Consider the following 71,086-nt stretch of genomic DNA (forward strand, 5'->3'; position numbering starts at 1 on the left):
GGTTGTCTAGATCCATAACTTTGAGCGGCGCCATGTTGCTGACTCACTCCCATAAGAACAGCCAACCGGTATTTCTGGAAACAAAGGACGCTCCAATAATTATAATATGCAATGACAGTATTAAAAAAACAGAAGTGGCCATTAATATTTTAAAGGAATTATTTGTTAACGTGAGGTTTATATTATAAAACAGGTGGGGAGGGAGTTAAATAATATTTGTGTATAATATTTTGTAAATGTTTAAATTGTACTTAATTTGAGTAATAATTCATTATTATCACTACTACAAAGTGGTAGTTGTATCTATTAAAAATATAATAGAATTAAAAAGCTATTCAAATAAAACAAAATACAGTCAAACCTCGGTTTTCGACCACAATGCAAATGTGGAGAGATTTGCTGCTGGTGTTAGCGCTCGGACTGCTTCGTCATGGAGCGACGCCGGACTGGCCTGCTCTTCCTCCCCCGGTTGGACTGCGTCCTGAGCTCGGACTGCTCCGTCCTGGAGCATTGTTGGGATGCGTCGGCAGCGGGTCTGCGAGGCAGCGGAAGAGGGGCCAGCGCGGAGACGTCGGGCCAGCCTTGCGGCCAACCCAGCTCGCCCATCCGTGCCTTCCATTCTCCTGGCGTACGTTCGTTCGCGGGACGACAAGATGGGTTGCGTTCGCCTGATAGGATCCACGAACCGGACAGTGCGTGCCTGCTGTGTGCTCGTGTTCACAGTGGCCTGGTTGACTGTCATCTTACCGGACTCTGCTGTGCATCGGGAGCGGCTAGCGTGCTATCACGCTTATTGTTCATTGATGTTGACTTCTTATGTTATTTTTCCTGTGTTGTTTACTTGTATGTGCGTTGTGAACTCTGTCTTGTCACCCTGGGATAGTGAGAAACGTAATTTCGATCTCTTTGTGTGTCTTGACATGCGGAGGAATTGACAATAAAGGAGACTTTGACTTTGACTTTGAAAAAAACAATCCGTTCCAGAAGGCGGTTCGAGAAGTGAATTGGTCGAATTACGAATTTATTTTTCCCATTAGAAATAATGGACAAAAATGTAATCCGTTCCAAGACTAAAACGCCTTTTTAAAGCATTTTTTCAGTTGCGCATTTTTGTTCGATCGCGCAACTGCAGCGCACCGCCGAATGCGCAACAGTAGCGACCCGCCGACCGCACAACTGCACCGCGCTGGTCGCATTATGGTGACAGAGCCGTCGCTGAAAATTAGAAAATATTTTTAAAGTTCTGATGTACTATCCAAAATTTAAGGGGACTTCAATGCGCAGGGAGCTTAATTTGGTCCGATCGCGCAACTGCAGCGCGCCGGGTGCTCACTGTCGCATTGCTTTAAGAGCGTCTTTGTGTTTTAGGATGGCTTTACTGCTCCCACTTGCTTTCTTTGGAGGCATGACTAGGGCTTAATACAATCCTCAAAGTAACGAAAATACAATAACAACAGAGTCAGTTGGCATCCGAGCCGCGCGGTCGGGTTTTCTCGGGTCCTCTCGGCTCATCTCGCGAGGTTCGACCTCCAAAATGTTTTCGACAACCGAAGCAAAAAAATCTCGAATTTTTCGTTCGAATTCCGATTTGTTCGAGAACCGGGACATTCGAAAACGGAGGTTTGACTGTATTTCATACTTGTGACTTGTGTCAAGTCAGTGTTACAGTTACACACACACACACACACGCACACACATGAACACACACACACACACACATACTTGGCACAGGTCGTGCGATAGGTTGCATGCATGTGCATGCAAGGTAGATAGCATGATTCCTAATCTGGCGAGTGTGGGTGCAGCGTGAGGGTCTGGACTGTGAAGAAGGTGAGGGGGAGGTTAGTAGTTGTATTGGTTGGCCAATTACATTGTCGTAACAGCGGTGCCTTAAAAAACAAGCAAACATTAGGGAAAGGCCGCTTAGCTCAATGCTAACAATCATGCTAGAGGTAGGCATTGACAATTGTGTTCTTTAGAACGCTTTAAGCAACAGATTTTGATCACAATCGGTGATCAGCAACAGTAATTTAACAATACCACAGCTCACTTCACATGCTAATTGCTCAGAATAATCTCTCAGATGGGATCAACAAATCCCACAATCGGGCCTCGGGAAATGTCCTTCCGTCCATACAGATGTCAACCTCAAACTCCCCATTGCGTATCTTTTATTCCTTTCTGATCAAGCCTACATCATCATCCCTCTTGTCTTGTCTTCCCTCCCCCTTTTCACACCACGGCGGCTCGCGGACCCCAAAAAGGTCGTCCCGTCTGCGAGGTCATCAGCCTGGGATGAAGCCCGACCTTTGACACCCCCCATGCCTCAATGTATTCCGAGCACAAAGGCGACACACTCTTCCATAATGGCCGCGCACCGCCGCCGTTTGTGATCAATTCATCACCTCGTCGGTGTAGCTCGGCCAAAGCGCTGACCGCCGCTGCAGGCTTGACCGCCGCCATTTTGCCTTGCAGTCGCACTCGGCCATCTTGGCCCGGCACTGATTCAAGTGCCATTTATCAGCTAATCAATACAGCTATGATCGGAAATTGACTGTTGACTCTATTCAATAGCCACTATGTGGCACAAAGCTACAACCAGCGCACTTTCTCAAATAGTGGCTGCAGAGGAGAGCAGGTGTCTTGGTTCAGGAGGCGAGGCCTTTAATTGATGCGTTTTCAAAGTTTTTCTCATTCAGTAAGAAGGTGTTTATTAGAAAACTACAGGAAGTTACTAAGCATCAATTACTCATTTGTTGTGTTTATTAGGGGGGAGGGTTGTAAATGTTGCAAATGAATTATGTTGAATGACATCCTTATATGGTAGCCAAAAGGCGTTTATTGACTTAATCAAAGCGAGTCTGCTAATCTTTAAGTTTTGCAAATATTTTTTCAATAAAATGGAATGGGGGAAGTATCTGTGTCATTAAGGAGGAAGTGTTTATTTATTTCATCAGTCATTTACTCATTTGCATATATGGTACCAGGGGTGAGTCTAAAGATGTTGAAGGAGTTGGGTGTGCTTTGAGTTTTGTGAATATTTTTCTTTTTAGTCATATCAACTAATATATTGTTTGCGCATACTGCATGGCCAGGAGGCTACAACAGCAGAAGTAGTTCAAATGTTTATTGAGAGGGAGAAATGTATTTTGATAATAGCCACTGCACCTTAATCATCAAAGAGTGTGTGTGTGATTGTGTGAGAGTGTGTGTGTGCGTGTGTGTGTGTGCGTGTGTGTGTGTGTGTGTGTGCGTGCGCGCGCGTGTTGTGCAAGTGAACCTAATATTGCGACTGGTTTGTTTTTGCCATACAGCAGGTTGGCGGCCACTGCTGGCTCTCCCGCACGCGTAATCTCTCACATTAATTGAGAAGCTGGCCGAGCGAACTTTGAACCCCGCAGGTCATTACCGCATTGTGCAGCAGGCCAGAAAGGGCGAGGGGACATTTGGAAGGTGGGGGTCGTCGTGCACACAAGATTCATTTCGTTCCTTGTTGTTGTACTATTTGGAAAAATAAAAGTATGTGAAAGGACTTATGGAGTAAGTGTTTTGTTTTTTTCTGTATTAATGCCATGTAGAAAAACATTTAAGAATCTCTAAAACATTGCAATGTGTGTACGTGCGATAAAGTCCAACATCTGCAGTCTGCTTACGTTGTTTTTTGCTTTTTTTTTTTTTTTTTTTTTTTATAAAAACTTTTGAATCTTGAATCTTGAATAATCCATGCAACGATTGCTAAGGTGGAGCACAAATAGCATCACCTCTCAGAGCCCATCGATGTTTCAAGTATTGGTTACGGGAAGGCTCAACGCGCAAAGCTTCACGTCACAAAATCTGTTTTGGGTGAGTCTCCCGACAACATTTAACGGCGTAATTGGCAAACGTGTTTTTTTTTATTTTTTTTATTGTCATTCATTTTGCACATTTCCATTTTCAAACCGTACGAGCGCAGCGACTTTCGGTTCGCCACAATTGCAAGTGAACGTGAATTTCTAAACGCTCCGTGCATTTTAATGGATTTGAATCCACAAATTAAGTTTTAAATGTTTGCTACATGGTAGTGCACCAAAATTTCAACAACAACGAAATGTTGAATTAATGCAATTGAATGAACCTAATATTAATGCGAACTGAATTCTACATATTTAATAGTTGCGAGCTTGACATTTGAATGGTCACGTCCAAATATGATTGCTTAATTGGGATAATAAGCAATTATAAAAACACGACAAAAATTGGTGAAACAGATTTTCATCTATTTAAATTTTTTATGCAAATTTAGAAAGGCATGCAACACTTGAACACGGGGGAAAAGTTATATTAAAATATATATATTAAAACATGGAAGATTATTATTTACTCTCGAGTTGTATGGCAAAATATCTAAGTATTAATTGAGCCTTCATTTGCGGGTGCTTTTAAATATTATGCGTATTGGCCTTTAAAAGATCTGTTGCACATAAAACAACTACGGCCCAATGTTGATAATATTCTCACCCTAAATAATACTATTATTATAAATGCGATTTTGTTTTTTTAGGAATTGATGATCCAGGTTGAAAAATAAAATACGATAACCAGCCACTTTATTAGGTACACCTGCAAATTGTTGAATTGGGTCCAATCTATACACTGAGCCTTAAAACGTAATAAAGTTCAATTGTGTGTCATTTAATTACCAATAAGTATATGTTACTATGCACCCCATTCAAATGAGCATTTGTAAAAGCACATTTGTTGACGGTGGGATGACGCAGCTGAAGGCTCCAATGAGTGGATTCTTTATAGTTCTTTTTTGCAGCAAACGAGCAAAAATGTCGTTGTTAATAATGCTAATGAAAACGTGCACACGCACGCGTTTATTAACGCTCTATAATTGGACTCCACTATGAGCACCATTCACAACTTTAGCTAGACAAACGCACAACTGCTCCCCCCCCTCCCAAAAAAAAATCTCATTTGTCAATTAAGTAGGTGTACTTAATGAGCATTCGTATTTGTAACAAGGCAGAATTCGTACTGGAAGGTGCGGGTGTACGTAAAGAGTGTCTAATGACTGTTTATTTTTCTACTTCTCTTTTTGTAGTTGAACGCACGTTGTTTACATGAATACGTCCCCCCCCCCCCAAAGAAAACACACAAAGACCGAGTTACACTACAAAGTTGAGCAAAAATGACACTACACTGAGAGTCCCATGCACTCACACTTCCATCAATAAATAAATAAACAACTTTTAAGGCTTAACATACAATCAGACACAACCTGGAGCGAGGCCGCAGCCCCAGCGGATAGAGGTCTCCACGACCACCAGCAGCACCAGCAGTACCAGCAGCCCGGCCGCACTCCTCCTCTCCTCTGCCCGGAAGAGAGAGCCGCCTGGTCGGCCTGTTTGTATGGTACGGGTCTGCCTCCTCCTTTTAATTGATTTTCCCATAATTAACTCAGTGTGTCCATTGATTTCCCCTCCACGCGCGCTGTGTTATTGTAGACACCAGCAGCACTGCTACTACAACTCGGAGGCAATATCGACCACGCATGCCGCGCTCATCACGCGAGAAGAGGATGCGCAGCGTGCAAAATCGCGCACCTGCACAATCACGTTCATGGCAGGTAATATGCAGGGGCTTGGTTGGGGGGAGGGGGGTACACAGGTGCACGCGGGGAGCGCATATGGAAAAGTGGGATTTTTAACGATTATCGAGTCAATGTAACACACACGCATAAAAACACGCACAGGCTCCCCGCGGGTCCCGCGTGGAAGAGGAGCGCTGCAACGGTGCATTGACATAAGAGGAGACATTCCATGCACGCCCCCATGCGCCCATTTTTGGCACTTTTTAAATGATAATAATGATAAAAGAACACTACCTGTGCTTCAATCAGCGTACGTCTCCATCCACGCCTCGCGAGCCAGCTTTTCTGGACAACAGTGGGGATGGAGAGGATGATGGGGTACATGCGGAGGCAACAGAGATGTGCGAGTGTGTGTATGTGTGTGTGTGTGTGTGTGTGTGTGGGGGGGGTGATGCAGCTTGGATAGGGGGCTCAGCAATAAAGCGAGGGGGTGTAGTCAGAGAGGGGGGGAAAGTGGTAACTCCCCATCCTTTTATAACCCCCCTCCCTCCTCTTCTTTCTCCAGCCCTCATCCTCAACGTGGATGGCGCCCAACGGTTGCTATGGCGACCTAGTGGCTGTGGTGCTGAGGAGGCCGAAGAGAAAGGAAAGAAAAAAGGTAGGTGGACAGTGGGATGGAGGGGTTGGGGGGACTTTGTACACATGACAAAACTTATTTAACTTTCACCTGTTTGTGACATCACACACTCAGCGTGGATCTTCCTGCTTCCGGCCACGTGAGTTCCAGGCACGTGCACTCATAGGAGGCAGGTGAGGCAGTGCCTCACCTTGCCACCATGGGCGGCAAAGGGCTCAACATGGTTTCTGCAGCTGTCACCATAAGTTGTTAAAAAATGAATAATATAATAAAACATAATATAACATCTGTCCTGTGGTCTATGCTTTTAATGCAATTTTGGTGTGTTTCCTATACATTTGGATCATTTTCATAGTCAAAATAGCTGTATTTCTTGTTCAAATAACAACGGGAGACGAGAATCATGGAGGCTGGGGCAGTGACAGGTAGTGCCTCTCAGGGCGTGCGTGTGAGAGTGTGCACCACTCACACACTGTACTGAGCTCATGCAAACGGCGCGTGCTTGCAGTCAGTGGGAAAATACGGGCCTTGAGGCAGCCAGTACTTTTGCCTCAAAGACGGGGCGATAGTGAGCCTCCGGCTAATAGTTCACGACACGAGTAAATGCGAGAGTAAATTAAGAAGAAAAAAAAAAGAAAAGAAAAACAACCAACAACATTCAGTGCTAACGCGTTGCTATTTGGCTTTATTTTCCCTGAAAATGGAGGATATAATCTCGAAGATAAAACATCAAAACTTGACTTTCAGTCAAAGCAAGAAATCATAAGTAAGGGAAGACCAACGCCAGATTTGCGAGGATTAATTCAAACTACGGGCCTCCCGGGAGGGACTACAACACGTTTGTTTCAAAAGGATTGGTACTCTAAAAAAGACTTCATTTACAAGTAAAGGTAAGAATACTGTAGAGGTGTGTTTAAATGTACAGTGGTGTGTTTAAAATGTTATTAAATTTAATCAAGAATGGGATAACAACCATGTATGCTTGTAAATCTGACTTGTGAGTCAGTGCCTTAGTGTCATACAGTACGTTTGTAAATCTGACTTAGAGTCAGTGCCTCACCAACCCCAACCATCACCGCACATCACTGGTGAGTTCCAGTTTTGAATAGCAGGCCTTCCGTTGTAGCCGATATGGGTGGTTGCCCTGGTGGCGCCCCCTGTAGCAGACAAGTGGAATTACTCACGAAAGAGACCAGAATATAAAGGAAGAGGCGGGAAGTGGGCGCCCACCATATAACAAATATCGTTGGTTCTTTTTTTTTTTACAGTTATTGTTTGCCCACCACAGTATATCTTAATGTTTCATACAGAATCGATTAAGCATCTACAAAAAACAGGTTAGGGTTAGTTAGTTTGTTTTTTTGCGGGGAAAAAAAACACCCGCCATCTTGCATTGTTTAAAAAAAGGCACTCCAAATCTCCAAATCCATCCAAAACCTAAAGCGGTTTTCTTACCAACATCTATTTTTGACAAGCATCCTCAGGGAAGTGGAATAATGAAGTCGTTTGAGGTTGTCCTACTGCACGCTCTTCCACTAAATTACCTAGCTCCGTACAAGGTGACATTTTTTAATGGAGCGCGTTAATAAGCAGCATCGGCGGTACGGACGCCATCGACGAGAAGCACCAAACCCGACCCGCGGGTTATACAGGGTCCGGCAAAATGATCTGACACATTTGGAGGTTTAATAAAATGCAAATAAACTAAAGAAACTTTATTTTTCGAAAAGTACATATGATGCCGTTTTGTTTTGTTTCGTTTCATTTCGTTTTCGATTAATGTTATTTTGTTTCGTTTCAGTTGCTATCATGAATTGGACCGTTGAGCATCGTGCCTTCATTGTGGAAACGTTTATCAAGAACGAATCTGTAACTGCAACACAACGAGCGTTTTGTTTGCGCTTCTGACATGGTAGACATGATCCCGTACCTGCTTGAAACACGATCTTGTTATATTGTTGTTTTCGTGTTTCGTGCTCTGAAGTTAGTAACCCACAGCCAGTGGATCAGCATTGAAACGAAAATCAACCGGCCAACCTCGCACCGCCAGAACTCCAGAAAATGTGGCAGCGTTAAGACCAAAATAACATTATTCGACAACGAAACGAAAATGACATGAAACGAAAGAAAACAAAATGGCATTACCGTATTTGCCGGTGTACAGGTCGACTCGGTGTATAAGTCGACCCCCTAAAATTCGACGGAAATTTACGATTTTATTATATATCCTTTGTATAAGTCGAGCTCAATTGTTGCATTATATTAAACTTCAAAATTCAATATGCGAAATTTATTGACGAAATGTATTCAAATTCCGGGAGGCCATGCGCATGCGGCTGTTTATAAGCACCGCGGAGGAGATCGCGGAGCCTCATTCGACTTCCAGCGGCCGGCGAGCTCGCGCACGCCGCCCGGCACCAACAGGAGGCCGGAAATAGCTCCAAGCCGAGCGGATCGGCACTTTATAAGCACCGCGCAGGAGATCGTGGCCGGCGAGCTCGCGCACGCCGCCCGGCACCAACGGGAGGTCGGAAATAGCTCCAAGCCGAGCGGATCGGCACTTTATAAGCACCGCGCAGGAGATCGCGGCCGGCGAGCTCGCGCACGCCGCCCGGCACCAACGGGAGGTCGGAAATAGCTCCAAGCCGAGCGGATCGGCACTTTATAAGCACCGCGCAGGAGATCGCGGCCGGCGAGCTCGCGCACGCCGCCCGGCACCAACGGGAGGTCGGAAATAGCTCCAAGCCGAGCGGATCGGCACTTTATAAGCACCGCGCAGGAGATCGCGGCCGGCGAGCTCGCGCACGCCGCCCGGCACCAACGGGAGGTCGGAAATAGCTCCAAGCCGAGCGGATCGGCACTTTATAAGCACCGCGCAGGAGATCGCGGCCGGCGAGCTCGCGCACGCCGCCCGGCACCAACGGGAGGTCGGAAATAGCTCCAAGCCGAGCGGATCGGCACTTTATAAGCACCGCGCAGGAGATCGCGGCCGGCGAGCTCGCGCACGCCGCCCGGCACCAACGGGAGGTCGGAAATAGCTCCAAGCCGAGCGGATCGGCACTTTATAAGCACCGCGCAGGAGATCGCGGCGCCTCATTGGACTTCCAGCGGGCCGCGCACTCGCGCACGCCGCCCGGTTCAAATTTTCTAAGTGCAACGCACAATGAGATGCATGAGAAACGGCCTTGGTTACCATCACATTTGAAGCGATGAATACGAAGTTAAATTTTATGACTCGGTGTATAAGTCGAGGTCGATTTTTTTCGGTCGATTTTGGATCGAAAAAGGTCGACCAATACACCGGCAAATACGGTATTTATACTTTTCGAAAATAAAGAACACACTTTTTTCTTTAATTTAATTTGATTGCATTTTATTATACCTACAAATATGTCCAGATCATTTTGCCGGACCCTGTACAAACAATAACGCCGGTCCCGGTGGGTCCTATCGTGTCTATCGGCTTTAGATGACACATTTCAATGGCGCGCTGATTTGGGCGCCCGAGACGCCGCAGAATGGCCACGTATCCATTCAATCAAAGAGGTGAGAGGAACACCTGCGGACGGCGGAATCAAGTGGAAGGCGGATCCGCGTGTCATTTGCACACAGCAGAACACCTCTGATGGTGTTTGGGGACAATTAAGCCAAGTGTGCGTATATGTTTCACGTAATGCACTGTCATTCCCTGTACGATTTGACAATTGCGCCAGCTCCTTGACCGGGCTAGTCGAGCGGCTATACAGCCAGTCAGAGTGGCTCAGCTGCTTTCAAGCGCATTGACATACATTTACAATATCACTTAATTGAAAGAGAAGCGGCATGTAAAACAGGCAAAAATGCAGACATCACAGAGAGGCAGAGCAAGACACTAGTCATGTATTCGATAAATTTGTTTTTCTTTGTCAAAGCAATCACAAAATAGTCTTCACAGTCCCACCGTTCAGTGGTTCTTGTCCCAGTTGGTTGATACAGAATCCGCTGCAGGAACAGCTTGCTTCACTTGTTGTTACCAACCAGGCTTTTGTGCAGGAGTTGTGAAAAGGGGGAGGGGCAATAATAATAATAATAATAATAAAAACAGTAGTCAAAGAACAGACCTCAGAGGTAGTCCGCTCTGCGTCCATCCAGTCAAATGTAAATCTCTTCAGGGACTAACATCCTCCTGCAGGAAATGGGGTCATAATACAAAAAGTCCAGCCTAGCTACAAAAACAGATATGCTCAAACCTCATTGAATAAAGTACATAAGCAGACAAGTATATTCACATATTAAATAAATAAAAGAAACATTTTAAGCATATAATTATACCTACACACCAAATCAATAAAGAAGACATAACTACACATTTTTGATAAGTGGTGATGAGAAAGGTTTTTATAACTTTATGATCTGATATATATTTCTGAGCACTTTGAAATAACAAATGACCTTTGATATATTGCCTAAATAGCTTAATGACCCTTAAGGAACTGTGTAATGCATGCCTGATGTTTTTTCTCTGAATCATGGACACGGCCAGAGTCGTCTTGACCATTCAGTACTTGATTGTATCTTATGCTTTGACTAATGTTAGACGCCAGTTTTTGATTACTACTGAACGCTCTGCACAGAGGGAAATAGTTTGCCTAACAAAGAAAAGATACGGTTGGAAGCATGATTAAACTAAGAATAAGCAAAGACATGATGTATCAAAAGAACAGCAATAGATTAATGATGTCACAGCCAACAGCTAACATAATTTCGTACAAAATGACAAAATTAAAAGAATGAGGTACGACAGTGTATCTCCAAGTTTGGAGAAGAATGTTCACAGGAAGGTCACGTGGAGATAAAACCAGCAGGTGCCAGAAGGAGCCACCCAAAGACTCGACCAAAGATGATCGCCAAGGCCGAAAGACGGGATGGAAGACAACAGCCCCCCTCCCCCTCCACACACACACACCAACAGCCCCCCACCTACACACCGAATCGTCCATAACCAGCACCACTCCCATGGAAGCAGACTCTCCTTCGAACTTGCCCCACCCCGAAGACTCATCACCCATCAATCTCGGCCCACAATGTGCTACTGAATATAAAACTGATCTAACAACCTTGGACTTTGCCTTTTCTGAATGGAGACTTTCCGCTCTTGAAGGGCCCAGCGCTGTATTGTACTTTCCTGAAAACAGAGTTGTCTGAACAAGAATTGTGATTGAACTCAGTGTCTTAGCATTTTCCTAAATCTGAAGAAGTCAAACGAGCACGCAGTGAGTAAATTGGATAACAGGTGATTGGCAATGGCTTTTGCCGTGAGGCGCAGATAACGCGCTCCCTAAATTGTGGACAGAATCCAGCACTCCTCAAGATTGTGGAGACAAGTTACGAGTTTCATGTTTTACGGTGATTAGTCACACTTTACCGCAACATTCGTCTACTTGATGAAAACTCACAATCTCATTCCTGAAGAGTGTTTCTGGCACCTTCAAACCAAAATGGCTGACTGTCTGCGTTTTCACGTGACTGGTTTTCATTCTCCTCAAGATTGTGGGGACAAGTTATGAGTTTCATGTTTCACGTTGATTAGTCACACTTTACCACCCACATTTGTCTACTTGATTAAAACTCACCTACTCATTCCTGAAGTGTTTCTGGCACCTTCAAACCAAAATGGCCAACTGCCTGCGCTTTAGCGCTACTGGTTTTCATTCAGCTTGTCGCTTAAGAATCAGAGGCCCGAGTGGCAGTGCTAATACTTTCTGTTAGGGTTTTCCAGGTTATCTTTATCGTAGGATTATGTTGGAATGTAACCTGTAATAATTACCCTCGCCTGTCCTGTCTTAACAAAAGTAGTAGAACAAAGTGCTAAGATCTTTTGAACTGATTGACTAGCTGCAAAGGAAGCAATCAAAGTTGTTTTGTTTACACAACATCGTGAAAGACCCCCTGCTGTGCTTTGATCAACAGGCCAGGGGCTTCGGCCATTTGTCTACTCTCACCCCCACTCTGTTCCTCCTAATAAATATGCCCTTGCAGGAAGGAGACTTTTCAGACTTCATTCGATCATCGCTGTTCAGACAGCGACGAATGGACTCTCCACCTGCAGGTGTCTAAAAGAACTTGCTTGTCTCCCTTGTGGTTCTTGCAAAATAAGTTGGAGTGAGCAAATCTCTAACACTTTCTTTGTCTTGACAGACCTCTGTGCTCCAGCCCCAAGATTGTTGAGTATGATAGAGGTGATACGTTTTAAGTTTTCCGCCCCCATTAACCTATTGATTAGTTTATGTACTGAAATAGCTTATTGACAACACATGCTTTTGAGTGTTGACCCTATAGCAGAGCTTCTCAAATAGGGGGGCACGGCGCGATACCAAGGGGGTCGTGTGTGACACCAGGGAACATGCTTTTCTTTTGGCTGTACTAGATTGAAGGGTAATTAGACATCCACTGCAGTAGGTGGGAGTGGCGGTATCACTGGAAGAGTGTGCGCAAGGAGTAGTTGCTCTACAGTGTAGCGCGCACAGAACATATGCACACACAGCACAGAGCAGGCGATAAAAAGTGCAGTGGGACACCATGAAAAAATATTGAACAGGGTTGAAAAGAACGGTGAAGAGAGACGGAGATAAGAGAATTGAGAGTCACACGAAAGCTAAGACAAGGAACTATGACGAAGCGTACGTAGCGCTTGGCTTCAGTGCGACTACGATGGGAGACGAGGAAAGACCGGTGGGTTTACTGTGCCTTACAATGTTGGCAGCGGACAGTATGTGTCAGGCAGAGGACAAGACGGAGGACTCGGATGCATAGTCGTTTCTTTCTGGGATTTATTCCAGCAAGCACACTGAGCAAAAGTACAAATCAAATCGCCTCTTGCGAGGGAAAACACGTGGCAAAAAGTACAAACAAAAGGTGTCGCACTGAGGCGAGTCAAAAGGCTAAAAGTACAAATCAAAACGCCTCTTACGAGGGAAAACACGTAGCAAAAAGTACCAACTAAAGGAGTCGCACTGGGGCGAGACAAAAAGGCGATGGAGACCAAGGCACAAACAAAAGCGTCGCTCGGTGGCGAGACAAAAAGGAGGGTTCTTACAGAGAGTTCGGACATCAAGGGATCGCTGGTGGTCGGGACGAGGCAAGACACACTGGCACAAGACAAGGGGAAGACACGGACTAAATACACACAAAAGGGCGGGGACACAGGTGATGACAATTAGTGTCGATTACGCAGGTGCACACAATCGGGATCAGGGAAGACAAGACAACCAAACACCGAGGAAGGAAACACGAACTGAAACGGAAGGGATGACAAAATAAAACCGGAAGTAAAGTTACGACAATTGACGAGACAAAAAACCGAAAAAATAAACGCGACCGCATGACAGAACCCCCTCCCTAGGGCCGGATCCCAGACGGCCCAGGAGCCCCAGGGTGAGCCGCATAAAAGTCATCAAACAGTCCCGGGTCCAAAATATAACTAGGGGGCACCCATTGCCGCTCCTCCGGCCCATAACCCTCCCAGTCCACCAGGTACTGCCAGCCCCGGCCTCTTCTGCGCACATCCAATAGTTGTTTTACGGTGTAGACCGTCCCACCTCCCACAGTCCGCGGAGGCGGCGCAGGATCCGGCACCAATGGACTGTCCACCACCGGCTTGACCTTCCCGACGTGAAAGGTGGGGTGGACTGCAAGGGACCTGGGCAAGCGGAGACGCACCGCGGCCGGGTGCACGACCTTGGCGATGGGGAACGGACCCACGAAGCGAGGCGCCAGTTTCCTGGAGTCCCCCCGGTGGGGAAGATCCTTGGCGGACAGCCAGACACGTTGCCCTCGCTGGTACACGGGCGCCGGACGTCTCCTCCGGTCCGCCATCCGCTTGACCCGGTCCCCCTGTCGGACCAGCGTGGCCCGAGCCGCCGCCCAGACGCGATGACAGCGGCGCACCAAGGCGTGGGCCGAAGTCACCGTCACCTCCGGCTCACTGTCAGGGAAGACTGGGGGCTGGTAGCCATACACACATTTGAATGGGGACATACCTGTGGCCGTGGTGGGCAGGGAGTTGTGGGCATACTCCACCCAGGAGAGGTTCTTGCTCCATGAGGCGGGGTTCTGGGAGACCAGGCAGCGGAGACTTGTCTCCAACTGCTGGTTGACCCGTTCCGTCTGCCCGTTCGCCTCCGGATGATAACCTGATGTGAGACTCACGGTTGCCCCTATGAGCCTGCAAAACTCCCTCCAAAACCTGGATACGAATTGGGGCCCCCTATCGGAGACAATGTCTTTCGGGAACCCATGAACCCGGAATATGTGGTCCATCATTACTATGGCTGTTCGTCTAGCGGACGGGAGCTTGGGCAAGGCGATAAAGTGAGCCATCTTTGAGAATCTGTCTACTACTGTGAGTATGGTGGTCCGCCCATGCGAGACCGGAAGTCCGGTGAAGAAATCCATGGATATCTCTGCCCATGGACGCGAAGGAATGGGTAGGGGATGCAGCAACCCCATACGGGCGCCGTGGGAGTTCTTGTTCCGGGCGCAGACGGGACAGGCTGCCACGTATTCTTTGATGTCAGCCCTCATGGAGGGCCACCAGAATCGCTGCTGGATGACAAACAGGGTTCTGCGCATGCCTGGATGACAAGAGAGTCTGGAGGTGTGAGCCCAATGGATGACTTGGGATCGGAATTGATCTGGGACAAAAAGTCTGTTTTCCGGGCAGCCACTAGGGGGTGGCTTGTTTCCATTGGCCCGCTGTACCCGGCCTTCGATTGGCCAGGTCACTGCTCTCACCAGGCAATGAGGAGGCAGGATGGATTCGGGTTTCTTGAGTTCTGGATCTGAGTTGTAAACACGGGAGAGGGCGTCAGGCTTGGTGTTTTTGGATCCCGGTCTGTAAGATAGAGAAAAGTTAAAGCGATTGAAAAAAAGTGACCAGCGGGCTTGGCGGGAATTCAATCTTTTCGCTGACTTGATGTATTCAAGATTTTTATGGTCTGTCCAAACCAAAAAGGGCTGCTGAGCACCCTCCAGCCAATGTCTCCATTCTTCCAGCGCCAGTTTAACTGCCAACAGTTCGCGATCCCCCACATCATAATTTTGTTCGGCGGGCATCAGCCGTCGAGACAGGAACGCGCACGGGTGTAGTTTGTTGTCGCTCTTGGCTCTCTGTGATAGGATGGCCCCGACTCCTTGATTGGAGGCGTCCACCTCCACCACAAACTGTCGCGACGGATCAGGAAGCGTGAGGATGGGAGCGGTGCTGAAACGGTTCTTTAGCTCCTGGAAGGCCGCCTCCGCCTCTGCTGACCAGCGGAAGGGGACCTTAGGAGACGTGAGTGCGTGCAAGGGAGCCGCCGTGGCACTGAAGCCCTTGATGAACCGCCGATAAAAATTGGCAAAGCCCAGGAATTGCTGCACCTTTCTGCGTGAGTCGGGGGTAGGCCATTCCTTAACCGCGCTGACTTTCGCCGGGTCCATCTCAACCTTGCCCGGGGCCACGATGAAGCCGAGAAAAGATACGGTGTCCTTGTGGAATTCACTTTTCTCGGCCTTTACGTATAGTTTGTGTGCAAGAAGACGTCGCAGCACCGTCTCGACGTGAATCCTATGGGTCCTCAGATCTGGGGAATAAATCAAAATATCGTCCAAATATACATATACAAAACGGTCCAAACAGTCTCTCAAAACATCATTGATCATGGCCTGAAACACAGCGGGAGCATTGGTGAGACCAAATGGCATGACTAAGTATTCGAAGTGTCCTCGATGGGTGTTGAACCCGGTCTTCCATTCGTCCCCTTCTCGGATGCGCACTAGATGGTATGCGTTGCGCAAATCTAACTTTGTAAACACCCGGGCTTGCTGTAGTTGGTCGAACACGGTCGACATCAGTGGGAGCGGATACCGGTTCTTGATTGTGATCTGATTGAGAGGACTATAATCAATACAGGGGCGTAGGGTGCCGTCCTTTTTGTCCACGAAAAAGAACCCCGCCCCCGCAGGCGACGATGATGGTCGAATCAGTCCTGCTTGCAGGGAGGAGTCTATATATTCGTTCATGGCTTGCTTTTCAGGGCCCGAAAGAGAATAAAGCCTCCCCTTAGGTATAGTTGAACCCGGCAGGAGTTCAATGGCGCAATCATACGGACGGTGGGGAGGTAGGGAGGTAGCCTTGGCCTTGCTGAATACCTCGGCCCATGGGTGGTAACACGCAGGGACCCCGGTTAAGTCGGGGGTTTGCGCGTCTCGAGCAGGAGGCACAGCGCGCGGGTTAGGCCTGACACAGGAATCATGACAGTCGGGGCCCCATCCCGTTATTTCCCCTGATCCCCAGTCTATGACGGGGTTGTGGCGTTGAAGCCATGGATACCCGAGAATGAGAGGGTTCATTGGAGAGGTCACGACATGTAGCCTTATATTCTCCTGGTGGGGACCTATCGACAACGAGACTGGTTCTGTTATGTGAGTTATTTCAAGTGCCTGTCCATTGAGTGCCTTAGCTTTCACGGGGGTGTTCATCAGCTCAGTCTTTACCCCCCACCGGCGAGCAAATGCCCAGTCTATCAGGCTTTCATCTGCTCCTGAGTCTATTAGTACTTCGAGTTCTATTTCTCTTCCCAAGTGTGTAATCCTGCCCTTGGGAAGCACTCGCTCCGGGGACGGAGCCGCAGAGAAGGCGCTCACCTTCAGGGTCCTCCTTACTGGACAGGAGAGAAGGAGGTGTCCGAGCTCACCGCAGTAGTAGCATCTTCCCTCTCGGCGTCGCCGTAACTTCTCCTCCTCGGTCAACTTAGCTCTGCCCAACTGCCTCGGTTCTGGCTCCTGGCGCTGCCGATCCCCGTCCAGCCTGGAGTGGTGAACGTCAGGGCCGGCTACTGGGACGAAGGCGGGGGTGGTCCTGCTTCGGTGCTTCCTCCACTCTTGCAGCCGGTTGCCAGTGCGGATAGCCAGAGCGATGAGGGCGTCGAGGTCGGTGGGAAGGTCTAAGGGGATTAGCTGATCCTGTATGGACCCAGAGAGGCCCCGGAGGAAGACGTCATATAGTGCCGTCGCGTTCCAACCGCACTCCGCGGCCAGCGTGCGGAACCGGATGGCGTAGTCCCCGACGGTGTCTTGTCCCTGGACTAGCTGACAGAGTTGGCGAGCCTTTTCTCGGTCAGCGGAGATTGGATCGAACACCGTTCGCAGAGCCTTGATGAAAGCGGGGAGAGAGTGACAGGAGACGGAATCCCTGGCCCATTCCGGGGTGGCCCACGTGCGGGCCCTTCCCGTCAGGTATGAAACCATGTAGGCCACCTTGGAGCGCTCGGTGGGGAAATCTGCTGGGGCCCTCTCAAAATGCATCCCGCATTCTGTAATAAATGCCCGGCTAAGGCCGGGTTCACCGGAGTAGCGCTCTGGAGGAGCCAGTCTGGCACCGTCGGTCATGGGAGCTATGGCAAGGGGAGTAACTGAGGAAGCAGCGGGTGTACTGGAAGTCGCTGCTGGTCCCGCGTTCAAGAGCGAGAGCACGTCCTGCATTTGCTGACCCAGCTGTGCTACTTGGGTGGCGACCGCTCCTCTGAATTCTTCTTGGGACTTAGCGATTCCTCGGATTTCTTTCCCCAAGTCGCCCACTTGCTTCTGGTGCTGGGCGAGCTGTGAGGCATGGGAACGCACTGCGGCGCACAGGTGCTCCGACTCTGCCGAGTCCATGACTGGCCAGTGTGTACTGTCAGGCAGAGGACAAGACGGAGGACTCGGATGCAGAGTCGTTTCTTTCTGGGATTTATTCCAGCAAGCACACTGAGCAAAAGTACAAATCAAATCGCCTCTTGCGAGGGAAAACACGTGGCAAAAAGTACAAACAAAAGGTGTCGCACTGAGGCGAGTCAAAAGGCTAAAAGTACAAATCAAAACGCCTCTTACGAGGGAAAACACGTAGCAAAAAGTACCAACTAAAGGAGTCGCACTGGGGCGAGACAAAAAGGCGATGGAGACCAAGGCACAAACAAAAGCGTCGCTCGGTGGCGAGACAAAAAGGAGGGTTCTTACAGAGAGTTCGGACATCAAGGGATCGCTGGTGGTCGGGACGAGGCAAGACACACTGGCACAAGACAAGGGGAAGACACGGACTAAATACACACAAAAGGGCGGGGACACAGGTGATGACAATTAGTGTCGATTACGCAGGTGCACACAATCGGGATCAGGGAAGACAAGACAACCAAACACCGAGGAAGGAAACACGAACTGAAACGGAAGGGATGACAAAATAAAACCGGAAGTAAAGTTACGACAATTGACGAGACAAAAAACCGAAAAAATAAACGCGACCGCATGACAGTATGAAGCCAAATAAATTAAGGCAGCACTTATGAAGTCATTGCACCCCAATCACGCTGATAAGATGCTTGAGGGTTTTTCAGCGATAACGGGCTGAATATTGCCAACAATCATCCCACTTTGTGAATGCTACTTCAGTCAATCAGCAAGTACTGTAAGCATCATATAAAGCAGCATACCAAAAAAAAAAAAACACACCATTGCAGAAGAGCTGATACTACCTGCAGCTGTGGATATGGTCTCCATCATGCTGCCACATTTTGATTAAAAAACAGCAAATCGTTATATCAACATTTGTTTTGTAGGTTAAAATGTTTTATATATTGTGCTCCTGAGTTAATGTTGCTGATTACTTTGAATTGAATATTATTATTGCTGTTATTTAATTTAACATTATGTATGTTTATTATTATTATTTTTTTTCAGCATAAAATGGCAGTTGGTCAAGAAGGTTTATAGTTTGAATACCGTATTTTCCACACTATTAGGCACACTTAAAAACTTAAAATTTACTCACAAAACCACAATGCGCCTTATAATGCAGAGCGCCTTATATATGGATCAAATGATGAATTTGTTGATCTATACTGGTTGTACACAGCGCTCTGCCAAAACGTTTCAGTACGTTTTAGTACGACTAGTAAATTACAAGGTCGCATCGCTTCCCAGCATTACATTAACCGTGGTCAGGGGGCGTCACTGAATAGCTGTTGTACCCGCGAGGCTATTTCATTTCAAAATAGGCTATTCCGTTAATGTTTTCGAGTACGTTTACGGATCCATATCCAACGGAATCATAAATAAGCAGCACCAATGTGTTAAATCAGTCTTTAGTCGGTTCCGATCACTTTTATTGGAGAGTCTTTGAGTAACGTGATTGTTTACAGGGGGCTGCCACGACACTTTGCTGAGCCTCATGGGAGTGTGCGAGCTGAGGCTCATGGGAGTTTGCGGGTGGCTAATGCTATAATGATAGCTGCTATACGCATAAAGCTATTTCATTTCTGAATAGGCTGCTCCGTTAATGTTTCGAGTAAATTTATGGATAGATATTAAAGAGAAACATAAGTAAGCAGTACCAATGAGTTAGATCAAACTTTAGTCAGTTCCGATCATTTTATAGGAGATACTTTGAGAAACGCGATTGTTTACAGAGGGCTCATTGGTTATTGGCTAGTGGATGCAAAACGCAACCCTAGTCAACCTCAGTTTATTGCAGTATAGCTTCTATTTTATGCGCCTTTTAATCCGGTCCGCCCTATATATGAAATAATTTCTCAAATACAAAATTCAATGAGGGTGCGCTTTATCTCCATCCTGGGAGTTTAAGACCAGGGGATGTTTGAGAATATTTGTCATATTTCACATGTCCTGAGTGTTGTTAGTCACCTAAATCAGCCATGTCCAAAGTCCGGCCCGCGGGCCAAATCCGACCCCCGGTCATATTTCATACGGCCCACAGCTTCGGTCTTATAATGTATTATTCATGGCCCGCCTGCACTGTCAAACTGAATAAAAACAAATTATGAAACTTGAAACTGTAATTCCTCCTATTACCAAAAGGTGGCAGCACCAGCCCTCTCCGCTCATTTCTGCCATGGCGACTGCAAAGAAAACGAGGAAAGTTGACATTCAGGGCCGTCGCTTTCAAGAGAAATGGGAAGTACAATACTTCTTCACTGAAAATCAAGGCAATTGTGTTTGTCTAATTCGTAAAGAGACTGTTGCCTTGTTTAAGGATTTCAACCTAAAGAGACACCATCAGACTAAACATGCTAACACATACGACAAGCTAACGGAGTGACCGCGCTGATAAAGTGAAGCAGCTCCAAGCTGAACTGGCATCACAACAACGATTCATCACGTGGGGCTGTGAGTCAAAAGTAAATAAAAAGTAAAAATTACTTATTAAATATTACGAAGTGGCCATGTTAATACTGTTGAAGTTATGAACCTGTAGATGTGACACAAACTATTACTTTCTGAAAAATATTGTAAATGACAAGAGCAAAATTCACTTGTTTTAAGTTTTAATAATAACATTATATATGCATTACTTATAACTCCTGTTTAAAATGTTCATGAGGCAAAAATAATTTCAAACTCTTGTAAATTAAATTATTTCATACAGTTTGTTCAATGTTATCTGACTCTTCAGATATGAATGAAAGGCAGAATTTTTGTTTTTAAAGTTGTTCACATCTGCCTGAGTGGCTTATATTTGGTTATTTTGTCATTTAAAAAATAAAGACAATTGAGACAATGAAATTAGTTTCATAACATTATGTATTTGCATGAAATTTCTGTAGTTAAAAAATGTCTGAAAAAAGTATTGGCCCCCGGGCCCCTTCACTTTATCAAATCTGGCGCTCCTTGCAAAAAGTTTGGACACCCTTACCCAAATGTTGAAAAGAGGCTGTGATGTACCAAAGTCAAATTTCTTGTTTGGCACGCTCAAACATGGCGAATAAAAACTCTTGAATAATCCAGTGCGCCTTATGGTACGGAAGATACGGTAATTATAATTTATTTTTTATTTTAAGGAAAAGTGATGCACTTTGAATCTGTTCTGTTACAGACAATGTTATTAATAAAGTTGTTCTTTATTGTAAGTTGATGTTTCTTTTTTATTTACCGTATTTGCCGGTGTACAGGTCGACTCGGTGTATAAGTCGACCCCCTAAAATTCGACGGAAATTTACGATTTTATGATATATCCTTTGTATAAGTCGAGCTCAATTGTTGCATTATATTAAACTTCAAAATTCAATATGCGAAATTTATTGACGAAATGTGTTCAAATTCCGGGAGGCCGTGCGCATGCGGCTGTTTATAAGCACCGCGGAGGAGATCGCGAGCCTCATTCGACTTCCAGCGGCCGGCGAGCTCGCGCACGCCGCCCGGCACCAACGGGAGGCCGGAAATAGCTACAAGCCGAACGGTTCGGCACTTTATAAGCACCGCGGAGGAGATCGCGGAGCCTCATTCGACTTCCAGCGGCCGGCGAGCTCGCGCACGCCGCCCGGCACCAACGGGAGGCCGGAAATAGCTCCAAGCCGAGCGGTTCGGCACTTTATAAGCACCGCGAATGAGATCGCGGAGCCTCATTCGACTTCCAGCGGCCGGCGAGCTCGCGCACGCCGCCCGGCACCAACGGGAGGCCGGAAATAGCTCCAAGCCGAGCGGATCGGCACTTTATAAGCACCGCGGAGGAGATCGCGGAGCCTCATTCGACTTCCAGTGGCCGGCGAGCTCGCGCACCCGCCCGGCACATCCGGGAGGCCGTGCGCACGCGCCAAGTGGCCGAAAATAGCCCCCGCCGAGCGGATCGGCTGTTTATAAGCACCGCGGAGGAGATCGCGGAGCCTCATTCGACTTCCAGCGCCCGGCGAGCTCGCGCACCCGCCCGGCACATCCGGAAGGCCGTGCGCACGCGCCAAGTGGCCGAAAATAGCCCCCGCTGAGCGGATCGGCTGTTTATAAGCACCGCGGAGGAGATCGCGGAGCCTCATTCGACTTCCAGCGGGCCGCGCACTCGCGCACGCCGCCCGGCACATCCGGGAAGCCGTGCGCACGCGCCGAGTGGCCGAAAATAGCCCCCGCCGAGCGGATCGGCTGTTTATAAGCACCACGGAGGAGATCGCTGAGCCTCATTCGACTTCCAGCGGGCCGCGGACTCGCGCACCCCGCCCGGCACATCCGGGAGGCCGTGCGCACGCGCCGAGTGGCCGAAAATAGCCCCCGCCGAGCGGATCGGCTGTTTATAAGCACCGCGGAGGAGATCGCTGAGTCTCATTCGACTTCCAGCGGGCCGCGCACTCGCGCACGCCGCCCGGTTCAAATTTTCTAAGTGCAACGCACAATGAGATGCATGAGAAACGGCCTTGGTTACCATCACATTTGAAGCGATGAATACGAAGTTAAATTTTATGACTCGGTGTATAAGTCGAGGTCGATTTTTTTCGGTCGATTTTGGATCGAAAAAGGTCGACCAATACACCGGCAAATACGGTATTTTTTGTTTGCTTTAATGTTAATAACATGGAGGGGCGCGAAATGTTTTCTTCTCCCCAGGGGTGCATCACAGAAAATAATTGAGAAGCACTGCCCTATAGTCACAAATAAACCTGTTTGCGTTTTTTTGTGCTCACCAATGGTGTCCAGGAAATATGCTGAAGTGATACATTTGGACCGAGAGGTAAGCCCGGGAAGTAACCAAGTTCTACATGCATCTATCTTCACTTTAAACAATTACAATCACAATTGGTGGTCAATTACTGGCAGAATTTTGCTATGTGTGGCAGGACTCAGTCCCTATGACCAGATTACATATTGTATAGTACAGTGGTGCCTCGAGAAACGAATGGCTAAACTTGTATCTCAAGGACACCACTACAAGTGTATATTTTAAGCAATTAAAAAAAAAAAACTCAAACAGATTAAGGGTTACCACACCTTTATTAATTTTATTAGTCTTCACTTATATTATTTTAGTATTGTTCAACAGCATGAATTGTTGACAAGCCTTATTTTCTTTAAACACAAATTTTCCAGGAAATCTTTTTTTTTTAAAGCATAATTACATTTACAAAAAAACAAAGAAACAAACAACCTTTTGTCTGGGCCTACAGAGTCCAGCCCTTTAGCCCAGGCTGGTCTTGTCGTTCTAGTGGTTTCCGTACGAAAGCGTTATTGATCGGGGCCTTCGAGTGAAGTCCCAGCATTAGTTCCAGCAGGGTGACCAGACAGCGTTCTGTCAAAGACACTCTCGCGGGGATGATCGTGGCTCAGATGTGCGCTCTTTGGATTTTGATCTCCCTGACATCCCTCATATTGAGCGACACACTGTTGTGTCTTGTACCTGTTTGACTTGTCGAGCACTGGAAGCTCTCATGTGCGCACACACACATCTGAAATTATCATCTGGGCTGCTGCGATGACTTGTCGGCCAAAGCCGGAAGCTAATCGACCATGTCATCTGCTGACCACTGACATCGCAAGTTGCGGGGTTATCTTCTTAGGACAATCCGGTATTCCCCTATCTTATCTTAAGAGGACGCATTTTGCTGTCACCAAAGTTAAGAAGCAAAGATGAGTTTTTCTTGTCTGGCTTTTCCACTTCAAAAATATTACAGCAAGGTGACAAAATTGTATCCGTGCGGAAAATGTGGCCAGCATTCAAACTCGAGGACCGCAGCAAAGAAGAGATTGTGTATGATAAACTAAGGGTGACATTCTGAAGCAAAACAAAAAAGCTCTTTCACCTCACCTTGGTTTCCCAGTCCCCAAAAATTACCATAAGACAAACTTTACCCACAGGGAGACTGTGGGCAACAGGAATAATAAGGTGCGTGTTAAGTACAACACTGTACTGGCCAGAGTTCCACTTTAGAACTGTGACGTCTTCATCCAAGAAGAAACTGGGCAGCAGAAAATGGAGCCTGTAGTTTTATCCTGCAGCGACTACAAAGTTCTCAATAGTTTAGCGCTCAAAGTTTGATTTACAAACTGATTCGATTTTGAAAAAACAAATTTTGCAGCAGTCTCCAAAGTTTTGTCACACACCTCAAAATAATAAAAAACTTGCTGCTGCAGGTTTCCCCCTCCTTAAGCATTTTGAATGGATCCCTTTTATGAACGCTAAACTGGCCTTGATTCCATTGCGACTCAGTTAAGCGGGGCTTACCAGTGTCCCTTTGTTGGTTCCGCTCTGCCTTGTCCTAACTTGTCGCTTTCTGCTGTCCTAAACAGTAGCATCTGGACGTTAATTCAAATGCAAATCAAAAGCATTTGTGGTCTCAACTCAAAAACCAAGGTTCAAGGCTTACTGTCAGTGGCGCTTGCTGCCATCTAGCGGCTGCTAGAGGTATCACACGAAAGCAAAAGCCTGCCATTTTTATGCACGTTAATGTGGTATAATAAAAAGTCCACCTACACACCTCAGCGATCGTCTTTGTCCACAACTGGCGGGGCCCCGCCGGCCCTCAGGAGCCAACGGCCTTCCTCGTAGTCATCCTGGTCTACGCTGATGAGCAGCCGCACGCCCTCGGAGCCTGCCGCCTCCCTCAGCGAGTCGGAGATGAAGACCCCCTTGAGGGCCTCCAGCAGCGCGCCGCTTAGGTAGTCTACCCAGAAGGCTTCCAGGTTGTCAAGCTCGGTGAACTTGATGTCACACACAACGGCGCCCAGGTCGCGGGCGCGTAGCAGCGAGTCAGCCTGCCGGAACAGCTCGAACTGGCGCTCCAGAGGTTGCCGCTTGTCCGAAGACACGCCATTGCGCAGCGCTGCCTCGTGCTCCAGGTACTCGGCACGCACCCTCAGGCGGATGTCTGAGTAGAGCGTGGTCATGGTGAGGGAGGACAAATCCAGTAGTGTGGAAGGAAGGCAATCGAAACAAGGGGGAAGAGAAACAGGCACAGGAATCAGACACATCATACTGGCAACCGAGGCTGCCATTTTGCACGGCACCGTACCGGCTTGGCTCTGCTCAGTTTTACACAAATCTTTGCACAAGCGTCGAGAAAACATGCTGTATAAAATGCGCTGCGTCAATCCACAGCAAAATTATTAAATTTGGCAAAAATGAACTAAGATAGTCAATACATTTTGAAAATAAAAATTATATTTTACCTTTAAAGTAACGTAGAAGTATAGCAAAAATGTTCTTTGCTGTAGTCTGAGTCAAATAATTTCATGCAAAAGCTTTTGTGGTTTCTTTCAAATGATTTTCTTTCACTTTTACTTTATGACCGTTCAAAAGACACCCAAATAAAAAAATAAATAAATAAATAAACATTGTCTTGCGACCAATCTGCTGTACCAGTGATTGACCGGTAGAGCCTTACGTACGGAACCAAGGCAGACTGCGAGAAATTTTCCCTGGTTTTTAAAGTGGATTTGCGTCAACATGGAGAGCAGAGCCAAGTTTGCCTCGATCACACGCGGTGGGAAAAACTGAAGCCTTCATTGATCAATCACACAGCAGCACCAAATCACAGAAAAGTAACTGAATCCAAGAGCAGTTTCTCCCAAAAAAAGTAGCTTGCAACCGAGCAAGCAGAGCACCAACTGGACCGGAACGTACACGTGGTCATTCTCGATTGAGCTTTTGCTAAAAGCGGTACAAAGGTTGCCAAGAACCAGAAAAAAAAAAAAAAAGGCGCAGTCAGGTGGCGCAAAGTGGCTGTTTTAGCCAACCGGCAACGACAAATAAATACTGCTGCCACGGAACCGGTTGACTTGGACACGGTGCCAGCTGCACACTCAGCAAAATGCCTGGTAGACTTAGCAGCATGCAGCTCAGGAATTGTCTTGCTTTCTTTCTTTCTAGGTTCAAGCTCAAGTGTAAAATCTGCTTGGAAGAGGATTGGCGGTCATGCAACAGCACAGCGAGGAAGATCAGAGGATACATACTGTACTGAGCACGAACGCCGCCGACAGACAGAGTGTCCCCCCCCGTGTCGCTATTCCAGAAGTGCGCAGTGGAAAGCAGCTGCTTGGTGACTTTGGCTGCAACAGAAACTCATCTCACCCCCTCCAAAGCGCGCTTTAGTGTGGAACAACACTGGTGGAAACTCTTCCACCAGAAACAACACATCCTCCACGCTTAGTATAGGGGAAAAACAGGACTACTGCCACTAGCTGTCGATTGAAAAAGACATCTTGAGGCTGCCAGACGCAGCTCACCCGTTTTCAGATTCGCCAGCTGAGCCACCATTGGTCGTCACCGCAATGTCATTTTTGCTCGACGGCGAGTGACAAAATGGCTGCCTGAGATGGATTTGAAAAATGGCCATTTTGTCTGCCTTATTCAACTTCCACAAATGCAATTAGATTTTGGAGTAACAGGTTTAAACCAGTGGTGCTGCAGTTCTGACTTGACTCGCCTTTAAACAATGTATGATTTAGTTCGTTTGACAATCCTGACTTGAGTGGCCTCTAAACAATGTACGATTCTAAAAATAGTTTGACAATCAATGAATGGCTAAAGGTTCAAATGGAGGACAAAGGTCCGTTTGAAGAGTTGGAACGCCATCATGGAGTCTGGTTAATCATTCTGCCGCTAACGAGTGTTCAAAGTAAACAAGGAGCTCCCCTCATCTGCGTGGGCCCGCGCGAGGCTCCAGAGGGGCAACGTTTGCAAAATGCCAACATCTGAAAGGCAAATGTCAAATTCGGGCATCGATTCTCGCATCACTTAACATTTGTGCAAAAGGCAAAGCGCTTTAACGAGGGCTATAATTACACCGATGGAAAAACAATTTGGCGCGCTCACAGGGAATCCATCGGAACGAGTGCAAGACGGTCAATCAAACGTATGACGCAAATTCTATCGCTATCAGGATCTATTCGATGATGATTCGGATTGGAGTTACTTCTTGCATGAGTAGCAAGAAAAGCTAAACAAATGCTACCCTGAAGATCTAAAATTATACAACATGAAGGGTCACAGGTCAAATGGAGAGAAGAAAGTGCTTTACCGTACAGAAGGACGTGAGCAGCGCTTTTAGGAAAGGCGTCAAGACCTGTGTGAAATGTTAGGACAAGAAGAGTGCACCCATTGCAAACAGAATACAAAAATAAACATTTGACTTTGTCCAGAGCTTGACCGTGGAAAACAAACAACGACAACAAAGTTGAAGTATTTGTTTACAAGGAGTTGCTTGGCTCGGCAGCGTCAACTTAATCGCTCCTCATTTCTGGTCGGCGAACGAACAACAGAGCCGTGAGGCAAAAAGCAAAGAACTCCCTGCGCTGCGCTTCGCACACTTTTGTGCATTACGAGTTCTCCCTCTGATCGTACGTGACGGCACGCTTTTGTCAGTCTGTTTACAACTGCAAAGACAGAAAGGAGAGAAAGAGAGAGACAAGGGGGTTGAACATGTGCTGACCGGCCGCTTCACTAGCATAACAAACCCAAGCAGTCGCCGCCGAGGGTGGAACTTCGGGGCGGCTGACATTAGACGCGACTTTGCTTGAGGTTGCCCAAACCAAATTTTTACCGTCTGTCGCTGTCACATCAAGTCCATTTGAGCACAATTTAGCGTGGTAAACACAAACAACTGGCGTGGGGAATTCCGGATAGAGACTTTCTGCGTCAAGACATGACGTAAAAATGGCGCAAAGGTTAACATTTGTGTGGCACGTCCAATTTACAATTCCCACTTTAATTGGCCATTCAAAAGTCAAGCCCCTTTGAATGCAGTTGCCGATCAAAACAGCAGCAGCCATCAAGGCACGGAAACCTTCAAATATCGAGTTGTTGGATTGTCTCGTATTTCGGCGAACTATTTCTAACAAATACCTGATGATATACAGGACTGTCTCAGAAAATTAGAATATTGTGGTAAAGTTCTTTATTTTCTGTAATGCAATTAAAAGAACGAAAATGTCATACATTTTGGATCCATTACAAATCAACTGAAATATTGCAAGCCTTCTATTATTTTAATATTGCTGATTATGGCATACAGCTTAAGAAAACTCAAATATCCTATCTCAAAATATTAGAATATCATGAAAAAGAATACTAGTAGGGTATTCACTAGAATTGTCTAACTCGAAACACGTGCAAGGGTTTCCTGACCCTTGAAAAACACTCAGCTTGGTTCAGTAAACTAAATCACAAGTATAGGGAAGACTGCTCATCTGACTGCTGTCTTGAGGACCATCATTGACACCCTCCATTAGGAGGGTAAGACACAAAAAGAGATTTCTCAAAGCAAGGTGTTCACAGAGTGCAGTTTCAAAGCACATCCACAAAGTCTGTTGGAAGGGGGAAATGTGGCAGGAAACGCTGCACAACCAAGAAAGATGACTGCAGCCTTGTGAAGAAAAGTCGCTTCCAGAATTTGGGGGAGCTTCAAAGACTGAAGGTGGAGTCCAGGTATCAAATGCCACTGTTCACAGACGTGTCCGGTCAAGCCACTTCTGAACTCAAGACAACAAAAGAAGCGTCTGACTTGGGCTATGGAAAAGAAGCACTGGACAGTTGCAGAGTGGTCCAAAGGCCTCTTTTCAGACGAAAGCAAATTTTGTATTTCATTTGGAACTCAAGGCACCAGAGTCTGGAGAAAGGCTGGACAGGAGCAAAATCCAAGTTGCTTGAAATCCAGTGTGAAGTTCCCATAGACAGCGATGGTTTGGGGAGCCATGTCAGCTGCTGGTGTTGGTCCACTGTGTCTCATCAAGTGCAGAGTAAACGCAGCTGTGTACCAAGAGATTTTAGAGCACTGCATGCTTCCGTCTGCTGAAAAGCTCTATGGAGATGATGATTTCATTTTCCAGCATGATTTGGCACCTGCCCACAGTGCCAAAACCACCAGTAAATGGTGTACTTGACTATGGCATTACGGTCCTCGAATGGCCTGCCAATTCCCCTGACCTGAACCCCATTAGAGAATTTGTGGGGTATTGTGAAGAAGCCCAACAATGCAAATGAGCTAAAGGCTGCTATTGAAGCATCCTGGCCATCCATAACACCTCAGCAATGCCACAGGCTGATTGCCTCCATGCCACGCCGCATTGGTTGCAGTAATCCGTGCAAAAGGATAACCAACCAAGTACTGAGTGCATTAATGGACATTTTCAAATGTTTGATTTTGTTTTGTTGTTTTAAATCTTTTTTTTTCACTTGGTCTGAGGAAATATTCCAATATTTGGAGATAGGATATTTGAGTTTTCTTTAGCTGTATGCCATAATCAGCAATATTAAAATAATAAAAGGCTTGCAATATTTCAGTTGATTTGTAATTAATCCAGAATGTATGACATTTTTGTTTTTTAATTGCATTACAGAAAATAAAGAACTTTATCACAATATTCAAATTTTCTTAGACAGTCCTGTATTTCTACATTTCAAATCTCAGAATAGTCTTGATCCGCTAGCGTCGGTTTCAAAGGAAAAACCTACTCGACGAATGGAATTACGTTTGCTTGGCTTTTCACAATTACTTGGAGAATGTGTTGCAAAGCAAGAGAGACGGCCAGGTTGGGCAGTGAGCAGCGACAGCATTTCGGGGTACACGGACACCCACCGCTTGAGTGCGGCTCTTTTACCTTTCAGGCATGGGCCCAGACTGTTGTGCTCTTTTGTTTTTGTTTTGCTCTTCAGTCTGCCTGCCTGAGTCCGTCATCCTATTGAGGCACAATCATGAGTCAACCTGCTGGAATCAAATGCGCAGTCAGGACAGCAGCAACATGTTCACAGTCACATCACTCGCGCCCTGGAAAAAAAACTCATCCGGCTTTTGTCATCAATCGAGGCGGGAAACGGTGACCATCGTTTCGAGTCTGCGAGGTGAGCGACAAGTTCAATTGTGGCAATAGAGCAGCTTTGCACAAGACAATGTTGCTTCTATACTTTTCTTTTTGCGGCCGCTTGTGTGCAAACGAAGAGGATGAAAATCAAAGTTTGAAGTTGCATTTCGGTGTCCTGGATTTCTGCTCTGACTTAATTGAAAACATCTACAGCGGTACGGGGAGTTGCCGAGAGGCTCAAACAAGCGCTGATCGCGCCGGCCCTCGTTTGCTCGTACTCCCGTTATTGGGTGGACAACAGACGTTGACGTTGGCCACTTGTTGGGCCTCCATCCCAAGCCTTTCCAAAAGAAACCAAAGGATGCGACTAGCGCTTCAGAGTTCAGAGGCGGCCCCAACGCGGTGGAAAAGAAAAGGAGTGGAAAATGAAATGCAGGTAGACGGAGCCAAACTAGGGATGGGCGTTTGCTTTTCTATACGACACTGTGAATGTTCTGAACTCCTGAATATTCTTAAAAGACAAATTAGTCTGGCCGTCCCCAATCCCGACACGATTTGTCCCATGCAGAACAGATGAGCAATGACACTCAACGACAAGCTAAGCGAACATGACATTCAAGTTTCAACTTGCCTTGAATTGCACGCCACCGCAACATTCAAATGAGGGATGTGTTTGAATCATGAAGTGCGTCCGACCTTGAGCATGCTTTGGACGGAGGCGAGGCCAAACAAAGCGTTTCAAAGCACTAACGATTGCGGATCGGCTTCCTGACGTACAAGTGCGCCCGTTCAAAGATACGAAGGTCTTAGAGCGCAAAAGTTGGATGTACTTCATCACGGCCGCAGCAAAGCACAGTTTGGGGGCGCGCCATGGAGAAGGCAAAAAAAAAAGTTTCAAAGCAAATGTGCGAGATTGGAGCAAAATGATGACAATCGACTATTAGAGATGGAGCATGCGGCTCTTACTGCATGACGCTTTTTGAGGCGGCGTCGGCAGTGGCAGCCGCTGGCACGGCCTGCCGGTCTTCTTGGGCTTACAACTCCAGCCGTGCCCTCTCTTTCTTCTTCTCTGCCTCGGCACGGAGGTTCCGCTCGCCATGGGGTCGTAATCTACCACGGAACGTGCAAAATGAGTTAGCCCCTGGATTTAACTAGCAAGTTGCATTTCGATGCTACGGAAGAAGATTAGGTCTGTAAAAAAAAAAAAAAAAAGGCGACAGGATTCTGAGTTTTTTTTCTCACTTGAAAGTGAGAATTCTGACTATTTTCAGAATTCTCCCTCTAAAGCAGGCCTTCTCAAATAGTGGGGCGCGCCCCCCTGGGGGCGCACGGCGCGTTGCGAAGGAGGGGCGCGTGTGACACCAGGGAACATGCTTCTTTTGGCTGTACTAGATTAAAGGGTAATTAGACATCCACTGCAGTAGGTGGGAGTGGCGGTATCACTGGAAGAGTGTGCGCAAGGAGTATTCGCTCTACAGTGTAGAGCACACGGAACATACGGATACACAGCACAGAGCAGGCGATAAAAAGTGCAGTGGGACACCATGGAAAAATATTTAACAGTGCTGAAAAGAACGGCGGAGAGAGACAGATAAGAGAATTCAGAGTCACACGAAATCTACAGTGTGTTGCGAAAGTATTCGGCCCCCTTGAACCTTTCAACATTTAGCCACATTTCAGGTTTCAAACATAAAATTTTAATTTTTTGTCAAGAATCAACAAGTGGGACACAATCGTGAAGTGGAATGAAGTTTATTGGATAATTTAAACTTTTTTAACAAATAAAAAACTGAAAAGTGGGGCGTGCAATATTATTCAGCCCCCTTGCGCTAATACTTTGTAGCGCCACCTTTTGCTGCAATTACAGCTGCAAGTCGCTTGGGGTATGTCTATCAGTTTTGCACATCAAGAGACTGGAATTCTTGCCCATTCTTCCTTGCAAAACAGCTCGAGCTCAGTGAGGTTGGATGGAGAGCGTTTCTGAACAGCAGTCTTCAGCTCTTTCCACAGATTCTCGATTGGATTCAGGTCTGGACTGTGACTTGGCCATTCTAACACCTGGATACGTCTATTTCTGAACCATTCCATTGTAGATTTGGCTTTATGTTTTGGATCATTGTCCTGTTGGAAGATAAATCTCCATTCCAGTCTCAGGTCTTTAGCAGACTCCAACAGGTTTTCTTTCAGAATGGTCCTGTATTTGGCTCCATGCATCTTCCCATCAATTTTAGCCATCTTCCCTGTCCCTGCTGAAGAAAAGCAGGCCCAAACCATGATGCTGCCACCACCATGTTTGACAGTGGGGATGGTGTGTTCAGGGTGATGAGCTGTGTTGCTTTTACGCCAAACATTGTGTCCAAAAAGTTCGATTTTGGATTCATCTGACCAGAGCACCTTCTTCCACATGTTTGGTGTGTCTCCCAGGTGGCTTGTGGCAAACTTTAAACGAGACTTTTTATGGATATCTTTGAGAAATGGCTTTCTTCTTGCCACTCTCCCATAAAGGCCAGATTTGTGCAGTGCACGACTGATTGTTGTCCTATGGACAGACTCTCCCACCTCAGCTGTAGTTATCTGCAGTTCATCCAGAGTGATCATGGGCCTCTTGGCTGCATCTCTGATCAGTCTTCTCCTTGTTTGAGATGAAAGTTTGGAGGGACGGCCGGGTCTTGGTAGATTTGCAGTGGCGTGATACTCCTTCCATTTCAATACACAGTGCTCCTTGAGGTGTTTAAAGCCTGGGAAATATTTTTGTATCCAAATCCGGCTTTAAACTTCTCCACAACAGTATCTCGGACCTGCCTGGTGTGTTTCTTTGTCTTCATGGTTCTCTCTGCGCTTTAAACAGAACCCTGAGACTATCAAAGAGCAGGTGCATTTATATGGAGACTTGATTACACACAGGTGCATTCTATTTATCATCATCAGTCATTTAGGACAACATTGGATCATTCAAAGATCCTCACTGAACTTCTGGAGTGAGTTTGCTGCACTGAAAGTAAAGGGGCCGAATAATATTGCACGGCCCACTTTTCAGTTTTTTATTTGTTAAAAAAGTTTAAATTATCCGATAAATTTGGTTCCACTTCACAATTGTGTCCCACTTGTTGTTGATTCTTGACAAAAAATTTTAATTTTAATTTATATCTTTATGTTTGAAGCCTGAAATGTGGCGAAATGTTGAAAGGTTCAAGGGGGCCGAATACTTTCGCAAGGCACTGTAAGACAAGGAAATATGACGAAGCATACGTAGCGCTCGGCCTCAGTGTGACTACGATGGGAGACGAGGAAAGACCAGTGTGTTTACTGTGCCTTACAATGTTGGCAGTAGACAGTATGAAGCCAAATAAATTAAGGCGGCACTTAAAAGTCATTGCACCCCAATCACATTGATAAGATGCGTGAGGTTTTTCAGCGAAAACGGGCTGAATATTGCCAACAGTCAATCAGCAAGTATTGTAAGCATCATATAAAGCAGCGAACCAAATTGCTCAGTGCAAAAATACCCACACCATTGCAGAAGAGCTGATACTACCTCCGGCCGTGGATATGGTCTCCATCATGCTGCCTCATTTCGATTAAAAAAACAGCAAAAGTTGTTTTATTAATATTTGATTTGTAGGTTAAAATGTTTTATATATTGTGCTCCTGAGTTAATGTTGCTGATTACTTTGAATATTATTTATTGCTGTTACTTAATTTAATATTATGTATGTTTATTATTTATAGTTTAAATATATTTTTTTTAATTTCAGGCAAAGTGATGCACATTGAATCTGTTCTGTTACAGACTAAAAAAAACAATGTTTTTAATAAGGTTATTCTTTATTGTAAGTTAATCGTTCTTTAATTTATTTATTGTTTCCTTTAATGTTAATAAGGGTACAAGCATCGGGGGGCGCGAAATGTTTTCTTCTCCCGAGGGGGGCATCACAGAAAATGATTGAGAAGCACTGCTCTAAAGTGAGAATTCCCACTTTAACGTGTCAGAATTCTGACTTTATTCTCAGAATTCTGAGAAAAATAAGTCAGAATCCTGTCACCCTTTTTTTTTTTTTTTTTCTTCACCGGCCCTAATCATCCTCCGTACGATGCTGTTTGGTCCACTTTGATTTATTGAAATCTGACTGTAGCGCAAAACTCTCAAAGTTCTACAACTCCACCCCCCTGCGATAAACCTGACTTTGCTGCACACAATGAAAAGATATCGGCATCGTTGCTCTTCATTTAGCCACAGACTGCAAACGTAGCAGTAGTGTAGCAACAGTTTACGATGATGAACGTAACTGAGAAAAAAGCAAGTCGACGAGGTTCCTGGAACGCTAATTAAAGCTTTGGGGGAGCGGGTCGTACCTGTTCTCACGTGCTGTGTGGAGGGAGGAAGAGACATTTCTGCTTGTCTGTAGGAAGTCGACCTATGGCCAGAAGTGCACAGCAACTGTCTGGGTTCCACCCTGCATCTCTTGTCAGTTCTCTCTGGAGAGACTGGAAAGTCAGAAAATTACGTGGTAGTTATTCATCAAAGGGGGCAAACACAGACTGACACATTCAATAAACAGTTTCATGGTTAATGAAAACAACAGAAAAGGCAGGACTGCACAATTTTGAAAACTTGGAATTGTGACCCCCACCCCCTCCCAATATTGCAATTACTATTCTACTTCGCATGGATTTTTTTAACAAACACGAGCAATACACTAAAATAATAATTTTTTTTTTAACCCTTTTTGAGTTGGTGCCATTGGTCTTGGGGACTCACCAGTTCTTCTCCTCTTGTGGGACACAAGAGACAGCAAGTCATGTCGGGTGAGGATTCTGAGAAGCTGCAGAAGCGGCTCCAGGTTGCCTTCGCTCATATACCCTCGCCTCTCCAGCTCCAGCAATAATTCCAGGCCATTCCTGGGCTTGAAGCAAGCCACCGCAGGCCACGGGGAGACCCGTGACTGCATGCGCCTCCAGGCCGCCAGGAGCTCGGGACTCGGGGCCTCGCCAGGGCGGAGCGTGTCGTCTTCATCAGGCTTCACCGTCCAGCCAGTGGGGTCCAAGGGGTGAACGTAGGCGCAGGTTTCACTCAGAAGGAAGGAGAGCACGTCGATGTCGGTTTCTGTCAGCTGAGAGCCGACAACTTTGAAGACCTCGTGGAGGGACAGCAACCCGTAAAAGTTGAGACATTCTGTTTCATCCCAGTTGAGCGAATGCCTCAGCGCGGAGCTGGCCATGGTGAAGTCACCCGTACCCTGCGTTGAGACAATGAAGGGGAATACATATATAGATAAGCTCATTTTCCATTTAATTCCATCAATAACAATAAAGACATTAACCACTGAACTTCATTTTGAAAAATCAATTGTAGACAGAAAGGTCTACTCGAGTGCAGCAAGGACATATTTATATACGACAATTGATCATTTGAAGAGTTTATAATGTTTCGGTCGATAGATTTTATTTAATCACGCTTTAAGCAGGTGTCTTACTAAGCTAGCAACACTAACAAGCCAACTGTGTTCCAACGATAGAAACAGAAAACATCTGTGTGAGAAGGAGAGTTGGTCGTTCGCCAGTCGAGGGTGTTGACAAATATGAGTCACTGCGAGGGGAAACACAAACATTACAACGAGTCATTAAATGACGGACTCTTACTTAATACTACTCTTTGAATAACTAATAACTCGACATTTATCGAGTATAACCCTCAGTAACTGTATTGTGCTTACACGGCATGAGCTTGAGTTAGCGCAGCATAATTATGGTGATCGCTACGTCACGCTAATTAAAGTACCTTCACAAGAATAGGCTACAGTCAAGAATTAACGCTTTCTTGTCCCATGAAGCAACATACATTAAACTGTCAGGGCGTTGAAAAGACGATATTTAGACAAGCAACGGAGTAATACTCACTTCCCTTCTTACGTCGAGACACAGTGCCAACTTCCTTACAGCGAAAAAGAGGCCGAGCATAGGTTAGAGACGTCGCATTTTATCGCTGATTCAGTGTCAGATTTGTAATCGTCATCTGCTCGCAAAGCGGCAAGAATGGCTGATCCCGAGTCGGTTCATGATATATGTCGTACACGTCGAATCTGATCTGGTGTCAGATTTATTCAGTCTCGTCACATTTAAAGCAGAGGAAACGACTCTTGGCTGATCTCAAATCGGTGCCTTAAGATGAGGACGTCGCTTCTTATTTGTTCTTGGTGTCAGTTTATTTTCAGTCTCCGCGCAGTCAAGTGGAAAAAGGAAGACTTCGGGACAATTTTGTAACCGTTTACATGTTAGAGCGCCTTTCTTTATGTAACCTAAACAAATTTATGAGTACATTAAAATCATTTGTTTTCAACAACAACAACAACAACAACAACAACAACAACAACAACAACAACAACAACAACAACAACAACAACAACAACAACAACAACAATCCGACGTTGATTCGTAAAGCCTATCAACAAAACAACGCTAAGAAACTGGCCAATCACATCCCCCAAAACAACGCAATAGCTGACCGCAAGTCAGTAATCAGAATTACACAGCTGCCGGGGCTATTTAATCTATTTTGCTGGTCTGGCGTCAGTTTATTTCACCGTATCGTCGTCGTCGTCATCATCATCATCATCATCATCATCATCATCATCATCATCATCATCATCATCATCATCATCATCATCATCATCGTCATCGTCATCATCATCATCATCATCATCATCATTATCATTATAGTGGAGAGGATTTAAAACACTGCTAGCTGATCTCAGATCCGCTATGACTAGGCTGTGTTGTACGGTTTGCCAACTCATTCGTTGGAAGAAACAAGATACGTCACTTCCGTCAACACCCGGCGGTATCACGGACAATTCGATTGCGTGAGAGACTCTTTTTTGTTTCAATTACTCATCCAAAGTACTCTTATTTATGTTTGTTAGGGTGAAACCCAAGCGAAATGGACGTGTGTCGTTATGTTGTTTAACTATCGACGTATTTGAAACAAAGACGAAGTAGCGACTGGTAGCAGATTAGCAATTCGATTTGTCTTTGGCTGTTATTAAAGTTATCGAATCGTGTTATACATGTAAAATGCCCTTCGTGTCGTGATATGCAAAACATTTGTTTTGTGACGTGTCGGAATCGCCTATCATGCAGCTGACAAATATTTTCCGGTCCACTGACAACACATTATTTCCACTGTTGGCTAACTTCTACCACAATAATAACCTAGTGCTAAATGTGAAAAATAGAACACAACAATCATTGCAATGTCACGTTTTTATTAACAGGCCACGACTAACATTCCCAAGGGTGAGAACTGCGAGGTGTAAATGGAGAGCAAAGCTGGAGATGTTTTTAGTACTGAGGATGCTCATCCGACGGGCGCGGCTGGTGCAGCTGGGATCCTTGCCAAGTAAGACGTTTATTACTAATACTCCACAGAACAATAAGTCAATTTTTCAATTTTTCCCAATGACCCCCCCCCCCCCCACACACACACACACACACACACACACACAGGCTCGGCCTCTCAAAAGGCTTTTCAGTCAGCATAGCCAAAGAGTGGCTGGACCGGCGGCGGGTGTCCATCCGACCATGGGCCAGCTTTGCAGACCAACGCAAGTTCTCAAAGCCGCGCAACTTTGGCGAGATGTGCCAGCGTGTGGTAAAGAACATGGACACGTACAATAGCAACTATACCTTCATCTTCCTTGGACTCATCCTTTACTGCATGTAAGTGCGGTCGCCGAGGTTTGTTCCATGGCCGGCTTTATTTCTGTTGTATACTGCGGTGATGATGGCTATCCGGCTTGTTTACATCTTCAGAATCAGCTCTCCCATGTTACTGATAGCGGTGGCTGTTTTCATCGGCGCCTTTTACATCATCCACCTTAAATCGCTGGAGTCCAAACTGGTGATCCTCGGTACGTAATTGGGCCAACTGCCACATGGCGAGGCTCCGCATTTTCTTTGCCTTTATCTTTAATCTGCACTCTTGCTTTTTTTCTTTCAGGCAAGGAGCTGACTGTCCCGCACCAGATGTGTCTGGCCGGAGGCATCTCCTTACCCGTCTTCTGGTTGGCTGGAGCCGGAGCTGCCGTCTTTTGGGTTCTGGGTGAGTCCATTATAACTCAGATCTTTCCAGTGATGAACTCGCTGCCCATTATTCCTTGACCAATGAACTGCCGTGACAATGCCAAAGTCTAAATTATGTCTGAACAAGTGAAATTCACAATCTATAAATACCTTATTTAATTCTAGATTGAAACGTTCTTTAAACGCAGTTTATCGTGTCCAACACAATAGTGTGCCGCCATCCAGTGGTCAGAAGTAGAATTACATCCACTATGCATGGAAAGCAAACGTAAGATAATTCTTTTCCCCCTCTTAGGAGCGACCTTGTTCGTGATCGGCAGTCATGCCGCATTTCGAGAGCTGGAAAGCTCCAACATGGAGGAGCTTCTCATGGAGCCCGTGTGATATACGCCACCTTGGTTACAACGTCTTGCTGATACACGCGTATGATCATAATCATCGGTTTGGGCTACATGATCATGAAATGCCAAATTTGACTTCTTTCCTGTATTGAAACAACTCTGAACCGTACAAAAGTGCTATTTAAAAGCTTCTGAACACCTTCAGTCTTCTATTGATTCTGTTTTATACATATATAAATTCAGTTGAGCTTGTTTCACTCATGTTGCTGTATTTTGACATTTAATATACTCTATTAATTGGGTCATATTTGAGGTTTGTGTTATAAATAAAAGTCTGACCATATAAGCAGAATTTTTTTTTAAGTGGATCATTGGCTGGTCTCAACTACTGAATGTATAAACGTGGAATTTTAGCCGAACTTGCATCTCCGCAGAACAGACCGAGCGATCACATTTCCAACCATTCCGTTTCTGTTTGTTGTCTATTTAGTTTTGTCATTACTCTCCTTTGCAGTGGGAACATTTGCTCATCTTCCATCTCTAGCTTTTTACTCCAAATGAACCCCCCCCCCTTCTGACCTGCCTGACCCATGCTACAGAAGACCCCCTCGCTCAGGTTACCATGGCAATGACCTTGACCACACCCCCCATGTGTGTGTCACACACGCTGGCTCATTCACTGTGGCAAAGGCGTGGATCGATATTCTATTAAATGGAGTGTGGTTGAAGGTGTGGGAGGGGGTGGAGGGTGAGTCGCACTGCAATGAGATGGAGAGCAAAAAACAGGGTGACACAAAGAGATGTTTGGGTGCTTGTTAAATGTTCTGCTTTAGGAGCTGTAATTCATATGAGCAATGTAATTCATATGAGGCTCATGCAATCATGACGTAATTATACAGAATTTTAAATAATTGGAATTATATTTCACACTGCATAAATTGAGATGCTATTTTGCTGCTGCCTGCATTGTGTACCTGAGGCAGTATCATTTGAAGCAAAAATTGAAGTCACGTTCCGATGAGGTCCTTGCCGTTATCACAAAATGTGTTTGTTTGCATAAAACATGATTTATTGCTAAGGAATACTGGAGACATTTTAAAATCCTCAATATGTCAATATTATTTTTTTAAGGGCGGATCCAATTGAGGATATTAAATTTTTCATGTTTTCCAAAATATTTTGAAAACGTATTGTATTTATTTTAAGTTCAAACACAGTAGTTTTTTTTAATATTAACAGTTGTAGAATGAGCTAATTTATATTTCTTATATATATATATATATATATATATATATATATATATATATATACATATATATATATACATTTAAATGTGTACATTTATTTCACTTGCATTACTTAAAATACTGAAATGTGTAATTGTACAATATTCTAACATTGTTGGACAGTCAGCGGTTGCGGTCCTCTTCCCCCTTCCTGGGTGTGCTTGGACATCGGCACACTCGTCCCAACGGGTGGGCCATAAGGGGCCTCCGCCGTATTGGATATGGCCATTGATTTAGCCATAAAATTGGCACATATCCTTAAAATGTAGTTAGAATGAAAATAAAATCCCAAGCAACGAATCAGTAATAATTAGGTGCGTTCTGGCATGATGATACTTCCCAGAGGAGCACCTTGACAAATCGCTTCACTTCGAATATGGCTGCGCAGTCGAAATAGTTGAGATGGCATGCGTCTATGCACTTGTCTGTAAATATTGTCTATGATAATAACTTGCCAGCGGTTGCTGTGCAGGGCGCCAGTTGGGACTGGAAGCAGCAGTGCTGTGCAAATACAATACAGTTGCATGAAAAGTTGTGTTCAAAATAATTGTATCAATAATAATAATCACATCTGTCCTGTCTGCTTCCGCAAAGCTGCATTTTCAATAAACAGGTAGAAAGTTCCAATTTGTTGTAATACTGTGCAACTTCTCGCACCTAATCCGCAATCTAGAAATACCTGGTTTCTTGGGCAACTTTTGTTTTCTCCAAAGAAAGAGCCGCAGGCAGCATGAAGTTGTATTAAATGTTTCTAGCTGTTTTATTGGTGTTGCTTTCATTTCTTTGTCACACATGTTCTTTCTTACTTTGTTTGGATCTTTTCAATTGATGTCGGACGTCAACCTTAAAGCAGCCAGCCTGAGACACACACATGCGGACCAGGACAATCATCCTCATCCTACATAATCATCATCGCAGCACACACCTACACCAGTGGCGTCCGTTTTGAAACAGAACAGGCCAAAAGTACCAGAAAAAGGGCTGTTTACTAATTAGTTTTTTTTTCTTCAACATTTCTCATCTTTTATTGTATGGATGCCATTTTAAATTCAGTATAGAATTATATAGATTTCCTAGAGCACACAGAAAGATTGTTGATGTACGGGAGGGTGGCGGTTTCATAGTGAGAACAAGAACAATGCTGTCACACAGTGTACACAAACGAGAGACAAACAGGGAGAGGAGGGAGACCAGAAGTCCGGTGTGGGGTGCCTCGGTGTCCTCCCCCACCACTCCATCATAATAATAGATTTAAAAAACAAAAAAAACAAATCTGTAAATCATTCCCCCTACTTGACATATTTCAAATAATAAACACAACTACAACACTGTGGCGCAAGTGGGAGTCAGTAGGTGTGGTGGCTATTTGTGTGTGTCTGTGTGTGTGGGGGGGGGGGATTAGCAGGGTGGCCCTTTTTCAGCTGAGTCGGCTCCTTGGAATCTACATAAGACAATATGCAGCTGCCGTTTGGTAGATATTATTATTATTATTATACTGGTTTATGTACACAGCAGTGAAAGAACACATGCAAAGACTACCATAAGGGAGGGGGCCGTGACAGGGGGAGGGGCAAGTGAGGGAGGGCTGGAGTCAGTGTATGTCGAAAGTTGTAAAGGTGCTTTTGCCGTTTTGAATCTTTGGGGCAGTTGGGATGACAATTGCTTTAAAGCGTTGTTGTTTTCTTTGTCTTGGACAGGGGAGGGGCAGGGCAGTTGGAGAGGGTGAAGTAAGTGGGAGAAGATGAGGGAGGAAGGGGGAAGGTTTAGAAGGGGGTGATGAGCAACAAGATGCTCCGACGATCAATAATATGTCTCCTTCTCCACCCAACCTGCATGATAGAGGAAACAACAAAGACAACACACACACTTTGCTGTTACTTCAGTAGCTGCAAAATAACAAGTTCTCCCAAAACACTAGCATTGAAAAGATTCCCCCAAAAAATCTCAAAAGGAAAGCAAAAATAAATATTACAAAAATACCAATATATAAAAATAGAAATTGCATATCAAATAAATTAATTAATATCAATAACGCAAAGGTTGTATACGACATCTAGTTCAAATGAGAATATGAAACGAAACTGACCTCCAGGGTTCCGGCGGATGAGGAACTTTCGAATTTCATCATAAACAAAGATGAGGAAACTGTAAGGGAAGGCGCAGAACCACCAGGAAGGCCTGCACATGCACACACATTTAATTAACATTGCTGCAAAATGGCCCAGATGAATTTCTCACACTCTAGTTTTTGGTGGCTTCATTTAACCGAAGGGCTCATCAGAAGGGCACTCAACTAATACATTTTTAATCCAGTCACGATTTTGGCTGCCGTGATTCAACTAACCCAGTGGTTCTTAACCTTTTTGGAGGTACCCCACCCCATCATACCAGCTCTGCCGAACCCCTGAAGCCCTAGGGTTCGATCGAACCCAGGTTAAGAACCACTGAACTAACCTGATCGCCTTAAAATGTCGGCTCGAATCTGCAGCAAACCCAATCAAGATTTTCTCAACCACCAAGGGGCGAACGTATGGTAAAAATTGATTAAAAAAAGTGCAATTTGGCCCTGAATACGGTGGGGGAAAGATAAGAGGAGGCTACTCTTACTTGAGGGGGTACATCCTGAGGGCTACATCCATGCCCGGGCAGTAGGACAGGAAAGCAGCCAGGGCCGTCTCCTCAAACAGGCCGAAGATTAAGATCTTGTTCCTGGGGGGGAACAGTGAGGACAATTTTTAAAGCGGAATCAGGCCGGGCGGGGGCGGCGCCACACTGACTTCATGCCCTGCTGGAAGACGGAGTTGCGTCTGGTCTTGCAGATGATGACGTCGGCCCACTGCACCACCACAATGCTGACGAAGAAAGCCGTGTGGCACGTGAACTCCACGATCTTCCTCTGCTCATATGTCTGAAGGCCACGTGGAAAGTCAGTCAATCTTGTTTTTTGTCCTTATTCTCTCAAATCTTTAAACTCGGTACCCATTGTTGCCCGTAGCTGTCCTCTAAGTCGTTGCAGGCGCGGTCGTCCCAGTCCAGGCGGATTCCCACCAGGCGACCAGGCAGGAAGCCGTTCTCGGCCAGGATGACAAAGTAGGCGAAGAAGCCGCCCAGGGCCTGGATCATACCTGAAGAAAAGATTGAAGCGCTCGCTCTTTCACACAGACGGACGGACACTTGGCCAAATGCACAGGAAAGGGGGCGGGACCCACCGATCTGTCCGTAGGCAATGCTGATGAGGCGCTCGTTCACCAGCTTGTCCCTGAAGGGGTTCCTGGGCTGGCGCTTCATGATGTCGCTCTCCGCCGCTTCGTAGGCCAGCGAGATAGCTGGTACCTGGGAGACCATTCAACGTGAGCATGGAAACATGACCGGAAAATGTAATTCCCAAAGTCCTGCTGGGAGTTGAATTAGGATGAGAGCCAGCGAAGTGGGACCACACTCACCATGTCGGTACCCAGGTCAATGCAGAGGATGGTGATGGTGCCCAGCGGCAGAGGAATGTTGACAATGATGAAGAAGAGGAAGGGCGTGATCTCTGGAATGTTGCTAGTCAGCGTGTAGGCGATGGACTTCTTCAGGTTATCAAAGATCAGACGGCCTGAAAAAGTCAGGACATAAATGACCGTTGCACAACGACAACGACGGACGCGTTCGCTCTCACCTTCTTCTACTCCAGTGACGATGGAGGCAAAGTTGTCGTCCAGCAAGATCATGTCAGCGGCTTGTTTGGACACGTCGGAGCCGGAGATTCCCATGGCGACGCCGATGTCTGCCTTTTTCAGGGCAGGGGAGTCATTCACGCCGTCGCCCGTTACTGCCACGATAGCACCCTAGGAGAGGTGAGGAGCATGTGGGTAGAGTTGCACTGATAATATTGTGATTTTTAACACCAGCTTTTTTTTTTTTAATACAAATGTCCCATGCAGGATTGATCTTGTTCAAAAGCGCTCTGCTGCTATCTGCTGTCTAATTTCAGTACTGCGCCAAGTTATTTGCCACATTGGCTGCGTTCCTGCAAATGCACTTTTACTTCTTTCTACTTCTGTACTGCATCTTCTTCTTTTCCAGTCATAGTCACCACCTGGGCCTACTCCTAAGCATCATACGTCTTTCCAAAATATAGTACCTGTCTCTGGCAGCCTTCCACAATGATGAGTTTTTGCTGAGGGGAGGTTCTGGCAAAGACGATTTCAGTGTGGTTCCTTAAGATGTCGTCCATCTGATCCTGGGAGAGCTCCTTCAGGTCAGTTCCATGGATAACGCAAGCCTTGGCATCCCTAACCAAAAGGAGGACAGAAGCAGTGTTACAAGTCTTCCACATCTCTTGGCGAAGGAATCTGCACCCGAGAGACTCACCTGGGGTTGACTTGGCTGACGGGAATGTTGAGCCGAGCGGCGATGTCCTCCACCGTCTCATTGCCCTCGGAGATGATGCCCACTCCCTTGGCAATGGCCTTGGCTGTGATCGGATGATCCCCGGTGACCATAATGACCTAAAACAAGAACGAGTGTCATGGAGCAACTTGCGAGAGTGAGTAAGGGCAGACACTTGGTCCGCTTAGGGAAGAAGGGGCTCTACCTTGATACCGGCAGATCGACACTTGCCCACGGCGTCGGGCACAGCGGCGCGGGGAGGGTCAATCATGGATATGAGGCCCACAAAACAAAGGTTGTCCGTCTGGAAGTTGACGTCATCCGTGTCGAAGGCGAAGCCCTTCGGGTACTGGTCCTCTGGCAGCATGAGGTGGCAAAAGCCTGACGTGGACATCAAACGCATCCTGGCCATTAACAACTGCAGAAAGTCGCCGTTCAAACACTGCATGTGATGACGACTTTGCACAAATAGGGCATTGACGCAATTTCAACTTTGAAAGAAAAAAAAAAAAAAAACTGGCACTGGGTTCCCGGTGCGTGTCCTCACCCAACACTCGCTCTCCCAGCCCTCCCAGCTCCATGTAGGCATTCTGGAAGGCCTCCTTCAACTCCTCGTCCATGGGCTGCTCTTTACCCTGCAGCAAAATGGTGGAGCAGCGATCCAGGATCCTCTCGGGGGCTCCCTTCATCACCAGCAAGTAGCGGTTGTCGTTGGGGTCCTCTGTCTCATGTACGGAGAGCTGCGGCCCAACGACAGGAGGGGAGGTTGAGACGAGAGGCCTTGGCCTGGGAAAGTTCGGCCTGGCCCGGCCCTGCCTCTTGTCGCAGTGTCCATTGTCACCACTTACTTGGTACTTGTTGGTGGAGTTGAAGGGGATCTCGGCCACCTTCTTGTTCTTCTCACGCATCATCCGGACCGAGCCGCAGGACAGCTCAATGCACTTCAGCAGGGCCGACTCGGAGGCGTCACCCGCCACGTCGCGCTTGAGGATGGCCACCGGGTCCTGACCCGCCTTGAACTGGGCGCGGTTGCACAGGGCGGCGATACGGGCCAGTGACTGCCACGTCACCGAGCTCTTGTCGAACGAGGCACCTGCCGGCAGAGGAAAACCACGTTGTGCCTTGCAAGCAGGGACCTCCCAACATCAAATCGACATCGTAATGCGCTAGGATGCAATGTGCACTTTTTCGTCATCGACGACGATCGATTGTAAAAGTTTAGTATAAGCAAATGTTATATTCTGATCCAACGCAAAGATAATCAGTCTGTTTTTATAGAGGACAAAAGAAATCATATTGACTGGCAAGAAGATTTGAAAAAATATCTCAAGACGCCGTAAGCAGAAAAAGTTTGGTTTCAAAGTCGAGCGGCGTGCCCGTCTCACTCACCGGACTGGTCTTCGGTGGTGTCGGCCTCGTGGATCTGGTTGTCAAACCACATGTGGGCCACGGTCATCCTGTTCTGGGTCAGAGTGCCGGTCTTGTCAGAGCAGATGGTGGACGTGGAGCCCAGCGTCTCCACAGCTTCCAAGTTCTTCACCAGGCAGTTCTTCTTGGCCATGCGCTTGGCGGTCAGGGTCAGACACACCTGGACGCACGGAGCCGTCAAGACGGGCCAGCCCGGCCGGCGCCTATTAAAGCGCACTCGGCGGCCGGACGGATGCCACTCACGGTGACGGTGGCCAGCAGGCCTTCGGGCACGTTGGCCACAATGATGCCGATGAGGAAGATAACGGCCTCCAGCCAGCTGTAGCCCAGGATGATGGCCAGGATGAAGAAGGTGATGCCCAGGAAGACGGCCACGCCCGTGATGATATGTATGAAGTGCTCAATCTCCTTGGCGATGGGGGTCTTGCCCGTCTCCAGGCCGGACGTCAGCGTGGCGATGCGACCCATGACCGTGCGGTCTCCGGTGCAGATGACGATGCCGCGGGCCGTGCCTGGAGATGCCAGAAGACCCACTTTGGAACGTTTGCCTTCCTTTGAGGGGCGAGCGCTAATGAGCCGCGAAACGGGCCGAGCCGCGAAACGGGCCAAACCGCGAAAGGCGTTCCCTGTGGTTTTGTGTGTTGCTTGTCAAGCGCAACGCACCTTCCACACAGTTGGTTGAGAAGAAAGCCACATTTCGTGTTTCCAAGGGGTTGTCGTGGGTGCAGTCGGGCGACCTGCTCTGAGGCTCTGACTCGCCCGTCAGGGAGGAGTTATCCACCTAGTCAGCGGAAAGAGCGAAAAAATGAGTTTGCCAGGTCTTGTGTAACGCCAGCGCCACCTAGTCTCTACCTTGCAGCCATGCGCCGAAACCACCCGGATGTCGGCGGGGATCCTGTCACCCCCCTTGACTTCAATCAGATCTCCGGCCACCACTTCTTCCGCGTTGATCTGCACCTTCTCGCCCTCTCGGATCACCAGCGCTTGCTATGACGCAAAAACACGTCAACGCTCGCGTGAAGGCAAACAGAAAGCCGAAAATATGACTTTTGGCCTGGATTCTACCTGGGGCACCATGTTTTTGAAAGACTCCATGATTTTGGAGCTCTTGGCCTCTTGGAAATAGGAGAAGCAACCAGTGATGATGACGACGGCCGTGAGCACGATACCAAGGTACAACTGCACAAACACATAGATGGAGAATGTCACGTAAAAGGACGCCAGACAGCACGCTATGACGTTGAGACTCACGTTGTCTCCGGCGGGGTCGTCCTCTGTGGCAGCCTGGATGGCGTAGGCCAGGAAGCAGAGGATGGCGCCGATCCACAACAAGATGGAGAAGCCGCCGAAGAGCTGGCGACAGAACTTGACCCACTCCGGTGTGGTGGGAGGCGGGGTCAGGGCATTGGGGCCATCCCTGAGCAGAAACTCTGCCGCCTTGGCATTGGTCAATCCCTGCGGGGGTTGTCGGACAAAAACACAAGGCAACAAGACTTATTTGGCAAAAAAAAGAACTTGCAGCTGGTAAATTTAAAGTCATGAATAAGCTGTTGTGTACACTCAGCATCTTTTCACAGCTGCACTTTTCATGAAAGTGCTATAAAGAGAAATCTCATCTTTGCTGGACTGACATATTGGGACGCTATCTAGTCGACAAAAAATAATACATATGATTTACTTTACCTGGACAATGTCTGTCTGGAATTTCCTGCACACCTCTTCTACGGACATTTTGTGTTCCGTCTGGGAAAAAAGATAAAATAAAATAAAATAAATTAAAAAACTGAGAAAAAAAGTAACAACATGCTACAGAGACTTAGCTTTAGCTTGCCTAATAGTTGAGCATGCAGGATGAATAAACTATGATCAAATTGTTCCAATGAACAGCGAATGATTTCAACCGGGAGACTTTTAGCAAGCTCTCACTGAAAGGGCCTCCATGCATGCATTTCACCTGACACAGCCAGGTGAGTGCGCGGCAGAGTTGTAACTTCCTGATAGCAAATCTTAAAATACTTTTTTTTTTGGGAGACTTCGATTCTCTTCCCTCAGTCTCCACGCTGGACGTAACAGACACAACGAGTTAACTATAAGGACACAAGATGTCAAGCACACTTGTTTTTACTCACAATGGGCACTTCCTTCTTCAGGTCGTCCATGTCCTTGGTTGCCGTCGCCCCCCCCTTCTTCTTCTTGGGGGATCGGTCATCTTTGTCCTGTGTGGTGGCAACGCGGTAACTGTCTGACCGGCCATACTACAGACATACACATAGGTTTTATACATGCCTTACAACTAAGAGCGTTGTGTTACAGGGTGTGGGGGGAGGTGGGGACGCTTATCACTCACAGAGGGGCTATGTTTGGATAGGTGACGACATCACCACGTAGTAGGGATGGGCTTTCTTGCCAAGCAGCGGACGGAGCCGACCATCAACAGCACTTCCGTTGCCTTTCGACCGCTTTGCTGTTGGAAGGACGACGTGACAGCCGAGGGAAGTCGGGCTCTTCCAGGCACCGAAGTTTTAAATTGAGTTCATTCAAATCAAATCTTGCCGAATGCCCATCCCTAGTATATAATGTGAAGCGGCCTAGAGAAGCAGTTGAGGCAACGAGGAGCATTTACTCTCCCTTGTGATCAAGTCAGACAAGGCCTGATTGAATCTGAAAGATTATCCAGAGTTACAAGGGGTGTGTCAAGAGTGATTCTTTTTTTGTCAGTAATCCGATAAAAGCAAATCTGAGGTCAATCACCACAATAGAAACAACGAGGAGACGCGTTTGCAACCCAAATGTGGTCACCTGATAAGCTAGCGGCCCAAATTCTTACAGTTTTTGATGAAGAAATGCAGCTGGATATCGCTGCTTTAATTCCTATTGCACATGCCAAACATGAATCACAAGACTGTGTTGCGACTGGTCGGGCTGCATGGAACCTATCGTGATAAAGAAAATGTTGGGCTTGACTTTGTCATCCAGCCTTCACATTGACCACATGGTTGATGTTCCCGCCCCAAAACTCACAGCTGCCTGCCGAGTTCGACGATTAGTAAATATTAACGCTTTGCTTCTCCTCCCGACTGAACCGTGTGAGGACACAATCATCCTATACATAAAAGACCTGCCTTTCCAGTTTAGTCGACATTTGAAGTCCAATTAAGATTGATAGCAACTCCGGGTGGACCCAGACAAGCTCACCCTCTGTTGGAGCGTGTCGGCGAAGCGGGAACGGTTTGACGTCTACGCAAACATGCAGATAAAAGCCGAGACCTGTCAACGTGCCATAGCACGGCTGAAGCAAGACCAGACAAGCCTTGCAAAGTGGGAGAGTAGCAAGACGCAATGGAAAAGTACCCGTGCAATTGCGACACAAGCTCTCACAAACTCACTTCATCCAAAAAACAAACAAATGGCACATTAGTTGTTTTTTCCCTTCCGCTAAACGTGGTTCGACTTGATGCTGAAACCCTCTTGACAAGCGATGGCCAAATGGATTTAATGCTACACGTGAGCTTTTTGACGATATCATAACGAGATGCGGCCAAATGCAGATCTCTGCCAAGGATGCAACCGACATTGAAGAATACAAACAAGGCCGTGCCGGGCGCTGAGTCCATATAACACGCCAACAAACAACAAATGACTTTTGAATTTTCCACAGGTCTGTGATGTTTTGTTGCAAAGTTGCTGGTGAAGGCAAGGTGGGGTAAAAATGAACAGAACTGGAAAGTGTCACTTTTGTTTGATTCCTCCCTTTTTGACGTTAACATCACAATTTAAATTTGTACAAGAAATGTTCCCACGTCTGGAATGAACCCGTGTTTACAAAGTAGTTAAGTCATGTCTGTGTGATAAATAGATTGGTCCAGCGTTAATCGGTTATCGTTTTTTATCCTGGCGTAAAGCCGGTTTGCAAGCCCTCAGCGGCAGCGGCCATATTGGAGTTGCATCAGCACGTGCGTGTGGGGAATGCGAGCGAGGCAGGCCGCTGACAGACATGCAAAAGGAGACGCAAGTGGGAGGTGAGAAGCTGGGCCAGAAAAAGAGCGAAGCAAAGCAGGTGCCATCGGGGGTGGCCGCTTTGTTATTCTGACCCCCCCAGCCGCCCCCTAATTAGATTTTGAGCGCAACCTCTGTCCACTAGCTCTGTGTTACCCTGTGACCCACAGTGACCCCACACTACCTCACTGAAGGTGTGCGCGGCCGTCAGATGTGGGCTCATGAGTACAAACATACAAAGGATCTTTCTTTTATGACTCACCCTGGAGCGCGAATGTGTGCGTAAGATATTGTTTTAAGAGTGCCTTGAGAATGTGCGAGTGCTTCTGCAATAATTGGGACTGAAGCAATGATGGCCGCAGTGAGAAGCATACCAGACTACCTGGCTGCAAAACACACCCTGTTCGCTGACAAACTGCTTGTGTGTGAACATGTGACAAAGCCTAAATGTGCCACTACAAAGAAACTCTGAGAAATCGTAGTGGCGTAAATAACTATTGGGATATAACGAGGGTAAAATAATTGAGCAACTAAGTGTAAACCGTGACTGGAATTCACCGTCTTAACCGTGAGCCAGAACACTTACCGCAAGAATCCCGACAGTCTACACCGGGGGTCAGCGACTATATTCGTCAGGGTGCCAGAATGTTACCCTTGTGGTCGGAACTTCAAAAATTTGATTTAATATAAAGTCCATGTTGCTATGACATTATAATTTGATGTTTATAGATTTTTCTTTACAAAACCGAAGGCGTTTTTTAGCGTTTATACGAGTCAGGCTTTTCAGTAAAGAGACATTTTTTTCTTCGATCCTTGTGACGACGGAATCCTCCAGTTGACGACCACCATGCTCCATCACGTCATCACAACTACATGAGCAAAAACATGTTTTACTACAGACTGCAAGGGTTTGGAACCGCAGCTATGATATTCATTACGCCTTCCATTTTGCAATCCGCAGTGGCAAGAGCGGAGCCGGTTCCCTGATAAGTGCAGATCTGATGGTGGCGCTTACCAAGCCGAAAATCAGGTTAACATTCAATTACAAAACGGTGCGCCCAGAACCACGAGCCAAAAAGTGAGCATTTTGAAAAGGCAATGATTACAATGACTACACCGAGACTGTGTTTTGCCACAGGTCAGGTACACACGACTCCCCTAGTGCACTTATGTGTGTAAAACGGGTTTTGTTATATGGACCCCGTCAAAGTCGATTTTACTGGCCATCAAGAGATAAAAGACCCTGCCGCCGGTATCTGGTGGCGTCAGACACGTATCTGGGACAACGGGGTTGTGGCTCTAAGATTAGACGCTGGGTTCTCCCTCCCTGATGCGTTCAAAGCAATTGCAGTGGCCTGGTCACTAAACAATTAAGTTTGGCACAGTTGTTGCGGTGAAGGCCATACTACAGATGTGAGAGTGTGTGTGTGTGTGTGTGTGTGTGTGTGTGTGTGTGTGTGTGTGTGTGTGTGTGTGTGTATGTGTGCGTATGTGTGCGTGCGTGCGTGCGCGTCCAGTGGCCAAGCATGTCTCTGCGTAATGTGAAGAGCTTTTGAGTAGCTCCAAAGAGGAAACAGAGACCCGCGTCTGAAATTACAGCTGCTCCTGCAGAGAAAACAGACAAACGGAGCAACACACAGCGGTGACATCATCGGGCATCCATTGGCTCCGCGCTCGCCACCGGGCGACGTCATTTGATTGCCCTCGACCGCGTCACTCGTGGACTTAAAAACTCTCTCGAAATGCCAAAATATCAATGCAGCAGGCCTCGCTGTTGTTCTGCTTGCGCAAGCCGACATTTTACCAGCGACATGGTGACCAACGCCAGCTCCCCCGATGGGATGCGGGCCAAGTAATAATTGATGCATGTGGAAGTGGACACTGCAGTCCGTGCTTGTATGCGACGTGTGTGTGAGTCATTGGGCTGCTTATGCGGCAGAAAGAAGAAGAAATTACTTTTGTTGTGTAGAAATGCGGAGCAACAAGCTTGCGAGCTGCCGCAGGTTTCACTTTTTCCCTTTTGAGTTCGCGGCGTGGCACACCTAAAACAAGAATTCCAGAGTGCGAGCAACGCTACTTTTTGTCCAATCTCACTGAGGAAGTAAAGACAGACACAAAGCAGAAGGACAGCCACCTCTCTTCCTCCTACGTGTGCTGATTTATGTGCCGTTTGATTGACCTGCACTCGATTTAAATCAACATCTTGCTTCTTCATCGCAATGACAGCAGGGCATTTCTTGATTGACATCATCGCAATCAGTCGTTGTTTACATTATAGTGGTGGCTTGGCCTGGGATATTAATTCATTGCCGATGATAAATTTAAAAAAACGGTGCCCTTTGGTATATTTAACTTGATGACTTTTAGCGCAGAGGTTTCAGGAAATGTTTGTTTTGCGGCTTGGCTATCAAGAGCCTTCAAGTGTGCACGCGCTATTAAGGCACGTGCTAGCGAGTTGCAAAATAAGTTTTACACCCACACCATGAGTGTCATAGTAAAAGGGACTTTTAATCAAAATGTAAACAGGCTAAGAGATGAGTCGGCCCATCTGGTGATCCTGTTAGCGTGTGTAGATGTCACTGCACGCATGCTTGCAGAGAGATGAGCGACCTCGCAAGGTCATCAGGCCATCTGCCGTTCTTTGGAGCAGGACAGCGTTTCCTCCGAGACGAAGGAGAGGGGCTCGAAGGGGGGCGGGGTTAGCAGTCGGGATTAGCAATACGCTGGATTAGCCCACCGGGTTAAATCTTTTACGGCGCTGAACAGATATGCGCTTCAATTGGGCTGCTAGCAAAGCGGTCATGGCGATTACGATTTTGGACATTTTCATGACATTTGGTAGCTTGAACTTGGGGACTGCTTTCAGATCGGTTCCATTCTGAGCTGCACCTGTCTGTCTCCGCTCCGCCGTCTGCCTGCACACAGATACGATCTGAGGCCGTAACTTTGCGCGTATGAGGACTAAGATTGTTAAAACGGGACGGAATAGACGGAAGGCATGTTGTCACAGCAAGGTCACCTGTACTCCTCGGTGACACTCGCAAATACTTTTCCAGCATCTGTAAACTGTACCAACCGACGCTAATTAGTATTAGCAAAGTGCCCTTTAGTAGTTCTGCCCCACGAAGATATCGTGTCACCCGCTAGTGCAAAGCAAGACAGTTCTAGGAATGCACCGACTGGTCTTACTATTGAGGATGAGAGGCAAACTCGAATATTGATAGCGAATAAATGCTCCAATTTCCACAGTCTGCATGGGTACAGTGTTTTGCATGGCTACGATTCTTGGTGTTAAAACACATTAAACCATTTAGCACGCAAACATCTCCGGGACGACGCCTAAATCCGGCAGCGCTGTCTGGCAACACAAGGCGGCAAATACGTTCTCACGGTAGCCGCTGTGTGCGTGCCTCACGGAGAAGTTACACTTTACAAAGAGGAACAAGACAGCGCTAGCGCTGACCTTTGCGTTTGAAGAGCAGTGCATTGTTAGCACAGACGCTAACTGTCGCCTTTCTTTTGGCTGACTGTCCTTCAGCAAAGGGCAATGCCGTGGGAGCCATCATACTTATCGAGAGGGAGGTGGACGAGGGCTTGACTTTAACTGACTAAAGTACCAGGATGTAGTCTTATCCTTGTGCTCGTTCTCCTATGAAGGAGGTCCTCTATAGGTGGACTACGGTGTTGATTCGGACCCCAAGGACTTGCTAGATGGGCCTATTTTTATATTAGCAGATTACTTTGAGGTTGGTAATTTAAACCCGAGTGGATTAACAGTGGTTTTATTTTAACCCAGGCAGCTGTCTGCCATTTTTTCTGGTCATTGCAGTGCAAAACAACTGATTCATCCAGTCACGGGATAGAACTGCTGGACGTAGTACTTCTCAGCTACTACCGCTTCCAAACAGTTAAAAATGTGTTGACCTATTCTCATGGTCGATTTCTTGATGCCGATATGACCTATCTTACCAACTCACCAGCTTTCGATTTGCTGTAGAATGTCACTTGGAAGTAGCAACAATACATGAGATTGCTTGCCGACTGGACATTGTGCTAGTTAGTGCTCGTGTTTGTTCTCATTTTCAAACACTTGCGCAGGTCTTTGGACTATCTGGATTATCGGTTTGGTCCAGTGCGGCAGGTGCAGCGGGGAAGGAGGTGCAGCACTCTGCAGCAAAGCAAGGGCTGGGCCTCTGCAGAGGCCGCACGCATCCGTCTCTTCAACGAGGGCCCACTTCCACTACCGTGCGCCTGCCCTCTTCATTAGCGTGGGAGGGGAGGGGGCAACGCTCTTGTGCATCCATGATGACCTTCTGACAAAGGTTGCAGTAATACCACTTCTACCTTCATCACTTTGATGTCCAATTTTGGGGTCAAGCAGGGACCACACCCAATGGAGCTGCTCCACCTGAACCCCTTCCCCATCCCGTCTGTCCTCCCCCTACATTGCACTGCAACTAGGAAACAAGAGCCACGGTAATGTGAGCCCCAGGGGTCATTATCCTGTAATAGGATATAAAGCCAGGCAGCCCCTCCCCCCAGTACAAAACCATCTCGCGACACCTGCACTGGTGTCCTTCCTTTCTCGCCGTCCAGACCGCCACCCACCTTCCAACATCCACGTCAAGGTGAAAAGTGGTCCCAGCATGCACCAGCGCAAATGAAAAAAATTAGTTCATCCTAGTCTTTTCTTTTTACACGTGCTTCTTAAACGAACGTGTTTCATAAACGAATGCACCGTTGCACATCTTGAATGCCAGCCTATCGCTGCGCTGGGAATTTCCACAGGAGAGGCCCCACCCCTGCTTTGACGCAGCACGCGCATCACATGCGATGTGCCCCCTGTGGCCTTGGGAAAAGGACAGCTGGCGCACCACATAAAATGGCACCATCCAATGAGGACGTCAAACTCGCCTCCACAGCGTTCAGCGTATCTGCCTTGCCCCAGTGAGATGAACGCGCGCACCCACTTTTTGACGCAGCGGCCCGTCACCTCCCTCTGCAGGGACACTGCAACGTGCAAGAGAAAAGGGGGACCTCGTCGGTTGCCTGCTGTCACTGCAATGACGCCGCCAGTCCCCTTCTGGCTTGCAGCGTCACGCCACTGCACCGCATCCCGAATTGATGCAGTGGTACACGCACGCACACATTGCGCAATTGCTTGCATCGGCATTTACATACACTGATTTTTTTTTTCCTCTAGTGCTTTTCTCAGCAAATTACACGCACAAACCTAACAGGACCCATCTTTAGTTTTTAATTCTCACTATGAGTGCGTATGTGTGTGTGTGTGTGGGGGGGGGGGATTTAGTTCTGGCGATTAAGGCGTCTCTGTTATGTCACAAATTAAAGGGGAAATAAGCTGGTGAGGCGCTTATTCCCGGTAACCGCATTATGACGCACGGGTCACCGAGGTTACCGGGTGTTGAGACAGCATGGGGACATGATGTGGGGCTACAGTGGAGGTGGCAGGAAAAATGCTGGAACAGGTGGGGGCGACATGGAGGTCATGGCAATAAAGCCACCCATGTCCTTCTTTTGCTCCGAAACCAATTGAAATTTGTGTGAAAAGGTGCCTGAAATGCATAATCCCAAGACATTAAGGCCTACTTAAAATGGCTGGCAAGGTTACAGGCAAAAGTGAGACCTATGATGAGACACACAGAGGACACTGGGCCTGAGTCTTCTGGGGGACTTTGAGCAACACCTTCCATTATTAAAAGGGTGGTGGCTCGTGTGCGTGAGTCAGTGAAAGCTAATAATACAATCGCAGGACAGCCATCTACGATACGGCTCGAGAGAAGATAGCATACCGGAGTGAGAGTGAAAGCAGAATGGTGGCTGCAACTGGTTTTGTCGCAGTGTGGCTGGAGGCAGTTCCGCATTACAGTCAATGTCACTCAACCATGCGCGGGATTTCCACTCGGGGAAAAAATTAAATGACACCACGTTTTCATGTCGAGCTACCACCCACCCACCACCTCAACACACCCTTTGTTCTTTCACCTCTCCCCTCCCGAGCACCTCCGGTACTATCTCCACGACACGGAGGTAGCGGTGGCGGACTTGCGCTCGCTTCAAAGGCCGCTTCGGGTGCGTGTCAGTGCAGGATGGTGGTAGAGGTGGGAAATGAAGTGACGAATGATGGGCTTACCCCCATGTTGGCGCAGTCACAATTCTTCTTGTCCTCCTCGCTGGTTCGTGCCTACTCCGCTGGAGCGCCCTTAAAACGTCTTGCGGCGGATGGGAAGGGGAAAAAGGGGGGAGTAAAGAGAAAATGGTGCTACGACCAGTCTTGAGGCAAGACAACGGGGAATGCAACGGAGGCTTAAGGTGAGTGCGTCACCGAGAAGTTGCCGTTCCTCAAACGGCTCTCGCAAATTAAAGCTCGGCGAAAACGTCTACGACCAGCCTGGCCGTGGTTCGAGTGCCTTCTTTTTAAAAGAAATGTCTCGCTCTCATGCAAAGCATCAGAGGTGAACGTATCACTCGCCCGAAAAGACCGGCGTAACTAACTCGCGAGCCGCACTACCCTCCCTTCCGGGCGCCTGTATCCCTCCGCGGCCCGGTAACTGCTGTAACAGCTTGCCGCAGTTCGATTTCTCCTCGCGCTTGACCACTCCGCATCTGAAAGAAGCGCCGCCCGGAGCGAATGGCTAAAAAGCAGGATAGCTGATTTAAATACGCTCCGCCCACCAGCAGCACCGTCGCCAATGAGCAACGCTCCTACATACAGCACTTGGTCCGCTGTCCAATGGCGAAACCGAGCGTCTCTTCGCTGAAGACCAATGGGCGCCAACGTTGGGTTCCCGCCAGCTAATTGGAGGCGAGTTTAGCCCCTCCCATTTTACTGCAGAATTCGGCGGTTGGGTCGCTAACTGCTCACTGTAGTCATGCCCACTTGCCAAGGTTTTAACGTCGAAACACGAAATAAGGTTAGACTGGTTTGTTTTTGTATCGCAGACATTGTGTTCTTTTTGGCACGTCCAAGTTACGTGGTCAGAAACTAACCCTATCTATGTGTGTGTTCATATTACAGTTGCATCAATGCACTTAAGCAATAGCAGGGGAGCCTCGCACACTGTGCAGAGTCAGCATTTACGCATACATTATTAATTGCTGTAGTGCAGGGGCGGGTGAACCTATTCTCTACATTCCACTTTTATCACGTCAAAAATTAAAAATATATATCATGCAGCAATGGGAGGACATGTCTAACAGCTGTCAGACACGTCATCTGCTGAAAGGTAAAAAACAAAAACGTATTACAAACGTATGTCTGGTTATGAGCCATGGTGTTTATAATCTTAGTGCTTATAATCTTAGTCATCGTAGCTAACATTTGCTGGGATGCGATATTTGCATATAGACTTAACGCCATAATGCAAACATAACACCTTACTATCCTTAGCTAGGGCAAGTTAAGCTAAAGAGACATGATACATGCTTTTAGTTGGAAAATTGGAATAGATATATTGCTAAAATGCAAATGTTACAAGGCCAAGTTACTATCCGCAATACAACCAAGCTCAGCCAGCTAAGCTAATGGCGCTAGCTATGTTTACTTAGTTTTTTTGCATTATTTCTGTTTGTCATTTCTATACGGTGCATGTAAATGTTCAAAGGCACTTTGCACGTACTTGTGCCTGCTTGAATCCCAAGGTCACCTACTGTAAACGAGTGAGAGATTGTTATGAAGATTGTTATGGCCAATACATTGTTTTAATATGCCTTACACCACCTTGGCTTTCACATATGAATGTGTTTAGTGACAAGGGTGCGCACACATTATCTCAAATCTTTAATGCTGGGAATTGTTAGATTAGGCCTCTTAGGTACATATAATTAGCTAGATAGCTTGAGCTATGCTATTTTCTTGCTGTGACCCTTCTCTTGCTTTCACTGGCCTTCCCTTCTCAATGACACTCTTTGCACATGTCTTAGTTAGTTGGTTTCAGTTAAGACCACAAGGTCACACATCACACAGGCGAGGGAGAGTCACCCCCTTGTTGGTGGGCGGCCAAGAGTATAAAAGTAGCAATCCCGGAGGTGGGGGTTAGACCTTCTTCCGCAACCCAACAGAGAAGGCTACGCAGAGTGTACTCAATCTTTCTGACATACTACATGAAATAGTTAGACTGAGAAGGCAGCCTTCTGGTAATGACTATTAGCATCGCGGGCAAAATAGATATAAGAAGTAGGTGAAGATAACAGAATCACTGCACATATGAACTGTCTTTGTCTCCAAAATGGAATCAAACATTCGCCAGCCATGCTGTAGAGAGGGCTCAGCGGCCAAGGTAGCATTTGGGAGCACAACTTTTCTGCAAATTGACACATGCAAAGAGGAAGATTATAAAGAAAAGAGCGGCAAGCATGAGTCACGTTTCTTCCCCACTGTGTTTCTTTCCCAAGCGACGGAACAGCGCAGACGTGCAGCGAGGCTTCATTCGTGCGCGGCTAATTTGCAAGGGAAAAGCAGAGCCCGTTCTCACATGAGAGCCCGGAGCGACGCGCCAACACGCCGCTGTGGTTTGACGCGCTTAAAGGGACCTTGTCGCTCATAGTCGTTTCCAGTCTGCTTACAAAATGGCTGCCACTCTTTTGTGAACGCATCTTGCTGCGTCTGTTTCTGAAGAGAGGTGGGCGGATGGGAAACAAAATGCACCCCAGAAATCTTGGTTGCCATGGCAACACAAGTCAGATGACCTTGTCTGGGGGCTTATTTTGCTGAGTCAGAAATTAAAGGATGAGGGAAAAGTGGTGCACTGTTTCCTATTCTGTTGTGGTGATATGATGCTTTTCAGCTCAAAGGTGGCACAACACGCACACACACACACACACACACACACACACACACGCTGAGACGAACAAAGGCTATGGAGAATTTTTGGAACTGTATGAGACGCAAGGCGTGAATCAGGCTATAGATAGAGGTCTGAGTGTCATGCAGTGTAGGATCACAGTGAGCGCAGGGCCGTATTTAGAATCATTGATTACGGTCGCGCTTAAATCTGACCTGCCCAGCAGTTATACGAGCAATTTTGAGCTTTGCGAGCCAAATATTAACCTATTTTTTTTCCATATAACGATTGGCTCTTGCATGTCAAATGCCGACGAGTATGAATTCCTTTGTTCTAAAACACACCAGCGGGGACTTGCCAAAAAGGAAACGTGTGCACACTTGCACGGGCATACTTTTGATTACAAAGGGCCGCTCATACGGGGGAGACATCTGCACGAGCTAGCGTGTGTGAAGGTGATCCCGGCTAATCCGCTTTTCGAAACGTCTGACATAATCTGCGCCTCCGGCGCGGGAGGAAGGCGGGGAAATGAGGGGAGGGGAAAAACAGACTCGGGATCACCGGGGATGGACGATGAGGTTAAGGAGAAAAAGGGAGGGATGGAGAAATGACGAAAATGAAGGAGTGAGTCAGGTGGCCAGTGATGGAAAATTCCTGCGGGTGTTAGCGTGGATAAAAGATAAGAGAGCAGGATTGAAGTATGACTGCGCTCTAAGTCATCCAAGTACCATCGGGCCGATGGAATCCACACTTGAAAGAAGTCAGAATCAGCAAAAATATTTTTTTAGCATTATTTCCTTTATATTATAGTTTACTAGGCTGCTATTATCGTTCAGCAGATTAGCAGTGGCACTCTTGAAACCTTTTAAGCTAGCATGCTTTTTTGTGTGATTGTCAATGGTCTCTACTCATTGTGTCGGAGGAGCAGGTGGCTGGCGGCTCATTGTCGGCTTGCGAGCTGGGCTGTTTGCTTTTCAGGTCTGCTGAGCTTAGAGTGTGTCAACATCGCTTAGCATAAAGCAAAAGGACAGCACAGGCTCTCCGGAAACATTTTACCTCACTGCAAACGCGAGCCATGTGATGAGTGAACTGCCACGCAGAGGGCAGCCAGGGGTCGATGTCACTCAAATAGTTAGAATGCAAAAAAGCACACAAATAGTTGAAAGAAAGAATCCTTCAACTATGAACGTCATTTGCACGTGGCAACAAACTGATGGCTGATTATGTCAGCGCGCACACATGTAGAGTCGCAACTGGAGGAGCAACGGCAGTGATGCTGCAATGGCGGCCATGTGCTCGGGTATGCGAGGAGGAAGTGGCCCTTTAAGAGCTGGCATCCAATCACGGGGTAGACAGTGGAATGCTGGGAGCCGGCCGTCCTTGGGAATAACCTTGCGAGTGGCTCGAGAGGAGAGATGGTGCATGCCACAGATAAGGAAAGACATGCACATATACATTCTACATCTACGCATATGTATATATGCTCAGATGCAGGAAGCGCATGAATGAGAGCGAGTGAGTAGTTGAAGGATGCTAAGAGGATTTAAAGTTCAGCCGCTCCTCACTGTCTGTTCCCCCCGTAGCTATCCTCCAACACTGCAGAAGAATTTCTCCAAAACCAGGATGAGGTCATCTAGCACTAAGTCCATCAAAATGGTCATATGTGCTTGAGTCACAGGCCGAACGGGAGGATTGCGCATGCTGCCGCAATCAACACCTGGCTATCACAACTATGAAGCAAGAACAAGCGTCAGCTTGTTTCAAACTCACATTTCAGTGGCGGTTCTAGGGGGGAGAACAGGGCACAGCCCCCCTCAATGTGTCCATTTGTTCATGCTTATAATGTTGCTGAAAGCTCAAAGTTTAACTAGTTCAAAGTTCAAACTCTTATATACAGGACAGTAGGGCAGTGATGGGGAAAAGTCTTGATTGCACCAAAGTACAATCCAAATTTTGAATAGAAAAAAACTATTGTTACTAAAATAAAATGTTTTAACATTATGAGAAAAGTAATAACTTTCTAAAAACTAAAGTCAACATTCTTTAAAAAAAAAAAGTCATAATAAGGACAATAGCCAATGTATTTGTTTGCATATATTTTTCAACATTTAACAGTCGTTAGATGCTACTGCACATCGGATGGAACGTCTACAGCGAGAATGTTTGACAGGTCATCTCCATAAGGGAAACGTTTGTCCTTGAGTTGATTATGGAGGGCGCTGCCCCATCATGTCACAAGACCCTGGCAAGTGAAGGTCACCGTGGCGACGATAAGACCCTCTTGCCTCTCCCCCGTCTATTCATTACACTGCTCATCACATTACTCATCTGTCAGACGCCACGACATGCATGCACATCAAATTAGACACACACACACACGCGCACGGGTCACCACAATAGGTACACTTGCACATGTTATGGCATCTGGTGCGTCTTTATTTTGTTTTTGTAGTTTGTTTCGTTCAGAATTATACTATTGTACCAGAAGGTGTTCCTAATATTTTGAGTTCATGAAGAGGCTAAACCTTTGACAGTACATCCCAGTATGATGTTGTGCATTGGTACTAATACTAATTGTCGAGTTGCAGTAATAAACAACTTGATGAAACATAATATTGGTCATTTCTATAAAGCTCATACTATACGTACGTACTATGTATATGTACAGGACTGTCTCAGAAAATTAGAATATTGTGATAAAGTTCTTTATTTTATGAAATGCAATTAAAAAACAAAAATGTCATACACTCTGGACTCATTACAAAATTCTCAGAAAATTTGAATATTGTGATAAAGTTCTTTATTTTCTGTAATGCAATTAAAAAAACAAAAATGTCATACATTCTGGATTAATTACAAATCAACTGAAATATTGCAAGCCTTTTATTATTTTAATATTGCTGATTATGGCTTACAGCTAAAGAAAACTCAAAAATCCTATCTCAAAATATTAGAATATTTCCTCAGACCAAGTAAAAAAAAAGATTTAAAACAGCAAAACAAAATCAAACATTTGAAAATGTCCATTGATGCACTCAGTACTTGGTTAGGCATCCTTTTGCATGGATTATTGCATCAATGCAGTGTGGCATGGAGGCAATCAGCCTGTGGCATTGCTGAGGTGTTATGGATGGCCAGGATGCTTCAATAGCGGCCTTTAGCTCATTTGCATTGTTGGGTCTGGTGTCTTTCAGCTTCTTCTTCACAATACCCCACAAATTCTCTATGGGGTTCAGGTCAGGGGAATTGGCAGGCCAATCGAGGACAGTAATGCCATGGTCAGTACACCATTTACTGGTGGTTTTGGCACTGTGGGCAAGTGCCAGATCATGCTGGAAAATGAAATCATCATCTCCATAGAGCTTTTCAGCAGACGGAAGCATGTAGTGCTCTAAAATCTCTTGGTACACAGCTGCATTTACTCTGGACTTGATGAAACACAGTGGACCAACACCATTAGTTGACATGGCTCCCCAAACCATCGCTGACTGTGGGAACTTCACCCTGGATTTCAAGCAACTTGGATTTTACTCCTCTTCAGTCTCCAGACTCTGGCGCCTTGACTTTCAAATGAAATACAAAACTTGCTTTCGTCTGAAAAGAGGACTTTGGACCCTCTCTGCAACTGTCCAGTGCTTCTTTTCCATAGCCCAAGTCGGACGCTTCTTCCGTTGTCTTGAGTTCAGAAGTAGCTTGACCATGGGAATACGGCTTTTGTAGCCCATTTCCCGGACACGTCTGTGAACAGTGGCTTTTGATACCTGGACTCCAGCTTCAGTCCACTGTCTTTGAAGCTCCCCCAAATTCTGGAAGCGACTCTTCTTCACAATGCTGTTAAGGCTGCTGTCATCTATCTTGGTTGTGCGGAGTTTCCTGCCACATTTCCCCTTTCCAACAGACTTTTTGTGGATGTGCTTTGAAACTGCACTCTGTGAACAGCTTGCTCTTTGAGAAATTTCTTTTTGTGTCTTACCCTCCTGATGGAGGGTGTCAATGATGGTCCTCTGGACAGCAGTCAGATCAGCAGTCTTCCCCATACTTACTGATTTAGTTTACTGAACCAAGCTGTGTTTTTCAAGGCTCAGGAGTTAATTAGATAATTCAAGTGATTAGTTGAATACCCTACTAGTATTTCAGAAAATAAAGAACTTTATCACAATATTCTAATTTTTGGAGACAGTCCTGTATATGTGTGTACCTAATGAAGTGTCAAAAAAACAAAACAAATATGACTCAACAATACTATTTGGTAGTTCTGAGGGAAGACGATCTGTTGGCATTGTCATGGCTGGACTTTTTCTTTTTATAATATTACTTTGGATTATTGCCAACAGCCCGGCAAGTGAGAGGAAGTTGACATCTACTGAACGATTGCAAGCGGTATCCCATAATGAATACCCATTGCTGTCATCTGATTTATGAGGTCTTGTGACACTTTTGCCTTTCTTTCTCTCTCTCCTCTGCACATCATTTTCACTTAAGAGTCTATTTTTAGCTCCTCGGCCTACATATCTGCATCTTCCATATGCATCTGGCGGACATCTTGTGCTGCGTGTGATGTGAAGAAAAATGTCGAGGCGATGATGAGCCCCAGCCCCTAACAGCTGATTGCCCCTCTTCCCCCCACCCACCACCACTGTCCTCTGAGCTATCCCATGATACTCCCAGGAAGGAGAGCTCCCAAGGTTATCGACGCCAACCAACACGGGGGGGGGGGGTCACGCACGCACACACATACACACGCACACATGCACACACACACACAACTTATCCTTGACAATGCTCGGGGGCGTGGGGTGGGGATGAATTTCAGATTTCCATTTAAAGTGCGCCACATGTTACGGCACCCTATGAGAGGTCATTGCTTCACATCACAAGAGCAAGATGAGTGACAGGCAAGGACGCAACGTGCGGTCATATCACACGCAACCAGCTCTTTCATTTTGCTCTTTCACTTTGATCATCATAATAATAATGAATTTCATTCTTTACTTTTGGATCATTCTCTGGAACGTATTTTAAAATGCACTGATAATTGATGCATTTATTTACCGTATTGGACCGAATATAAGACGACACTGATTATAAGACGACCCCCTCTTTTTCAATGTCTTTGAACACCAAATTTAATTTTTATACAGAAAATAATCTGAAACAAATGATTATAATAATATATTCGAGAGAAAAAGCATGTTATTTTGCCTCATTCAAATCATGCAAAAACTGTCTATCACATCTTAATATCTGAACATTTAAATGTGTAAACTAAAGTGCAATCACATTTGTAAATGAATGGCTTCTGGTTTTTGAAATGTAAATAAACCAATCTACTGTGATAAAACAATAAAATTGCAATAACTGCATTGACCATCTGTCATGCGGTCACGTTTATTTTCCGGATTTCTGTCTTGTCTGTGTCGCAACTTCACTTCCTGTTTTATTTTGGCATCCCTTCCGTTTCAGTTCGTGGTTCCTTCCTCTGTTTCTGTTGTCTTGTATTCCCTGATCCCGATTGTGTGCACCTGTGTGGTTGACGCTTATTGTCAGCACCTGCGTCCCAGCCCTTTTGTGTCCTCCGAGTCCTCCGCCTTGTTCCCTGCCTCACAGCTCGCCCAGCACCAGAAAGAAGTGGGCAATTTGGGCGAGGAGATCCGAGGGCTCGCAAAGAGCCAAGAAGATTTCAGAGGGGCGGTCGCCGCCCAGGTAGGAAAGCTGGGTCAGCAAATGCAGGACGTGCTCTCGCTTTTAAACGCGGGACCAGCAGCGACCTCCAGCCCATCCGCTGCTTCTCCCGTGACTCCCCTTGCCGTAGCTCCCATGTCCTGCGGTGCCAGACTGGCTCCTCCAGAACGCTACTCCGGCGAACCCGGTCTTAGCCGGGCCTTTATTACTGAGTGCGAGATGCATTTTGAGAGGTCCCCGGCGGAATTCCCCACCGAACGTTCCAAGGTGGCCTATATGGTAGCATACCTGACGGGAAGGGCCCGCACGTGGGCCACAGCAGAATGGGCCAGGGATTCCATCTCCTGTCGCTCCCTCCCCGCTTTTGTCGGGGCGCTGTGTACGGTGTTCGACCCAATCTCCGTTGACCGAGAGAAGGTTCGGCAACTCTGTCAGATATCCCAGGGACAAGAGACCGTCGGGGATTACGCCATCCATTTCCGCACGCTGGCCGCGGAATGCGGTTGGAATGCGACGGCGCTGTATAACATCTTCCTCCGAGGCCTTTCCGGATCCATACAGGATCAGCTAATTCCCCTGGATCTTCCCACTGATCTCGACGCCCTCATTGCGCTGGCTATCCGCACCGACAACCGGCTGCAAGAGTGGAGGAAGCACCGCGGAAGCAGGAACGCCCCCGCCGTCGTGCCAGTAGCCGTTTCTTCCGCCCTAGAGGCGACCCGCCCCAGGCCGGACGGGGATCGGCAGCACCAGGAGTCGGGACCGAAGGAGTTGGGCAGAGCAAAGCTGACAGAGGAGGAGAAGATACGACGACGCCAGGAAGGTAGATGCTACTATTGCGGTGAGCACGGACACCTCCTCCTCTCCTGCCCGGTGAGGAGGACCCTGAAGGTAAGCGCCTTCTCTGCTGCTCTGTCCCCGGGGCGAGTTCTCCCCAAGGGCATGGTTACACAGCTGGGAAAAAATATAGAACTTGACGTGCTAATAGACTCAGGAGCGGATGAAAGTTTGATAGACTGGGCATTTGCTCGACGATGGGGAATAAAAACTGAACTGTTGAACACTCCCGTGAACGCCAAGGCACTCAATGGACAGGCACTTTTCGAGATAACGCACATAACACAACCTGTCTCGCTGTCTTTTGGGCCCCACCATGAGAAAATACGACTACATGTCGTGACCTCCCCAATGAACCCCCTCATTCTCGGGTATCCATGGCTTCAACGCCACAACCCTGCTATAGACTGGGGATCAGGGGAAATAACGGGATGGGGGTCCTACTGTCAAGATTCATGTATCAAATCTAACCCGCGCTCTGTGCCTTCTGCTCCAGACTCGGAAACTCCAGACTTGACCGGGGTTCCCGCGTGTTACCACCAATGGGCCGAGGTATTCAGCAAGGCCAAGGCTACCTCCCTACCCCCCCACCGTCCGTATGATTGCGCCATTGAACTCCTGCCGGGCTCCACCATACCCAAGGGGAGGCTATATTCCCTTTCGGGCCCCGAAAAGCAGGCCCTGAACGATTATATAGACGCTTCTCTTCAAGCAGGGTTGATTCGACCGTCATCGTCGCCTGCGGGTGCGGGGTTCTTTTTTGTGGGCAAAAAAGACAGCACCCTACGTCCCTGTATTGACTACAGCCCCCTCAATCAGATCACAATAAAAAAACGGTATCCTCTTCCCCTGATGTCGACCGTGTTCGACCAATTACAGCAAGCCCGGGTGTTCACAAAGTTAGACCTGCGCAACGCGTACCACCTAGTGCGCATCTGTGAGGGGGACGAATGGAAGACGGGTTTTAACACACATCGAGGACACTTTGAATACTTAGTAATGCCATTTGGCCTCACCAATGCCCCTGCGGTGTTTCAGGCCATGATAAATGATGTACTGAGGGACTGTTTGGATCAATTTGTGTACGTATATTTAGATGATATTCTGATTTATTCCCCGGATTTGGAGACCCATAGGTCTCACGTCGAGACTGTTCTGCGACGCCTCCTTGACCACCAACTGTACGTTAAGGCCGAGAAAAGCGAATTCCACACCAACACCGTATCTTTTCTCGGTTTCATCATAGCCCCGGGCAAAGTAAAGATGGACCCGGCAAAAGTGAGCGCGGTAACTGAATGGCCTACCCCTGACTCCCGCAAAAAGGTGCAGCAATTCCTGGGCTTTGCCAATTTTTATAGGCGGTTCATCAGAGGTTTCAGTGCTACAGCGGCTCCCTTGCATGCTCTAACGTCCCCTAAGGTTCCGTTCTGCTGGTCGGCGGAAGCGGAGGCGGCCTTCCAGGAGCTGAAGAACCGCTTCAGCTCCGCTCCTATCCTCACGCTTCCCGACCCGTCACGACAGTTTGTGGTGGAGGTTGACGCCTCCAATCAAGGGATAGGGGCCATTCTATCCCAGAGAGCCAAAAGTGACAACAAGCTCAATCCGTGCGCGTTCCTGTCCAGACGGCTGACGCCAGCCGAACAGAACTACGACGTGGGAGATCGCGAACTATTGGCGGTAAAACTGGCTTTAGAAGAATGGAGACATTGGTTGGAGGGAGCACAGCAGCCTTTTCTGGTCTGGACAGACCATAAAAACTTGGAATACATTAAGACAGCCAAGAGATTGAATTTTCGCCAAGCCCGCTGGTCGCTCTTTTTCAACCGATTTAACGTTACTCTGTCTTACAGACCGGGATCCAAAAACACCAAGCCTGACGCGCTCTCCCGTGTCTACAGCCCAGGTCCGGAAGTCAAGCAGCCCAAACCCCATTGTCCATTGGGCTCACACCTCCAGACTCTCCTGTCATCCGGGCATGCGCAGAACCCTGTTTGTCGTCCAGCAGCGATTCTGGTGGCCCTCCATGGGGGCAGACGTCAGGGAATACGTCTCAGCCTGTCTCATCTGCGCCCGGAATAAGAACTCCCACGGCGCCCGTATGGGTTTGCTGCATCCCCTCCCCATTCCATTGCGTCCGTGGGCCGAAATCTCCATGGACTTCGTCACGGGGCTACCAGCCTCAAATGGGCGAACAACCATACTCACTGTTGTAGATAGGTTCTCGAAGATGGCTCATTTTATCGCTCTGCCCAAGTTGCCGTCCGCTAAACGAACGGCAACAGTAATGATGGACCACATATTCAGGATTCATGGTTTCCCAAAGGACATTGTTTCAGATAGGGGTCCCCAATTCATATCCAGGTTTTGGAGAGAATTTTGCAGGCTCATAGGGGCAACCGTGAGTCTCACATCGGGCTACCATCCAGAGGCGAATGGGCAAACGGAACGCATCAACCAACAGTAGGAGACGGGTCTCCGCTGCCTTGTTTCCCAAAACCCCTCCTCGTGGAGCAAGAACCTCACCTGGGTGGAGTACGCCCATAATTCCCTGCCCACCACGGCTACAGGTATGTCGCCGTTCAAGTGCGTGTATGGTTACCAGCCCCCGGTCTTCCCTGACAGTGAGCCGGAGGTGACGGTGACCTCGGCCCACGCCTTGGTGCGCCGCTGTCATCGTGTCTGGTCGGCGGCGCGGGCCACGCTGATCCGCCAGGGGGACCGTGTCAAGCGGATGGCTGACCGAAGGAGACGTCCGGCGCCCGTGTACCGGCGGGGTCAACGTGTTTGGCTGTCCGCCAAGGATCTTCCCAACCGGGGGGACTCCAGGAAGCTGGCACCTCGCTTTGTGGGTCCATTCCCCATCGCCAAGGTCGTGCACCCGGCCGCGGTGCGTCTCCGCTTGCCCAGGTCCCTTGCAGTCCACCCCACCTTTCACGTCGGGAAGGTCAAGCCGGTTGTGGACAGCCCGTTGGTGCCAGATCCTGCGCCGCCCCCGCCTCCGCGGACGGTAGGAGGTGGGACTGTCTACACTGTGAAGGAACTGTTGGACGTGCGCAGAAGGGACCGGGGCTGGCAGTACCTGGTGGACTGGGAGGGTTATGGGCCTGAGGAGCGGCAATGGGTGCCGCCTAGTTTTATTTTGGACCCGGGGCTATTTGAGGACTTTTATGCAGCTCACCCTGAGGCTCCTGGGCCGTCTGGGATCCGGCCCTAGGGGGGGGGGGTTATGTCATGCTATGCATTATTTTCCGGATTTCTGTCTTGTCTGTGTCGCAACTTCACTTCCTGTTTTATTTTGGCATCCCTTCCATTTCAGTTCGTGGTTCCTTCCTCTGTTTCTGTTGTCTTGTATTCCCTGATCCCGATTGTGTGCACCTGTGTGGTTGACGCTAATTGTCAGCACCTGCGTCCCAGCCCTTTTGTGTGTATTTAGTCCGTGTCTTCCCCTTGTCTTGTGCCAGTGTGTCTTGCCTCGTCCCGACCACCAGCGATTCATTGACATCCGAATTCCTAGTAAGACTCCTCCTTTCTGTCTCGCCTCAGAGCGACGCCTTTTGTTAGTGCCTTGTTCCCCATAGCCCTTTTTGTCTCGCCCAAGTGCGACGCCTTTTGTTTGGACTTTTTGCCGAGTGTTTCCCTCGCAAGAGGCGCCTTGATTTGTATTTTTGATCATCTTTTTATTGGAATAAAATCCGTGAAAAGAAAGACTCTGCATCCGAGTCCTCCGCCTTGTTCCCTGCCTGACACCATCAATGTGAAGTCTAACTAGTCTTGAAACAAATCTGAATAAGGAAAAACATTGCGATAAAATAATGCAAACTGCTATTGTTGGGGAGCCTGAGGACCTATACAGTCCTCAGACTCCAGTTGTGGGCAAATGTTTTGATATGGTTCTAAATTTTGACCGGGGGGCCAAACCAGGAGCAGATGGATGTAGTGTTTGTGTGAAGTAATAGAAATGACATGTAAACGTCATTGCATAAAAGGTTTGTACTTTTAGTAGGTAGTAAAGCATGGATATTCAAAAAAAGGTTTTTGAAAACAAATGCATTTAATAACAGCATTTAAAAAATATTTCACCAAAAAACTGCTATCAGTGATTCTCATTAAATACGACACTGTTATTATGAATAATAGTTTCCATCACTTCAGCGCTTGCAGGTCAGATTTATGAAATACATCTGTTTATCTAATGAGGCGAAATCACATCAGACGGCAAACATTCTGACCAAATACATCATCTTGAAGAATCAGTGAAAGAATACGTCTAAATAAAGCAATAAAGAAATCAATAGTATTGTTGGTCTCCCTTTTTTGCAAGTTCATCATGGTCTGGAGTAAAAATTTGTTGTGGTAAGTCTTAGGATAGAGCCGAGGTGTCGGTCCGTTAACCTAGATCTGTGACGGGCTTGGTTGACGTTCATGTGGCTGAACGTCTGCTCACACACGTAGCTCGAGCCAAACTGTCCACTCTTTTTTTTTAAACACTAGGCACTCAGTGTCCACCTTTCTTTTCCTCGGGCCACTCATTTTAATGGAAGGATTCCAGGGGAAGGTTTGTGGGTGGCATTAGCTTAAAACTGTATCTGAAGGCTCAGCGCGCGAATTACGAGAATGCTGACGTCACAGCCCACACTCGAAATTCGGCAATGATGGAAATAGAGCGCGTAGTGCGCCGGGTCCGTATTACTTAGTACGTACACGCACTTGTGAGTGTGCACTGAGCTTTCTGACACGGAGTAATCTATTGGGGAAACATAGTGATTGCAGGGAAAATGACCCCCCAAAAAAGTTTAATAATACAATTTATTCAGGTTTGGCGGGCCGGATGTAGCCTGCGGGCCGTAATTTGCCCACAGCTAGTATAGGGCGTTGGCTCGGATGTTTATGCTGTTTTCGCCCCCGGGTGTCGGTCAGAACACAGGAGGGAAGACGCCGTTCAATTTTGATTGCTTTTCTGAATTATTGGCAAAAAATAATAATAAATAACCATAAATGAAACACTCTCGGCAACACACCAAACATAAGTCATCGATCGAGACAACAAAATACATTTGCTGGCGACCGTTAGTCGCCGTGCCGCTGCGTAACGGTGACTTGTACGATGCGAGGCAAACTTAAAGGAGCGCGCCGGAGCTGTCAATCAAACGGCGAGCACACGAAGCAACCCGCTATCGGACAAACGGCGCAACAGTGGACAGTAGTAACAATGAAATGTATATACTCACTTTGTGTCAAAGACGCACACGATCACAGCAACATAGTCAGTGGATTATGAGCGCGCCGGAGCTGTCAATCAAACGGCGCGCACACGAAGCAAACCGCGATCGGACAAACGGCACAACAGTGGACAGTATTAACAATGAAATGTATATACTCACTTTATGTCAAAGACGCACACGATCACCGCAACATACTTACCGCTGCGCACAAGTGAAAATGGGTATAATGTCTAGACCCCGAATATAAGACGACCCCCACTTTTTAGTCTTATTTCAATGCGAAAAATATCGTCTTATATTCGGGCCAAAACGGTAAAAGAGCATGCAGTAATTGCACATCTGCTGGCCCGATAAGCCACTAGGCTACAGCGCAAGTCTGCGGGGTCCAGCTGTTTGCGGCGGTTGTATTAGTCAAAGTCAAAGTCAGCTTTATTGTCAATTTCTCCACATGCCAAAGACACACAAAGAAACCTAAATTTCGTTCCCCCCTATCCCACGGTGACAAGACATGGCTCACAACAGACAAACAAGTAAACAAGTATAACAAAAGCGTGCTGAATAAATAATGAATAAATAACACAACAATAAATAAATAAATAATTATTGTGTGTACTTGCTCGCTGAGCTCAATTAGGATTAAGTGGCGGTATATTAAAATAGACCCACGCGGTCGGCCGCCCACGTCAAGAGGTTAATCTCGCTGGATCTGCCTGACACAAAATGGGGATGAGTTATATCATTATAACGAATGCTATTTGTCCTTGGAATCTTTCCCGGGTGGACGGGCTTCTGATAATCATCACCCAGAGGAAGACCAAAAACTAAAGCCAAGCACTTGCATTCAAACTTCTTCAATACAAGGCCGCTTTTTTTATAAAGCACACACAATGTGTGTCACATAGTTAAAAATGCAACATGAAAAAGCTTTTACAGAAGAAGCAAAGACATAAAAAGTAGTTTGTGCTCATAGAATGTACAGCGCAAGAACAAGACTTTGGGAAAATGATCAAAATCATCCTGCTAGACTTGACAAGTTAAGAAGCAGTTTGCCTCCCAGCCACTGAAGAGCAGCCTTCGCCGTAGCCGCCGAGCAGCCTGCTGGCTACTGGGTCAAGCCCCGACCCGACGTGCAAGTACAATTAAATCAAGGCTTGAGTACTGGACTCAAATAGGAGTACTGCGGCTGTTAATCATTTAAAGATCCCCTCCGTGGGTCTTTTTAAGAAGGGGGACCGGAGAGTGTGTTCCAACTTCAGAGGA

The 71,086-nt window shown here is 46.9% G+C and overlaps 3 protein-coding genes across 10 annotated transcripts; 1 reads left to right on the top strand and 2 right to left on the bottom strand.

Moving 5' to 3' along the window:
- Positions 1-22,957: 22,957 nt before the first annotated feature.
- dedd1 (death effector domain-containing 1) lies at positions 22,958-35,836 on the bottom strand. 6 transcript variants are annotated; one of them, XM_049731708.2, is made up of 6 exons: positions 35,676-35,738; positions 35,270-35,364; positions 34,537-35,014; positions 34,131-34,262; positions 30,744-30,887; positions 22,958-24,847 (listed from the first exon to the last, which is right to left on the bottom strand). In XM_049731708.2, coding segments are annotated over exons 1-6 (1,239 nt in total). In that variant the 5' UTR covers positions 35,677-35,738; the 3' UTR covers positions 22,958-24,458. The 6 variants fall into 6 exon arrangements, with proteins under 6 accessions (XP_049587665.1, XP_049587664.1, XP_049587666.1 ...); XM_049731707.2 differs by having other exon boundaries at positions 35,252-35,364; positions 35,676-35,720; XM_049731709.1 differs by lacking the exon at positions 35,270-35,364 and having other exon boundaries at positions 35,676-35,836.
- Positions 35,837-36,470: 634 nt separating this feature from the next.
- On the top strand, positions 36,471-38,549 carry rabac1 (Rab acceptor 1 (prenylated)). The gene is made up of 6 exons (XM_049731821.2): positions 36,471-36,637; positions 37,049-37,173; positions 37,281-37,493; positions 37,587-37,684; positions 37,774-37,875; positions 38,152-38,549. Exons 2-6 carry the CDS (start codon positions 37,091-37,093, stop codon positions 38,238-38,240), a joined length of 585 nt encoding a protein of 194 aa, XP_049587778.1. The 5' UTR covers positions 36,471-36,637; positions 37,049-37,090; the 3' UTR covers positions 38,241-38,549.
- A 1,670-nt stretch (positions 38,550-40,219) lies between these two features.
- On the bottom strand, positions 40,220-55,892 carry atp1a3b (ATPase Na+/K+ transporting subunit alpha 3b). 3 transcript variants are annotated; one of them, XM_068651886.1, is made up of 23 exons: positions 55,436-55,892; positions 47,633-47,749; positions 47,415-47,540; positions 46,969-47,028; positions 46,537-46,740; positions 46,351-46,464; positions 46,138-46,272; positions 45,949-46,066; positions 45,529-45,797; positions 45,247-45,445; positions 44,706-44,950; positions 44,405-44,597; positions 44,063-44,238; positions 43,840-43,976; positions 43,610-43,760; positions 43,145-43,313; positions 42,927-43,081; positions 42,693-42,816; positions 42,463-42,608; positions 42,261-42,391; positions 42,091-42,192; positions 41,570-41,661; positions 40,220-41,312 (listed from the first exon to the last, which is right to left on the bottom strand). In XM_068651886.1, the coding sequence occupies exons 3-23, from the start codon at positions 47,442-47,444 to the stop codon at positions 41,284-41,286; spliced, it is 2,979 nt and encodes a 992-aa protein (XP_068507987.1). In that variant the 5' UTR covers positions 47,445-47,540; positions 47,633-47,749; positions 55,436-55,892; the 3' UTR covers positions 40,220-41,283. The 3 variants fall into 3 exon arrangements, with proteins under 3 accessions (XP_068507987.1, XP_049587415.1, XP_049587414.1); XM_049731458.1 differs by lacking the exon at positions 47,633-47,749 and having other exon boundaries at positions 47,415-47,501; XM_049731457.1 differs by lacking the exon at positions 47,633-47,749.
- Between the last annotated feature and the right edge of the window lie 15,194 nt (positions 55,893-71,086).

Source organism: Syngnathus scovelli, chromosome 9 (assembly GCF_024217435.2).
Source record: "Syngnathus scovelli strain Florida chromosome 9, RoL_Ssco_1.2, whole genome shotgun sequence".
NCBI classification, from domain to species: Eukaryota; Metazoa; Chordata; class Actinopteri; order Syngnathiformes; family Syngnathidae; genus Syngnathus; species Syngnathus scovelli.

Bases quoted from the DNA above. Each gene is read 5' to 3' on its own strand.
- dedd1 (XM_049731707.2), bottom strand. The intron at 35,015-35,251 runs GTAAGACACCTG...GTCTCAACGCAG, and splicing joins TTGTTAGTGTTGCTAGCTTA to GGTACGGGTGACTTCACCAT. The intron at 30,888-34,130 runs GTACGACCCGCT...GTTCCGTGGTAG, and splicing joins CACACAGCACGTGAGAACAG to ATTACGACCCCATGGCGAGC.
- rabac1 (XM_049731821.2), top strand. From the start codon at position 37,091: ATGGAGAGCAAAGCTGGAGATGTTTTTAGTACTGAGGATGCTCATCCG. The intron at 37,685-37,773 runs GTACGTAATTGG...TTTTTCTTTCAG, and splicing joins GTCCAAACTGGTGATCCTCG to GCAAGGAGCTGACTGTCCCG. The intron at 37,876-38,151 runs GTGAGTCCATTA...TCCCCCTCTTAG, and splicing joins TGCCGTCTTTTGGGTTCTGG to GAGCGACCTTGTTCGTGATC.
- atp1a3b (XM_049731457.1), bottom strand. The intron at 43,082-43,144 runs GTGAGAGCGAAC...TGACTTTTTCAG, and splicing joins CGTCACTGGAGTAGAAGAAG to GCCGTCTGATCTTTGATAAC. The intron at 41,662-42,090 runs GTAAGAGTAGCC...GTGCATGTGCAG, and splicing joins CTCAGGATGTACCCCCTCAA to GCCTTCCTGGTGGTTCTGCG.